We start from the raw sequence: 72,089 nt of genomic DNA, 5'->3' as shown, positions 1-72,089 counted from the left end.
TCAGTGGACTGAGGGTGTGGATCTGGAACTGGCCTACTAAGATCTTCCATCATTGTCATCAGCTTCTGCAATTGACCCAAGATCTCGGACTGACCTTTAATAAGGGCACTTTGTTGCCCTTCAACCTTTTCCAACCTGGCCAAAATCATAGAGTAGCCTGGTTGCTCAGCTTGGGAGGAGGTGCTGGCATGAGGTGTTGATGGGGGAACCTCAGGTGCCTCAGGTTGAGCTAGTGGAACCTCCTTAAAAATATTTGCTGCTTTTGCTTGCTCAGCTAACTTTTCAGCAAGCTTTTCAGCCTGGCTCTGTAAGGCTTCCTGTGTAGGCTGTCCATCGGGACCCACCTCTAGTTCCTCTAACCCCATGTCCACATACAATGGGGCTTCATTGTCTGTAAGGGTCCTCACATACTGTTCTTCAGCAGGTCGGGCACACAGGTAGGGGTATACTGTCAACTGCCACAAAAAACAATGCATATTTAGATTGGAAAGTAAAACAATATAAAAAATAAGTAATTGTCATCTGTGAAAAATGGTAAACTATCGTACCCCAATCGTACCCTATCGTACCCATATCATGCAATTATCGTACCCATATCGTACCCATAACATAACAATATCGTACCCGTAAGTGAGAATTACTTGCTAACTATCGTACCATCATCGTACAACATCGTACCAATATCGTACCTCTACTACTACATTAACAAAGAATACATATCATACCCCCATCGGACCATCATCGTACCAAATCGTACCACTTAGTCAGTTTTCAAACAGTTGACAAAAAACCACAAAATAACCCCATAATCGTACTCAAATCGTACCCTATCGTATTCCTATCGTGCAGTACCCATAAAATTGCATATCTAGAAAAAAATATAGAACATTCAAAAGTAAAGTAAAAGCTCACCTTTTTGGCAAACAACTTAATAAGTTGCTCTTTGTGTATCTCTACTTTCTCCTTGCTCTGCCAGTTGATCATTCTTGGTATGCCTTGGCCCAATCTCACCGCATGATCCTGACCCAACTCAATGATGGACTCAAAAGCCCAATACTGCAATGCTGCAGCATACCCATAAATAGAGTACTTGGCCTCCTTCTGAGTCTTTCCTTTCTCAATCTTCTTCTGTAAATGCTTCTTCATTTCAACAAAGTCTTTTTGACAAGTTTGTAACAACTTCTGGTATGATATCTTCCCCCACGGGTACTAGAAAAAGAAGTCAACGTCGTCTACCATCTTCAGCATGTCAGTCCAAACCATCAACTTCTCCTCACGACCTTTCAAAACACCCTCAACTAATAAGCACAAACCCATCTTGTACACATCATCCACTATTTGACAACTCTCAAAAGTTCTGCGCAGTTGCCCTATGCTCACTGGGGAATGACCATTGAAGTACTCAAGAATCAACCGATCCGAAGTGGTCTTCGCTTTAATCTCAGCTTCAGACGGTCCGGCCTCAAAATTTAAACCAGTAACTAAAGCGAACTCCAATTGGCTAAATCTACATCTTTTTTTCCCAATATAAAACTGGACTTCGTCAGTCTTCTCCCCTCTGAATTTGTGCAACAACAACTGATGGACTAAGGCACCAAAAAAATTTAATGGTTCCGCCATGAAGAACTGTTTGAAAGGGGATTCCTTCACCCTATCCAATAAACCACACTGTATAAATTTTGCTTTAATCTTTGGAAAGTACCAACTGCCGCGCCAAGTGATACGTCCCGTAAAATGTTCCTCTACTGGAACTATCAGTTGTGGAGGTCTTAAGTTCTGCATAAAACAAATAAATACCCAATTAAATAGAATAACAAAAAAAAACATCAAATTTTATATTCTGCAATATACTATCGAGCAACTATCGGAATCTATCGCACCATATCGGACACCAATGGAAAACTGGAACTATAACATTATCGTGCACAATCGTACCTCACATCGTACACCATCGTATTATAACATACACAACAATTTGTTCCCACTATCGGGCACACATCGTACCCAACATCGTACCCTATCGTACCTCCATCTTCAACCTCAAGTTATCAGAAAACACAACCTATCGTACCACCGTCGAACCACTATCGTACCCCTATCGTACACTCATCTTCAACCTGAAGTTATGAAAAACACAAATACTATCGTACCCATATCGACCCACTATCGTACCCTATCGTACCTCTAAAAAAACCCAGAATTTTTTTTCAAAATTTTACGGTTTATCAGATTTCACACAGTCAGATTTAACACAGTCAAATTCAACAATACATACTATAACATTTTTCAATGGAGAAGAGATTAAAAAAAACACATACCCTAGACATTTTTGCGCAATGGGGTGTCGGTTTTTCTTCTCCGGTGAGGGGTTGGAGCTTGGTTTTTCTTCGTCTCCGGTGGGGGTTGGGGCTTGGTTTTTCTTCGTCTCCAGTGGGGGTTGGGGCTTGGTTTTTCTACGTCTCCGGTGGGGGTTTTTCCGACCGTCGGGTGATGGTGGGTGAGGGAGAGAGAAGCGTCGGGTGTGAGTACTTATGTTGCTCGATGGTTTTGTGGGAGTGAAGAGTTAGGATTTGGGAGGGAACGGGAAATGGGCAGGGGAAAAGCCGAAAGGTACGGTTTTTATTAAGTTTTTTTTATCACTATCGTGTACCATCGGGTAAAATCGTGTACCATCGTACTATCGGGCAAGCATCGGGCACTTATCGGGTACCATCGTGTACAATCGTACTAATAGGTCTGCATTAACTTAATAACAACTATCGGGCATGCATCAGACTAGTATCGATCCATTATCGTACTTAAAGGGTTTGTAGAATGAAATAAATATCGGGCAACCATCGGGTAGCCATCGAACCTTAATGACCATCGGGTAACCAAAACATATCGGGCAAGCATCGGGTGGCCATCGGACCTCATCACTAACCTTGAAACTCAACAACTATCGTCCCTGCATCGGGCCTATATCGGACACTATCGGGCATTTAGAAAAAAATTCAAGGAACCAAAAAAAACGCAGATTTTCACAGACCACGATTTTCACCCAAAAAACAGCAAAAAATACCAACAAACTACAGATCCAACATCTAAACAGCAATCTAAATCATAAAAACAACCAACAACAACAAGAATCAAAGAAAATCACTTACCCATGTGTATCTTTCTTGCAAGATTTTAGAGAGGAAAGGTATGGGATTTTGTTATGAGAGGGGTATTTTTGGTATTAAATGAAAGATGAGCATTTGTATCATATGGTGGTTAACTTTGGTTCAAATTTTAATTATTAAGCTAATGTAAGCATGATTTATCAAATTTCTCGCTTTAAATCATAACCATGCATTTTACTCAATAAAGTCACACATAAATCCCAATATGCCCTCCAGGCACACTAATCAAGGCCCTTAAGCCTTATTAGTGAATTTGGGTCGTTACATAAAGCTCCTCGATCACTTGGGGGGCATATAAGGTACATCGATAGCAAAGCATACCAATAAGTATGTAAACACATGAACAAAATGAGTGAAAGCATGCTGCGGTACTTAGAGTATTTTTCAAAATTTATATTTTGTTAAATCAAGCCAAAGTACTATGCTAAGTTCGGTCATGCGAACAGATGTTATAATAGACAAAAATATTATAGTATCAAAGAGCATTCTTTTACACCGCGAGTAGTATTGCTCGGATGTAATTGTTTAATTAAAAGTAAAGCTGCCCTCGCAGCAATAAAAACTAATTGTCTTTACAATACAACCCGTGGGCCATAAAAACGAAATAAAAGAAAAAAATTTATTGAGGAGCAGGAGGGTCTTGAGGATTAGGAGGAGTGCCTTGGTCGGCCGAAGGACCAGCTTCAGCGTTAGCGGCAGGAACCTTGGCCTTCTCTTCTTCTTCCAGCCGAATGGCGCACTGTGCCAGCAGAGTCCTCTTCAACTGCTCGGACAAGTAGTTGAAGTTGGCCTCCCGGTTGTGCTTCCAGAATTTGTAGAAGCAGAGGTGAGTGGCCTCCTTATACTTCTTCAAATTTTTGGCCTCGTCCTCCTCGAGCTCCTGCACTCGCTTCTCAAGCTCCCTCATCTCCTGCCTGCTGGCTGTCAGATCAAGCCCAAGCTGCTTACATTCTTGAGTGACGAGCTTGGCACTCTCCCTGAATTTTTCTCTGGAATCGTTGGATTTTTTCAAGGCATCTTGAGCGTCCAGAAGTTCCTGGGTGAGAGTGGCTTGGTCCTCGCACAGTTGTTCATTCAGTTTGGACAGCTCTTTTTTCTCCTCGAGCAGCTTGTTGTTGTCAGCCTCAAGTGCTTTCTTAGCCTGGGCAAGCCTGGAGTCAAAGTTCTTTACATGAGAAACCAAGGCCCCAACATGGCGCCAGCCAGCAGTTAGAGTTGCCACCCCCTGAAAGAACGGATGAAGAGGCAAGGTGGCACCTGCCTCGAAGTGAAACTACGACCAGGAACTGTAGGCTCCGCCTGGCAAGTTGGCTCGCTGGTCGATAGAAGGTCTGACTAAGGTCATCCCCGTTAGGTTGTATTTATTTAAGTAATTGGTGATCATCCGTATCGTCACCCTACTTTGGGGAACAACGTGCCACTCAGCATCCGGCTGATCAGCATGTCGAGGACGGGCACGCCTTTGAACATTGGTGTCAGGAGCAAATTCACCTCGACCACTGGTCGAGGGGGCATCAGTAGAAGGTTGGCTTGAGGAGTTAGGGGTTTTCCTTTTTTGAGCTTTTGTTTTTGTTCGAGCCATTCTCCGGGTTGGGACTGGAGGAAGGTTTGGGCTAGGGCGAGAAAAAGGGATATTCGGTATCAAAGTAGATGGGTTTTCTTCGCCTTCAAGTAGTTGAGCTAAGAGGTCATCTTCAATGGGTCTTTCTCCTCCCCAAGGGTCTTGCATATGAACTGCAAACAGACAATGGAGGAGATAAGACACATAGTCTGCGAAGTAACGTGGGAGATTGGGATAACGTTGCTCGCGTCTAAGTGACCAGTAGCATCCTACCCCTACTCTAAGTTCGGTGTTGGTGGTTCGAAAAATGGATCAAAAAAGGAATAAAATGTTTTCTGAGAAGGAACTTTTTCAACTCCTAAAGGGCGGGAAAAAACCCAGTTTTTTCAACTAGCTTAAAGATTGAATTTTTACGTCGATCTTACACCCTAAGCCTATGATCCTTACTATCAAACTAGCTCCTAACTATATAAAGCGGAAATACCCTCTCTTAACAAACATTAGAAGGTTTATACAAAAATCCTCATAAAACCCTACTCAAGAACACGGGAAATCACAGAGTACAGTAATTACAGGCATGGCATAAAATAGAGTATAAAAGACGGAGTGATTACCTGGGCAAAGGTGGAGATTCAGAAAAACAAAGGATTTCGAGTCGGAAAGACCTTCGGCAGGACGTTTGAGCAGTTTCGAAAACCTGGGCTCTGAAGCAAAGTTCTTGAGGTTCTTGACGGGAATGGTGAGTAAAAAGTCACAAGGAAGAAAAAGAGGTTACTTATAGAGGCTGAGGTATGGCAAAAAGTGGCAATCATTACTTTCCCATTTTCAAAACGTGGGGGAGTGTATAAGCCATCAAATTGATCGCTTGAAAACTGAAAAGGCTTGATTAGACATACTATGTTTTCCTAACGTTGAATATTGGTTCCCTTAAGGGTTAATTAAGGAATTGAATAGTTATTAAGCTGAAATCTATAATTTGATTATAGATTAATTATTCCCTAGTGAATTAATGGTACTTAACGAACAAGAGGTAATTAAAAGAGTAAAATGATAATTTTGACCAGCTCTAATTAACGAACCAATAAACAGATGACAGAACTACATTTATTGATTATATCAATGGACTACAAGAGAAAACTCTATAAATATAATTCTATATATAAATACTTAGAGTGCAATTCCATATTTATAATGGAGTAATAATGGAATTAATAAATAAGATTATTGAATTAAAGAGTTTAATTAATAAGCTGGTTTATTGGAGCTTCATATTATAGGTCCATGGTCCCCAAGTCGCCTCTGTTCTACATTGTCAATGGTAAGAATGTCACAAGGAAGATTTATAGAGAGAAGGACTGAATTGCAAATGAATTAACTTTCTAAGGCAAGGAAATAGTTATGTGATAATTATGGGAAATTGATTAACTATGAATTAATTAATTAATTAATTAACTATTTTGAAAATTTTTATGTTAAAATAAATATTAATCATGTTTTGATTAATATTTGAGAGAGTTTAATATTATCTTATTTTAAGATAATTTATTTAAAGCTGGTAGTTTTTAAGATAAAGTTAATTTTTAATTAACTAATATTTATTTTGGGATAAATATCTTGTCTTAAAATTAATTAAATAAACAAATGAGAAAATCAGGGATAGATATACAGTGGCGCCAGATGTAGACATTCCCATTCCTAGAATTTAAATTTTGAATTTCAAATTATTTTATTTATTTATCTATATTTAATTATTTCTTTTTTTAAATATGATTTAAATTAAATAATTAAAAAGGTTGTAACTGATCAGTTTTTTAATTATCTTTATAAATCTGAAAAGAAGCGATTCTTTTCTAAGTAAGTTGTTTCTAAGGTTATTAGACTCTCTCAAAAGAAAGAAATGATAGAATTCTCTATACTTGAAATTATAGATGTTTCAATAGCCTTTCTCTTCTCAAAGCTCTCTAGATTTCGTCTGCTAAGTACATCTTGAGAGCATAAAATGAGCCTGTGAATCCTACATGCCCACACATCCTTGTGTGTTAGAGAATTTGATTGGAAGGCTAAGGTGTGAGCTTTCATCAAGATAAGAAGATTGTTCATTTTACTGAAATACTCAAGGAAACTTGATAGGCTACGAGAGGTAATCTCTATTCCTTATATGTGTTATTTAATATATCTATATATGTACGATCCTGACTGGTATTAATAATTTTTTGAAAATCCTTTTCCTACACATTCTGTTGTATATTTTGATATTTTTCTAATTCATAACCAACACTTGGAAGGGGTTGCATTAATGTGTTCTTCACTAATGAAAAGAAAGTGACCCTAACTAATATTTTCTACATTTCTGATATGACTAGAAACATTATAAGTGGAAGTGTATTGAGTAAGTCCGGTATCAAAATAGAGTTTGAATCTGGCAAACTTATTTTGACTAAATTGGGCAATTTTGTTGGAAATGGTTATTCATGTGATGGGATGATAAAACAATGTACTCTTGATAATGACAATAATAATTTAGCGTCTAATTCTTTTATTGTGATTAATTCTAGTTTTATTACTTTGTGGCATAATAGACATGCTCATATAGGTTATAACACAATTAAAAGAGTTGTTAAATGTGGATTAATTAATTGTGATGTGAATGACCATGATAAATGTGAATTATATGTTAAATATTAAATGGTTAGAAACTTTTTCCAAGTGTTGATAGATGCTCAAACTTGCTAGATTTAATACATAGTGATTTATGTGAATTAAATGACATATTGACTAGAGAAGGAAATAATGATTGCTCTAGGTATACTTATGTGTATTTGTTTAAGAGTAAAGATTAGACATTTAATACATTTAAAATCTAGAAATTTATAAGTAGAAGATCAATTGGAAAATAAAATTAAGACTCTTAGGAGTGATAGAGGTGGTGAATAATTTTCAAATGATTTTAATGAGTTTTGCGAATAACATGACATTATACATGAATGCACTGCACCATACACTCCACAACAAAATGGAATAGCTGAAAGAAAGGATATGACTTATATTGAGATGATTAACTCTATGCTTTTATATGCTAAATTTTGTTATAATTTGTGAGGTGAAGTTTGAGCTTGATGCAAATGGCTAAAATATCTTATGCTTGAAGGCTGAGTTTTCATGGAACTTCGCCTTAATCGCCAACCAAAATTCAATTAATCACATATGTAATATATAAAGTTTGGATTAGAATCTTTTCTTTTCTCTGCTATTTTATTTTTTCTCGCTTTTGCTTGATGCGTGTCATATAATGAATAGAATTCCTATGAAAAAGAACAATGTATATCCATATGATTTTTGAAGCGGAAAGAAGCCTAACCTGTGCTATCTTAAAGTGTGGGGGTGTCTTGCTTATTGCAAGAGCACAGAGCCTAAAAGGACCAAGTTGGGTCTAAGGGCCGTAAAGTGTGCATTTATTGGCTATGCCTCAAATAGCAAGGCCTATAGGCTATTATACTTGGAGTCTAATGTGATAAATTAATCAAGAGAAATGGAGTTCTTTGAGAATATGTTATATTGTGATAGCAACTCTCAAGAACCCACAAGTGTTGGAGGATCTCGTAAAGAGAAAGATCCAAAAGTTGATGAGCAACCAATATTGCCTCGGAGAAGCCAAATGCTTAAAGAGTTGAGATCGATTGAGAAATGTTCTCAAGTATAAATACTCTACCTAGTAGAGTGTAACCTTGAAGAAGTCACATGGAACTTCCTATGATTCTTCAAGTTGAGGATGATCCCAAAACATTCCAAGAAACAATGTCTTCGATAGACTCCACTTTTTGGAAGGAGGGGATAAATGATGAGATGGATTCAATTATGTCAAACCACACATGGGAATGGGTAGACCTTCCACAAGGTTCAAAACCAATTGGGTGCAAGTGGATATTTTGGAGGAAATATCACACCGATGACACAATACAAACCTTTAAGGCTAGATTAGTAGCCAAAGAGTTTAAAAAAAGGAAGGAATTGATTATTTTGACACATATGCATCGATTGCTAGGAAAACCACCACAAAAGTACTATTTGCCTTATCATCAATATATAACCTTTATGTTCATCAAATGGATGTTAAAACAACACCCCTAAATAAAGATCTTACTGAGGAGATCTATATGGAAAAACTGGAAGGTTTTGTTCTAAGGGGAAATGAACATAAAGTGTGTAGGCTTGTTAAATCATTATATGGTTTAAAATAAGCACTGAAACAATGGCATGAAAAGTTTGATAAAGCCATAGTTTCAGAAGGGTTTAGACACAATAATGCGAACAAGTGTTTATACTCTAACACTTATGATGGTTATGTCATCTTAGTGTGTCTATATGTTGATTTTGAGTAATGAGATGAAAGGCATAATAGAAGTGAAGATGTTTCTATTTTTCACTTTCAAGATAAAAGACCTTGGAGAGGTTGATACCATCTTGGGTATAAAAGTGAGAAGAAATAGTGGGGGTTCTGCCTTGAATCGAGCTCACTATGTTGAGAAAGTGCTTGACAAGTTTAGTCATCTCAAAATCAAAGAGGCAAATACACCATTTGATTCATGCATACAGCTTGAAAAGAATAATGGTAGAGCAGTGACTCAACTTAAGTATGCAAGTGCATTAGAGAGTCTAATGTACGCCGCTCATTGCACAAGAATGGATATTGCATATGCTGTTAGAAAATTAAGAAAGTTTACTAGCAATCTAAGTATGGAACATTGGAAGGACTTGTCCGTGTTTTTACCACCAGACATGTGGCAATTAGGAGTAATTAATGACAAGACAAGACATGATGTTCTCGGAGTGTGAACTTCTCCAGGTACCCTGAACCAGCCAGACATGGATGTCTCCAAGTGAGGCCACCTGTAATGCCCTGGTTACCCCAGAACCGTTACGGTGAACAGTGAACCGAAAATTTGACCCGCTACCCAAGTCCTTTGGTTAAAAGCGTGTTCTAAGTGTTATTAACAGGCTAATGTGAAAAACAACGAAAAGGAAAGGATATGTTTTATTATCTACATAAAACAGTTCATGGGCCCACAAGAACATTTACAAGTTATTTACAACTCAAAAAGGTCATTACTGTTCCAAAATTACAAACCCGCCGACCTAAGCGGCAAAAATAGGGTAAACCCCCTAGTTCCTTTGAGAACTCCTTGGCCGTGGTGGTCAAGCGGCCGCATATGTACACATCACCACGTAAGCTCTCCACTCAAGGCTGGGTGAGCTTTTTTTTCCCTTTACCTGCACCACATAGCACCCATGAGCCAAAGCCCAGCAAGAAAACACAGTATTATATGTAAATATTATCAAATGATTATCATTGTAATCACCCAGAGCTTATAGCTCTTAAACAGATGAGTAAATATCACTTGAGGTACTAGAAAACCATACTGAGCGACTAACAAGTAAGTCACTAATTTAAACAGAAGAGTGGATGCTAGGTAAGTCACTAGCCTTAAACAGATGAGAGACTGATAGGTAAGTCTCTAACTTAACAGATGAGTGACTGATGGGTAAGTCACACAAGCACTTAAAGTATTCATCGAACTTTAGGTCGGTCCGGCATTAATGCTCTTTGAGTCATCATGCAAGTATCAATTAGATCTAATCTTTATTGGCTTGCGTTGAACATGCTAAGGCTGTCCTGACTTATGAGACAGCACTGTGTGACCAGTGCCCAGTACCACTGCCGAACCTGACTAATGAGTCACAGCTTCACAGTTGATACTGACACCTTTTCCAAATCTGACTAATGAGTCAATACCATGAACAAGCAAGATTTGCTAAACATTCAATAATCAATCCATGTCCACATTTACACAATCAATATGCCTCAAGAATAATCATGCATGTCACATATGGGGTGCAGTTCTCTTACCTCTGATTCGAGCTGGAATGAATAAAAGAACGACCCTTGAGAACGGCCTAGCTTTTAGTCTTTTAGCAGTTACCTAATCATAACACATTATAGGATGCCATCAATAAAATGATAATCAAGGGTTCCCAAACCAATATCTAGCCTCCAAGACATCAATCCCCATTAATCCAAGTAGTAGGAACAATCCCGAGGCCTAAAGCTATGTTCCTGGGGTCAAAACATGCAAACGGGGTGAAAACTGAGCAAGGGCTGCGACCCTAGCACCTTGGACCGTGGCCCCCAGAACTTCCTGAAGCAAGGGCCGCGGCGCCCAGCAGGCACAAAGAGCCCCACCTGGTTCTTCATGTCAAGGCCGCGGCACCCCAAGAACAGGGTCGCGGCCCCTACCCTGGGCCATTCCCAAACACGTTTTTAACACTCCAAAGCCTCCAAAATCATACCTAAACATTTCCCAATCATCAAATCAAAGTTCCCAAGATTCCCAATGGTGAAAAACCCTCAAAACCCAAGGTTCAAACGAACCAAAAACTCAACAATTCACAAACTCCAATTCAAAGCTTAGAAACTCCAAAAACTCAAAACTTTAAACTTAGATTACCTTTGATTAGGTTGTTTCTCGTCAAATCCTTCAGTCAAGAAGCTTCTAATCTTTTCTAGGATCGCTATGCCTCGATCCTCGCTTGATTCCGACTCCTAGAACTCGAGATTTCTTCGAAAAGGCTCAAACGGTAAAACGAACTGACGAAAGGGAGAACGAGAGGTTTTCTAACGTACGTTCTATCTGACAAGCTACTTCAAGCTTAAGTAACCTCAAATAAAACATAGTGCTCAGGGTCCCAAAAACACCCCCGGGGACATTATAGTAAAAACTTCCAGAATTTCAGCCTGATCTCAATAACTCCCAATTTATCATCAAATAAACATTCTTATTACCCAATAATTGACCCCGTTATGACAAAACCGCTAATCCACTAAATAGGACCGTCTCATGCCAAATAGCTCGAATATATCTCCATAATAATGGAATCTCATTCACAAATCACATCATGCACCCAAATACACAAATTTACCCTCAATGGGCCAAATTACCAAAACATCATAATATTTCAAATGTGGACCCACATGCATGCGTATAACATCATATTATAATATAATTCACATAAACATGCATATATTCATTTAATGGCGTAATTAAACAAGTATGGCCCTCCCGACCTACTATTCCCGCCATTGAACCACATCGGGGAATTCGGGGCATTACACCACCCCCCGAGGTCCGTCCTCGAGGTGTGGATGTCTCCAAGTGAGGTCACGCCTCGAGGAACATTTTTGAGATCCTCGTGCCTTCTTTAGTCAATTTTCCTCCAAGTATAGGATTTTGTCCTCGGGATCTAGACGAGATGCCAGGTGTCCGTCATTGCGTATATGAGCCACCAAAAGATTTTCTGACAACCTTTTGGAAGAGCCTCAAGTAGTGGTGTCAAGTTGTACACTCAACAATCGACATTTTCCACTACGCCTCCTGACATGGAGAAAGCATGCAGCTGCACCCTGACACTGTCAGAGGAATGTTCCCCATAAAGCTAATAAACAACTTTCTGCAATGGGCCACATGCAATCTGCCTGGGCTGTAGTCTCTCATTAATGCATCCCTTTTGTATTAATTCAACATTAATACCCCAACAATGGGGGAATTTGTATTAATAATACATGATTGACATTAATAACCCTTGCCTCTATAGATAAGGTTGGGGTATTTCCTTGTAAAGGGTCCGGATTTTAGAGAGAGAAACTTTGTAACTCAGTGCAATATATATGCTTCCTGAGAACCACCATTGAAGCTTGCTCAAACAAGCTCCAAGCTCACTAAATACTAGAGACTCGTGGACTAGGGCTCTTTTATAGCCTGAACCATGTAAAATCCTTGTGTCGTTTTCCATTAATTTCTTTAAACTCTCAGATTAGGTTGATAGCGAAAAGGGCAATAAAATTTGGTGCTTTCATTGAGAGCTTGAAGAACATAGTCATTGTAACCACTCGGAGAAATGCACTAGATGATATAGCTCCTCCCGCCGAAGTTGAGGGAGGAGAAACTAGCCATCCACCATCACAAGACCTCCCTAAGATGATGGAAGACTATGACAAAAACGTCGAATACAATGGCATAGACAATGGAGGAAATGAAGAGTACTATGAGGAGGAATATCCTCAGCCCATGGATGCGGAGGAGACGCTAGAAGTGGCGGCGCTTCGTGACCAGGTGTGTAACGTTCCAAATCTGCTAATAAGGCCTAGTGCCTTGATTAGCGTGCTGGGAGGGCAATAATTGATTTAATTATGGTATTACGTGGATTAAATGATTATGTGATTAGAAATGCATGTTTAGGTGAATTAAATATGCATGTGGGCCCATTTTTGGTTAATAGGGGCATATTTGTAATTTTGGCTCGTTGAGGGCATAAATGTGATTATGTGTGCTATGATTGAGACCACGGAATTGTGGAGATATATTTTTGATGTGTTATCTGAGACGGTTCTAGGGGGCAGAACAGAGAAATAGTCACAATGGGGTCGAATACCCGGCTTGGGGTGAGCCTAGGGGTATCTTGGAAATGTAGCATGTGTTCGGGGTTACCGAGTAACGACTGGTGATTTAGCGATTATTTGGGTATGTCAGGATTAAATGGGGATTTATAAGACTATTCGAGGAATTAGCGGGAATGTGGCAAAAGTTAATTTTGCCCTTGCTAGTGTTAGAAAGGATAAGGATAAGTTAAGGGCATTTTTGTCTTTTGTACTATGGGACAGACTCGACCTTAGCCTTAGGAACTCTATGGAATGAACCAAAAATCATGAGAATAACACAACTCTCCTCTCTCTCACATTCCTCCCTTCCCTTCTTGGTGCCTTGGGGAATTTTGAGAGTTCTTGAGGAATTGGCTAGAAAATCCAAGGAATGAAGCTAGGATTTACTTGAAGATCAACTTAGGGCCCGAAATATGTGATCAAGTTATGGATTTGTTCTAAATTCTTGGTAGTTTCATCTGTGATTTAAAGGCTTTATTTATGTTTAAACCTTAGGTCTAATCTTGAGTGTAAATGAGATTATGGGGTAGTTTTGGGGATATTAATATTGCTGATGTTGCTTTGATATGAATTTTGGACATAATTATGAGTTAAGTGTTGAATTGGGTGGATTTTTGTGGAGTTAACTCGTGAAAATGTAGGGGAAAAATTGGGTTCATAGGCGCGAGCGGCGGCCCTGTTCTTCAGGCGCGTATGAATCCAGGAGGCTTGGGAGCCTCTGAAACCGTCCAGGCACCGCGACGCTAACTGAGGTGCACTGCGGCCCATGTCCCCTAGAAGAGAGCCCAAGGCTCTCTAACATGTAGTGTGTCGTGACCCTAATGGGCTGGTCAGGGACTCAAATAGAGGATGAACCCAAATTTAAGGGCTCGGGAAGAATTCTACTACTTGGTGTTGACGGTAAGAACTCGTCAACGATTTAAGGTTAGAAAACTCATATTATTATACTAAGGATAGCTTAGAATCAGATGGAAAGAACTTGAATCAACAGAAAAAATCAGAACTACAATGGAGCAAAGATCATATATTTCTTAAACGTCTCCTCATACAATCAGTTTTCCAACCCCTTAACCTGAGGGGTTGAAACCTATTTATAGGTGGGCTCTATTGGCCCCCTGATAAAAGTAGGTCCCAAGGGACGTGGACGTATGCAGGTACAGGGTCAGGGTAGTGGCTCAGGACATAGTGGTGTCTACCCTGACAATGCCCAAGTAGTCGTGCAGGACATCGTACTGTGGACTCTGGAATATTGTCGGGGGTGCTTAGGTAGTGCCTCCACTCTCCATACAAGTTCGTACTGCCACTACTCGTCAGACAAAGATGACAGGGCCACGCCTTTGACCCCTTCATGATCGTACATCCTATATCAGTGTACGTACCTTGTACCTAGTCATCCTCATCAATTCATGTTTGGCGCCTAATGTTCATTTGACATACCCATTTGGTGTTTCCAAGTGTCCCTCGTGCATATATCGAGGAGGCTCTGAACTATACATGTCATGAGAAACCAAGGCGCGGGGGGTGTTCCATATATTGAGGAGGCTCCATACATGAGAAGTAGCGAGGCTACGCCCTCGCATAGCAAGGGTGGCCAATGGTGCGGACGCATGCGCCCATGGGTGCGGGACCCGTGAGAAGCAGCGGGGCTGCTCCCTCGCATAGCGAGGCTAGCCTAGGCGGATCACACGATGGCTGGGTGCGATGCTTCGGGAAGATGCAGCATGCGGGAGGCTTTCCTTGACCCTCGCATAGCGAGGGTGATGCCTCGGGGTACCCATGGTCGGGTACTAGGGTGCGCGCAGGAGGCTTACCCTAACCCTCGCATAGCGAGGGTGATGCCTCGGGGTACCCATGGTCAGGTACTAGGGTGCGCGCGGGAGGCTTTCCTTGACCCTCGCATAGCGAGGGTGATGCCTCGAGGTACCCATTTTTGGGTACTTGGGTGTGCGCGAAAGGCTTGCCTTGACCCTCGCATAGCGAGGGTGATGCCTCGGGGTACCCATGTTCAGGTACTAGGGTGTGCACGAGAGGCTTGCCTTGACCCTCGCATAGCGAGGGTGATGCCTCAGGGTACCCATGTTCGGGTACTAGGGTGCGCGCGGGAGGCTCGCACGGCATGGCACAAGGCAGCCTCGCATAGCGAGACATAGGGTAGCCTTGCATGGCTAGTCCCTCACATGACAACCCTTGAAGACTTATGCTCAGATGCATGTGTTTATGCATCTCGACACTTTAGCTTATTACCCTGGCGTGGGTACATTGGACCTTGGAAAGCCTTCAAGAATGGACACCATTTCAAATATCTCTTAGGATATTACTCAACATTTACACTTGCCCCCGAGTCTATAAGTACACTTTTAAGTGTGTTTGTAGTCTCTTTCTTTTTCTCTTGTTTGATGTGTACGGCCAACTTCGGTGGACTCAACCTTGGAGCACTACCCAATGTCGCTTGAAGAAACACAAAGTGAGTCTTGAAGTTGTGTTTCTTTATAGTGTCCAAAGAAACACAAAAACCATCTAACTTTTGGGGGATCCATGAATATCCCTAAGAATGCATAAGGGCCAATCATTCTCAATCGCGGATCCCAAGGCTACCCATACTCTTGATCTCCACCATTCGTATGGATTTGAATCCAATGGCTAGGGGGCCTTGACTTTCCTTATAAATACCCCAAGGCTTGAAGCCATTTCTCCACACCAAAACTTGCCTAGCCTAGTGGTATTCCCTCCAAACCACTTTCAAGAGTTCATAGGTTCCATCCACCACAAGAGCATTCTTGAGGTTATTTTCCTTCCATTTCAATTATTCATCCTCTTTTTTTTTTCTATTATTATTTTTCCTGATTCTTTTGCTTTTTTTTTTGCTAGCATTGCGGTGACGCTAGGCATTCTTTTGCTCCTACGGTCTTGCCCTTGTTTATCGCTCAACCGACCCTACGCCTCCACAAGTCTATCCTTGCACACCTTCAGCTTCATACATATACCCCCAGGTATGCCTCCTTCCTCTTTTTTCTCTTTTTTGTTTTGTTTTATATAGACTACGCGGCGGTAGAATTAATGGTTGTACGACACTCATTCTTCAGAGTTTGTCAATCTTTTCGTATGGCCTCTCAAGTACATATGCATAGGCCCTTTTCTTATACCCCTCACACTCATGTTGTAGATATAGGGTTACCCTTACGCATACACGCCCTCGAGTCTTAGCTAGTCCATGGCATCTAGGCGATGTCCCAAAGGTCCGTCCAATGTTGAATTCATTGAGTTGTCATCCTCCGACTCGGAGGTCGACGTACGTAGACCCTCTAACCGTGGGGGTGTGCAGACGCTCTACCTCTGGAGACTGTCCTACCTCAGATAGAAAGCGTGCAACCTGGAGAAGGAGCTAGAATCCAATACCAGGGATGTGGGTTTAGGTTCCCCCCCCCCCCCCCCCCAGCATGCGACATACATTTCCCAGCTACAATCAATCCTTCAGGATTGCCTTTCTAAAATTGTTTGCCTAGAAGAAAACTTGCCTCCTGAGCCTTTTTCCTTTTGTCATGACGAGTCTACCGATCATAGGGATCCCTTCTTCGAAGGTGGTAGACGTGAATCGGTTGAACCGGAGTTCCTTTCTATGATCCCACCCATGCTTCCTCCCCTGCCCCCGCTCTTACGCCTTAGGGTCAAGCATAGTGCTGGTAGACATAGGACATGTGGGGGGTCCTGCAGGATCCTTAGAAAGTCTATGGCTCATAAACTGCCTATCTCTGCCCAGGTACCTGAGATGCCGAAGAGAACCTTTGACACTTCCGAAGAGATGGGCAGGTCCAGCCTCACCATGAATAAACTGACCAACATGCTAAAGGCTCATCAGTTAGCATCAAACCTCAAGTTCGTCATCCCAAAGCGTGATGAACGCACATCTGAACCGCCAGAAGGGTTCATGGCCTTTAGCGATTCCATAATCCAATCTGGTGGGGCTCTTCCGCTTCACCCTTTTTTTTGCCAAAGTGCTTAACTACTTTGAACTGGCGCCTCTACAATTGTCCCCCAACTCCTGGGTGACACTGAGCAGCCTATATGTGTTGTACCATCAGGTGCATTCAAGAGGGCCTTCTATGAGCGAGGTTCATTACTTCTATACCCTTAGGGCGAATACATCTGCCCCCGGGTTCTACTAGCTCCAGAAAGTCATGGACCATAAAGGGAATTCCCTCTTGGAGGGCTCCGTTTCAAATAGAGGCTCGTGGAAGACAGACTATTTCTTCACTTTTAGCGGGCCCACCCGACACACTAGCTTCAACACCCAAAGTAAGACTATTCTCACTTTGATCTCACACATGAGAGGTTTCTCTTTTTACTCGGCTTTTCTTCTATTGTTTTTCTAACTGCGGTTATTTCTTTTCTTTTGATGGAAGTTCTCTTAGGGGTTGTTGGCTCCAACTTGAAACCGAAGGCTCGTGACTGAGTGATGAAAATCCTGGCCTTGTCGAGTGAATGTAAACAAGCCAGCGCCCTTTTTACAGAGAGTAACCTTCACTTGTACAAGCTGCTGACCCCAGACTAGACCGTCACTTTATGCTCCGTTTCCTCCGAACCCGCGGGCCTACGCCCCGCCTCATCTGAATCAGCGAGTCCATGCCTGTGTCACCCGAACCTGCGGGTCCATGCCCCTCCTCACCTGAACCTGCGGATCCGTGGCTATACGGCCACGATGAAGGTAATTATGATGAGGTAGCCGATAGGGACTATGTCTACCCTTCAGGCGGTCATATGGATGTTGAGGAGACAGTGGTATCTGAGAACTACTCGTGCTAGCACTCTGTTGCCGGCAGGGCTAGGGGCGTGGCCGATGACAGCCATACTGGCAGTGTTACCTCTCGGACGTCATTGTCGATGCTTGGCGGCGAGTTTGCCTTTGATGCCTCTGTCCCCCGCCCCTCCGTGCCTAAAAGGAATTTCGTTATTCCTTCTTTTGCTTCGGCTGCTTTACCCCCGAGAAGGCGTCCTAGGCGGGCGCCTTCAGGCGCCTCTTTACCCAAGGAGATGACCCCGCGCTTTTCTGCTCCTCGCACAACTGCGGATGGATCGGGACCTTCTCGGTCGCCATCCCTGACAAAGTGTGCCTCGACAAGTACACGCATCTCCCCCGATCAAGCTTATGTATCTGCTTCTGAAGATCATCCTCTGGCGAGCCAGTATATAGAAGCCATGAGCCACCATCTGGGAAACTTTCCCAAAGGCGAGTGGGGAACTTTGCACAATGTCCCCGACGCTGAGCTAGAAGACGCCTATATGTGAGCCTCCTTGCAGGTATTTGTCGAGATACTCAGTTTATTCATTTATGACAAATATATTTTTTTTTTGTTTTCATTTTGTTTTGATATTGCCTGACCCTCGAGGCTTTATTCTATGTCCCCGCCCTTACTTAGGCTTCTATCTTGAGTCATCAGCTGATCGCCTCCAACTCCTCATCGACCCAACAGTTACAACGCGAGCTTGAGGAGGCATTGGGGAACCTATCGGTGGTCGAGGCGGCAAAGGATGTCTTGTCAAGTCAACTGACCGAGGCGGCAAAGGATGTCTTGTCAAGTCAACTGACCGAGGCGGTTTGCCAAAGGGACGCCGATTTAGCCCAGGCTGCATCAACCTCCCACACCAACACTCAGCTGGAGGCTACCATCCAAACTTTAAATGATAGGATTCTTAGCTTGTGAATGCTAAGAATCGCATAGTCGAGCGCACGTTGCACACTGTCTGGAGGACCAACCCCACCGTTGACCTGTTTGCCTTTGGAGATTATGCCGTCGAGAAGATTTCTGAGTGGAAGGGTCAGGATGGAGATTTGTAGGTTCCTTTGTATTCGGCCTATATATGTTGTTGCTATGTAATCCCTCACATTATTTCCCCTTTCTCTCCTTTTTTCTTTTGTGTTCATCAAACTTAAGGGACTTTGGTAAGTCCCTCTTCTTCTTATTATTATTTGTGGATTACATATCTCTTCCTTGATCTGATGGTGATAATCTTTCTGGTGCACCTTGATTATACTTGTAAGGACACGTTAACCCATTGGGCTCTTGGGGTCCTTTTATATTCTTTGTGCGTGCTTGTTACTTTTTGCGAGAAGCGTCCTTCTCGTCATTATATATAGTACTATTTCTTCAAGGGTCTCTTGTAGGACCCTTTTTGGCTAGCCGGCTTAATGGTCGTTCTAGACTTATTGGGAGATTCCCTCCTTACGGCCTCACCTCCTGGGGTGTCGGCCTTTGGTTGGAGGTCATCCTTTCAAACTATTCCCTTGATATTCATAAGGGTAGCTAATCCTTTTGAATATAAGAGATTTTTTTTTTTACTCATGCCTCCTGTCCTACCCCCCAAGTGCTTGGTGAAATTTATTTCGGCAGGCACTTTGGTTGACGCTCGCATAGAGAAGAAAAATAACATGCGAAGTTGCGAACAGTTTCATTCATAGTAGCCAGGTTACAGCGATATATATAAAAAGTTTACATCTACTTGGAAGGTTATCTAGGCAACCTCTTTGATTCTTGTCTACTAAGCTAACATAACATGCAACAAACAAAACACAGATACTGCTTGCATTGGATGTGGAAGTCTTACTGGTAGTACTTCTTGAGGTGTTCCGCATTCCATGCTCGAGGTATGACGGTGTCGTCCATGCATGCCAGCTTATAGGTGTTTGATGGTATGTATTGAGCGACTTGGTAGGGCCCTTCCCAGTTCGCCCCAAGCACCCCCGCCCCCGGGTCTCGCGTGTTGGGGAGTACTTTTCTTAATACCAGGTCGCCTACTCTGAATGTTCTTTCTCACACCCTTGAGTTGTAATACCTTGCTGCCCGCTGCTGGTATACCGCCACTCTCATTTGCGCCTTTTCCCTTCTTTCTTCTAGCATGTCTAACCTTTCGTCCATTTCCGCATGGTTGATCTGGTCCTCGTATGCCTGTATCCTATACGACTTAACCTTCATCTCAATCGGGAGGATAGCCTCACATCCATATGCTAAGGAGAAAGGGGTCTCTCCAGTGGTTGTGCGCGGAGTGGTTCTGTAGGCCCAAAGCACATTAGGTAACTCCTCGACCCAAGCCCCTTTCATCTTCTCTAGCTTTGTCTTTAAGTTCTTCTTAAGGACTTTGTTAATGGCCTCCACCTACCCATTGGCCTGTGGATGCACAATAGCCGAGAAGCTTCTCCTTATCCATCTTTCCCAACAGTACTCCTCGAACGTTTCCCCTTTAAACTGGGTGTCATTGTCAGAAATAATCTTGTAGGGCACTCCATATCTGCAGACAATGAATTTATTTACAAAGGTGGTGATATGCTTGGCCGTTATCTTTACTAGAGGTTCTGCTTCGACCCACTTGGTGAAGTAATCTACGGCTACCACCGCGTACTTTGCTCCACCTCTACCTGGGGGAAGGGCACCAATCAGGTCTATCCTCTAGATAGCAAAGGGCCAAGGGCTGGTCATGCTGGTCAATTCATTCGGGGGTTTTCGGGAGTAGTTTGCATGCCTCTAGCATTTGTCACATTTCCTTGCGAAATCATTTGCATCTCTCTCCATGGAGGGCCAGTAGTACCCTTGCCTCATGGCTTTTCGAGCCGTGGATGGTCCACTCGCATGGTTGCCGCATTCACCCTCATGTATTTCATACAGTACCTTCACAGCTTCTTCCTCATCAACACATCGCAAGAGTGGCACCAAGGTGTATCAGGCTGCCTTATAAACTAGCCTTCGAGTCTCCCTCTTGTCTGTTGGCACAACTCCATCCTTTAGGTAGTTTATAATCGGGTTGGCCCATGACTCCTTTGGGATGCTGACCATGTGAACGTCTGGATTAACAATGCTTGGCCTTGGTAAGTATTCCACAGGCACTGATTCAAGGGTATCCCCATCTTTGGTGGACGCCAGCTTCGCGAGGGCATCAGCATGGGTATTCCACTCTCTCAGGATTTGCTTTATGCTATACTCCACCAACTGCTCCAAATAGCCTCTTACCCTTTCCAAGTATGCAGCCATCTTGGGACCCCTCGCTTGGTACTCCCCCTTCGCCTGGAATACCACCAACTGTGAGTCACTAAATATGTGTAGATGCGTTACCTTCAGCCCCTGGGCCAACCACAGCCCTGCTAGAAGCGCTTCGTATTCTGCCGCATTGTTCGAGGCTTCGAACCCAAACTGTATCACGCAGTACATCCTGTGTCCTTCGGGTCCAGTCATCACGATACCTGCTCCAGATCCTCCTTCGTTGGATGCTCCATCCACGTGCAAGCTCCATTCCTCAGAAATCCTTGGCTCTCCTTCTGTGACTGATTGTCCCTCTTCTTCATCTCCTCCTCCATTTGGTCGATAGGTGAATTCCACTATGAAGTTTGCGAGCACTTGCCCATTGACGGAGGTCCTTGGGGTATAAGCGATGTTGAATTGACTCAACTCGATCGATCACTTCATCACTCTCCCCGAGGTTTCAAGTTTATGCAAGACCTGCCTTAAAGGGCTATTGGTAAGTACTTCGATCGCATGGGCATGGAAATAGGGCCTCAACTTCCTTGAAGCCACAACTAACGCGTATGCCAACTTCTCTATCTCCGGGTATCGGTTCTCCACATCCACTAATCGTTTACTGACGTAGTACACAGGTTGCTGGTGTTTCTTCTCTCCTTGTTATCCAAAAAACAGGCACGGATGATGTGGCAAGTGATTTCTGGATACGTGGCTGACACTTGGCGGAGTTCTGCTAGGGTATCGACCAGTAGAGATATTGCAAACAAAAGGCAGCCGAAGTTTACCTGCGACCAGGATGGTCGCAGGTTCCGCGTGTCTCATGATACTTTTATAAAGATCTTAGTCAATCCTGAGATTGGCTCCCATGATTTCTTGAGTATCTGATTATTTAGGAAAGAATATATGTAACAAATTAATGTAATCCCCCTTAAGCCTATAAATAGAGAAAGATAGCTCAAGGAAGGGACTTTTGGCTTTCGAATTATTTGAGACTAGAGTGATTCTGTTTAATATATTGTCTTGTTCTTTAGAGGTTGGTGAAACTCATTGAACCCTAGTTCTTTGATCACTCCTTTGAATCCTATATCAATAACAATTAGACATAGGTTGTTACCAGATTCTGGGGCCGAACCACTATAAACTCTTGTGTTCTTTATTGTTTTTTGTCATCACATTCATTTCAACGTGTTTGTCCACATCAAGAAAATTTGACTCCGTGTAAGTTGGCCAAAATCAGGTCAACATTCTGGTGCTTTCATTGAGAGCTTGATACTTTATCGTTGAAAGATCAATGGCGAAAACTACCAAGAAAACTGGACAGGCAGCCGGCGCTGCACCATCTCACCCGCCTCCTCCTCCTCCAAATGTGATTGAAGATGAGCCACATTTGGAATTCGATGAGGAAGAAATGGATTCCGAGACGCTGAAGAATACCCTAGGGGTATTGCAGGATGAACTGGCCAATCTGAAGGCCAGCCAGGAAAGTGCTGCCGAAATTATGGCGCGGCAGCAACAGGAAATTGAACGGCAGCGCCTGGAGCTGAGTGAAAGACAAGCGGAGATGGACCGTCGCCAGAGGGAGGCCATGGCAGCCCTCGAAGAAGCCCTACAACTGGCTAGGAACCAGGCTGCACCTGCCTCGCAGCCTGATCAACCTATGAATGGGCCACCACAGAGGGGTCCTAATCCTAGCCCGCCTATCCAACCCTCGAGCCCACAAAGGCCTGAGCAGCCACCGATGCCTCAGGACGATGTCCCGCTAAGGGACCCTGAAGCACAGTCTCTATCCCAAGCTGGTCGCGGCAATCTCCCGCAACAGAGGCAGAATAGGGCCGGGCAGCCGCCTCGCAGTCCTAGACGCCATAGGGGCGACGAGCCAAACCCTCTGAGCAGAGGACAGCGTCCTCCTAGTAACAGGAGGAACTCAAAGTTAGGCTCTGCGGTCCGAGGCCCCCCACGGCATGATAATGCACGGGGACCTACCGACCAACGCAGGCCACCCTCTAACGCTCAGGAGGTTCCAGCCCGGGAAGGAAACCGAGGGATCAGTCGATCCCACCATAGCCAATCAAGATTCAGAGATGGCCATGGTTATAACGAGGTCGACTCAGGCAGAGGAAACGCCGGTTGGAGGAATGAAGAAAGAGGTAGGGGTCGAAGCCTGCTACCTAGGGATGACCAACCCGAAAGACGGGACGTTGGGGGGCAGCCCAGACAAAATAACATCTTCAACCGGCTCGGAGCTAGCGAGCAAAGGAGGAGAGACGAGGATTTGAGAGACGTACTCAACGATCGCCGGGAGCGGCACGACGAGTACGTCCCCCTAGCACCAGAGGCCCCGCCGATTCCTGGCGCCGTGCAGGCCCAGATAGATGCCCTCAACCAGGCGGTGCAGTAGCTGGTCAGGGGAAGAACATCTTATATCGACCATGATAGGAGAAAGGGCACTCCTTTCGTCCAAAGGATAGCTATGGCAGAAACTCCTAGCAAGTTTAAGATGCCTACGCTTCTGAACTTTGACGGGTATGGTGACCCGGTATCTCACGTCAACAAGTTTGAGATACAAATGGACATTCAGAAAGTGTCCAAAGACGCTCGGTGCAGGATCTTCCCTGCAACACCTTCTGATGCAGCACAGGAGTGGTTTTTCAAATTCCCTCATGCAAGTATAGTTTCCTGGGAAATGTTCGTGAAAGAATTTTATGGACAGTTCTATGCGGGTCGTGTGCACCCGACTGAGGCAAATCAGCTGGTCGAAATACGCCAGCAAGACAGAGAGCCACTGAAGGACTACGTCCAGCGCTTTATGCGAGCAGTTGCTGGGGTGAAAACAGTGGGAGACGAAGGCAAGATGATGGCCATAACCGCAGGAGTTAAGCGCCGCACGCCTCTCTGGGACAGCCTCAGAAAACATGGGGTCAGAACTACCCAGGAATTTTTGGATCGAGCTGATCGATATATCAAGCTCGAGGATGCCATCGCCAATGAAGGGAAGCCCCCAGGCAAGGACAAAGGGACTGTCGAGCCCACCAAAGCCGCCAATGGGTCCAAACCCAACGACAACGGCAACGTGAACGGCAACGTGAACGGCAACGTGAACGGCAACGGCAATGGCAAGAATGGGGGGAAACGGCCGCACAATGAGCCTTCCACCTCAGACAATAAACGAGCCAAGGGTAATCGTTATAAAGCACGCACTACACCAAAATAGGACTACCACAACATTAAATTCTAAGAGTAATGAAAAAGTGTTATGCTAAATGTGTTAAAATTATAAGCGGGTTCACTCAAATTTTGGGCGCCATATGTTTCCTTTTTCATTTCTTTTTCTGCCAAGTTTAAAAGATTTATTTATCATTTTATTTAATTTTCTCTACATACTTCATCTTCCTCTGAGACCCATCTCTCTCGGTCTCTCACTTCTCTCTAGGAAAGATAAATCCCATTTAGAATACTTGTAAACAACGATTCAAAGAAATATGAGAAGGCTACAAAGGGACCAAGCCAAAGCAAATCTTCTCATTACGTTAACCATTGCTCCAATCTCTCTCTTCCTGGTACTTTTGACCCTTTTCTCACAAACCCATTTCTCTTCATCCTTCAGGGTCCTCAGATTGAACTCCGACCGTCCATTCACTCCCGTCCTATCATCATTCTCAGACGTCCACGACCTCCTCCCCAAATTCGGTCTCCCAAAGGGTCTCCTCCCCAATTTCCAATCTTACTCTCTCTCAGGCAACGATAGTTTCGAGGTCGAGCTCAGAAGCCCTTGCTACTACCAAAAAAGTATTATGTAAGTTGTAAAATATTGGGCGGGTCGCTCAGAATTTTTGGCTCTTCTTTTTTTTCTTCAACTTTTTGGTATCTCTTTCCACTACCATTTTTTATAGTTTTATTTTTTTACTTTATTTCTCTCTCCTTCAGAAATCCTTATCTCTTTCTTAATCCCTAGAGTTCCTGTATTCATCTCGTCTCTCTACCCTTGAGCAGAGATAAAGTCCCTCATTCTGGCATGAAGAGAGCAAGCCACATGAATCCTCATCATATTGTCTTAGTTCATTCATGTGCACCATCCTCTCTCTCTCTCTCTCTCTTCAGATTTCCTAGGTATGGATTCCTTTGCTCCCAAATTTGGTAAGTTGGATTCTTATACTCCGGACCTTGTTTATTTAAGGTTTAAAAATCTTGTGATAGCTATATTTTATTCCATACTTCACGACTTCATACCGTACAAAGTGGAATGGGTAAAGTCATTTCCTTTAAGCCATAATAATTGGTATATAATCTAGTAATCTATTTTGGATTTCATATTTCAGGCTCAAGTGGGGTTTTATTTACTCTAGAAATTGGAAATCCTCGATCTTGCATTTTATTTGCATTTGATTAAAAAAGTTTCTCTGTTTTTTTTTTATATGAATTTCACTAGTTTTGGGGAAATTTGATAAAGTGTTGTGTATTTCTTGAAATAATGATAAATGAACTGATTAAATTTGGCAGGTGGTTTTAGTTATTTTAGGTTATCTCTATTCTATCTTATATCCTTTGAAGCTTTTTACTCTCTTCCTCTATTATTGACATGCTTTTTCATTCTTGACTGATATGGTGATTCCCCTTTTTCTTGTTTCTTTTAGATCTAGCACGGTGCTAGTTTTCTTTTCAATTTTGTTGTTGGTCATGTAGGGTTCATAGTCTCTCTCTCATTTTTGTTTTTGTTTTGCTATTATACTAATATTATTAGATAGACATGAATAAAGGTGCATATAAATTAATTTATAATTCTATATTCTATATATAAAAGTTGTGTAATATTTCTATACATTACAATATAATTATTTTATTTAAAGAGTTAGTGATGAGCTACATTTGTACATATAACCATAGATGATATTCCAAAATGTTATTTATTGTGTATTGCTGCAGGTATTTTTCTGGATGGGAAAGAAAGGGAAATGGTATTTCTTTAAAATTACCATAAAACCACTAGGTAATAATCCTTAAATAATTTAGATAAAGTTCTTATCTCTATGTGATTGGATGGTCTTTCTTTTGAATTTATTTCTCTGCACCATATCTGTTATTTGATAAGATTTTGCTATATCTCTTTTTATCTATGTTGTTTGTGTTTTGCCTTTTATTATGTTTGCAATCAACATTGTTTGTCTCTATAGGCTAGGCTTACTTTGGACGTCTTTTGTTTCATCTAATTTGGCTGGTCTTTTATGTATATATTTGTTGTGGTACCCACTTATTAGTAAATTATTATGTAGTGCATAGGATTCTAAGGACTCATCCTCGACTTAATTAATTCTATTTTTTATTTGAATGTTATCATATATGACACTTTTAAAATAAATTATATATTTTGTTTCTATGTATAAAGCTAGCTAGCTAATTTTCCCAACATTTATTTTGATTTAGAGCCTCATTATTATTCTTCTTCATTAATGAAAATCAAGACTAATTAAATGTAGAAAATTTAGCAACTTATGTATATTTGGATATCCTGGATTCCCTCTATAATGATTGTTTATTACATGTTTTGAAAAAATTGCCTATACACAATGATATAAAACTATGGCACTTTTAAGTTTTAAATAAAACAAAATTCAATTAATCTTAATGACTTGTATATGATCAATTGGTTGACTATATATATATGCTTCATTAAAAGGTTGATTAAGTTCTCAGGTTGATTAAAATTTATCAAACATAAAAAAACTGTTATTTTATGCTTCTTGTGTAAAGCTTATATTTGATTTGTTGTTCTTTCATTTATCAACAGTATGTAGTGACAAGTATCCCAACATTTCTTGGTTAGAAGCAGATGAAAGTGATGATAATAGAAGTTCAGGTGACTATCAATATTGTGATGTGTTCTACATTTCTGACATGATCGTGCTAGACTTTACCTTTGGCGGAACAGCATTCAATGATACTAGCGAATCAAATTGCTTTGCTAATAACGAGCATCCAGAGCCAAACATGTTGTTAGGTGTTGCTGAGCAATTTCGTGTTCTACCTTTACTAGAGGACTCTATTAGAAGCAGTAGGGCCAATGATGAGAAATCAGATGAACAAGCAATGATGGATCCAATTTCTAATCCAATTCATTGCCCAAGGAAAATTCAAGAAGGAAGCTTATAACTCTAGTACTTGATTTAGATGGTAAGTGGATTGAGTTGCTTGTATCAAGTCATTACATTTATTATTATGATTTCTGAATGTTCATAATTTTCTAGTCAGTTTGTCAATTGATTTACTACTTCCACCATGTTATCATAATTCAGAAGTGTACATAATACTTGAAAAATATAGGTAATTTTGATGATAATTTTAGGTTCTTTATTGAATTAACCAAATTCAAGGTATCTATTATATATTGCAAGAGGTCCCTACATGGTCATGAACCATTGAAGGTGAAATAGTTGAAAGTAAGATAATAAAATTTGTTGTGGATTTACCATCCAAAGCCTATTGATTGGGCCATGTGATTGTTCATGAAGTTAATTTAATGGCTTAAATTAAAATACATATTAAAAATTGTAAATACATATATGACAGTTTTATTTCCTTTTTTTAACAAGTGTTAATTTTATGAAGAGGAACAACCTTTTCCTATTGTTTTTACTTTCCCATAAAGGAATATCTGTTTGACTATATGATTGATATTTAACCTCCCATTTTCATACATGCAGAAACACTTGTCCATTCTACATTGGAACCTTGTGAAGATGCAGACTTCACCTTTACTGTTTTTTTCAACATGAAAGAGCGCACTGCGTATGTCAGAAAACGACCTCACCTCAAAATATTCTTAGAGCGAGTTGCTGAGATGTTTGAAGTTATTATTTTTACTGCTAGCCAAAGCATATATGCAGAACAGCTCCTTGATATTCTAGATCCAGATGGAAATATCATCTTTTAGCATGTTTATCGTGAATTGTGCATCTTTTCTGATGGCAATTACACTAAAGATTTGACAGTTTTAGATATTGATCTTGCAAAAGTTGCTATAGTTGATAATTCTCCGCAGGTATATCTCATGATGAATTTGCAAAAAAATTCAGACTTTGGTTCCTTCTTTAATTTAGATGTCTAACCTTATTTCAGTTGTATTTTACGCTATCCTTTTCATATTTGGTTACTGGAGTTTCAAGATTAGTTACACTGTGCATTTGATGTTAAATGTGCCTTAGGATAGAGCTACGAATTCAGCATTTTTGTAGGCTTATCATAAGTAGAACATGCCTTGTTTTAGAGCTACAAAGTCAGTGTGCTTTTAGTGAAAAGAGCTTCTAGGAGCAGGCAACAGGATCCTGTATCGTACATTGATACGAGCTAATGTCTTAGTATTACTCGGAAATTTATTGTTCTTCCAACCTTGGTATTTGTAGGAAGTGGTAACAAATATTAATCTAATGAGAGAGGCAGGGGAGTTATAAGGAACTTTTATTGGTAGAATTGAGGTAAATTGAGGAAGGAAACAATTTTTTTTGCTCTATGTCATGTACTTTAATTCCTAAGCCTTGGTCTCATTTAATCTTTTAAGGTGTTCCACTTGCAAGTGAATAATGGGATTCCCATAAAGAGTTGGTTTGATGATCCATCGGACTGTGCACTAATTTCATTACTTCTTTTCTTAGAGACCCTTGTAGATGCAGATGATGTTCGCCCTATAATTGCCAAGAAATTTGGTAATGAGGCATAAGAGCCCTTGCGATTCTCATTTTCTTGAGTATAGCAGCTCCTTATCCCTTACCTAATTTTAGCAAAATTTTGCATAATATATGTTTTTTTTTCTTCTTAGAGCTCTCTAGATATTAACTATATGAGCTATTATTTGTGTTGCTTTTAAGTTACTCTATTGCTACTTTCTCTTGTCGTCTCAGCTGAGAACTCTCCGGAATCCTCTCTCTAAGTGTTGTTCAAAGGTAATTTTAGGGATTGTCTTGTTAAATTAACATATACCATCAGGTTTTAAGACACTGATATGATTGCAATATGAAATTAACATATGCATGTGCTTTGGTTTCCTCTGTTTTTATAGCTTCTTTCACTGCTGCAATTTTCAACTTTTATGTTGGATGACAAATTATAAACAATGTTTAGTAAACTCAAAATTTTGTGTTTGATTTTTAGTATGTAGCTTCTGTTCTGCTTCTACTTCTGGGGGTCTCTACTATTGGAGTACCAAGCTTGCTAGCCCAAAATGGTCACCATTTGCTTCATGGATATCTGGCTGGTATGTAATTAGTATTCTTTTTCTAACTGTTAACTTGGGAAAATGTCTTTCTTCAATTTTTTCTAGTTGACTGTTTGTACTCTGGCTTGGAGCTTTCAGAGTTTCATTTGGGGTCTGAGACTGTAATGCCTGTACAGTACAAAGTCACCATTAGTAAGTATAGCACATACTTTAATCTTAGCACTAGACCTTATATATATATAATTTAGTTAAATTAGTTAGTTTAGTTAAGTTATTGAGAGTAATTTTGAGCTTAGTACTAGACCTTATATGCCTAAATTAGTATAGCACATAACGTTATGCATACAAGAAACAGATGGCAGAAAATGAAATAGATTTTCTTTTGCTTCTGGCTTGCAACTAAAGTTGAATGATTAAGCATAAAGTATGATTGAGTTCTTCTATATCATATATAGACCTTTTCTTCAAAAATCATAAACTTGACACTAAAGCCAAGGGTTTAGAACACAAACAGGAAACAGAAATTTAAGACATACCAGAAACTGTCTCCTCAAAACATCGATTCTTGTCGTGTTTGATTTTTTATTTTATTGTTTTTCTTTATGACTTTGTTGTATAAGAAGTCAAAGTATGATTCTGTTTTTATTCTTTAATTTTTTTGGGGATATATTGACAGAATTTAGAGTTCTGGAATCAATTATTCCTCACATACTTTTTGATCATTGAGAATGATATATTTGCTATCTTGATACATTTCACAAGCTTTGTTTTAAGTTGCATGTTTTGTTGCTTTAGTCGTTGTTTTGCATGGTAGTACATCTTGCTATACCCTGCTGTTTCATCAAGTTTTGGAGTTATTACAAATTTAATTTAAACTTTATATGCTTACAAGTGGAAGCTAGCTTAAGTCTTGTGTTCTTAATAATAAAATGATTTTTTTTTTTTACAATGTGCAGGTATATTGAGATGATTTCTCTGGAGCAATTCTTGACAACATTTATAGTTGAGGCCTTTAGAATGGAAGAATGTATTTCACTAATTTTTGTATACATTTCTTGTTTTGTATTTAGTGATAAAGGAATCTGAATTGGACATAAATTATATTGTAATATGATTTCTTAAGCCTAGACTAGTAGACTAAATATTGTAATTACATTTGATTAATTAATAAAAATCTATTTATGTTACCTTATTTGGCTTCAACTTTCATATTTGTTTTCCTAGTTTTGTGTAAGTAAAAAAAGATTATGTTTCTCTAAGCTAATATAACACGTGTTATACTAAAGTGTAGTATAACACAAAAAAAGTGTTATACTAAAGTGTACTATAACATAAAAAAAGTGTTATACTAAAGTGTAGTATAACACAAAACAAGTATTATATAATCGACTATAAATAACATAATTAAACACTTATCTATATATTAAAATAATACAGAAATTGTGTTATCGTTGACAGTACAATAACACATCTGTATAACACTGATAAAATGTTATGTAAAGTACCCTGACCTACGATAACATAGTCGGTCTTAACACATCAGAAAGTGTTATCGTATGTTTTGATAACACATTTTTGGTGTTATTAAAAGCATTTTTTCTTGTAGTGACGGTTCACTAACTACACTGCTCTTATTGAGTCTCGGGGAGAGGTTTATTAGGCCACGAGTTCCAGTGTGCCTTATAAGAAACCTGCTCCCATTCGGAAGGATATTTCGACAAGAGATACTACCAAGTTCTGTCGTTATCATAACGACTACGGACATGATACCAATGAATGCAACCAGCTGAAGGATGAGATCGAGTTCCTTATTAGACAAGGACACTTGAGAAGATATATACGGGCCTCGGGAAATTCCCAACGAGAAGCTCCAGGTGGCAACGAGCAGGCGCCCACACGCCAACGCTCGCCACCTTTGCAGCCTGATCCCGTAACTAGCACGTTGTTAACCATCTGCGGAGGCCCACACCTCGCGGGAAACAGCGAAAAGGCCAGAGAACGATATGCTCGGACTCTGCGCCACAACCAGGACATCGAGATGATGACTGTGGATGACCGCGCGCCGAAAAAGGCTCGGTCAGAAGAGGGCGAAATAACCTTCTCTGATAGCGATGCCCGACATGTCCGGTTCCCACATTCCGATCCGCTGGTCGTGGATATCCAAATGGCCAATATGATGGTGAAGAGAGTGCTAGTTGACACAGGAAGTTCAGTGAACATCCTGTATAAGTCTTCGCTGGAACGCATGAAGTTGTCCGTTAAGGACTTGGAGCCCTGCAACCAAACGATATACGGCTTCTCTGGTGAGGGACTCGCCCCAGCAGGGTCAATCAGACTGCTAATAACAGCAGGTACAACGCTTGCTACCAGGACATTACTCGCTACCTTCATTGTAGTCGATTTTCCTTCGGCGTACAATGCCGTCATTGGGAGGCCTATACTGGTTAATCTACGGGCCGTCACCTCTATATGGCACTTAGCTATGAAATTCCCGACAGACGCAGGGGTAGGACGCGTGTTGGGAAACCAGAGGGAGGTCAGGGAGTGCTACAACACCTCAGTCACGAAGGCGAAGAAGGGAACGTCAAAGAGCACCCCCCCAGATAGGTTGCAGATGGCTATTGATACACAAGCCCAATCCGGTGATGAAGTCACCAAATAGGGTGTTGCCCAAAGTGAGGATAGAGATTTAAATCCTCGCTTTGGGGATTTTGAGGAAAATGTTGGACCTGTCGAGGATCTGGAAGAGGTCCAACTTGACGAAGAAGACCCGACTAGAGTTGTGAAGGTCAGGAAAAACTTAGAACCAACCACGAAGCATGCACTAGTGGAGTTTTTGCGGAAGAACCAGGAAGTCTTTGCCTGGTTGCACAAAGACATGGCTGGGATAGATCCTACAGTTATCAGCCATGTCCTGAACATAGACAAGAGTTTTCCACCCATGCAACAGAAAAGAAGGTTGCTCGATAAGGATCGGTCGAGAGCCTTAAAAGAAGAAGTTGAAAGGTTAAAGGAGAATTGGTTCATCAGGGTGGCGTTTTCTCCATCATGGGTCTCTAATCCAGTGCTGGTTCCCAAGCCTAACGGCAAATGGCGAACCTGTGTGGATTTAACAGACCTCAATAAAGCCTGCCCGAAGGATTGCTTCCCACTCCGAAGAATCGACCAGTTGGTCGATGCTACTGCAGGACATGAGATCCTCTCCTTCATGGATGCATACTCAGGCTATAATCAGATCAGCATTCATCCCCCTGACGAGGATCACACCAGCTTTCGAACCGATACAGGATTATACTGTTATAAAGTGATGCCCTTCAGACTGAAAAACGCAGGTGCGACTTACCAGCGGCTGGTTAACCACATGTTTAAAGAGTTGATCAGAGTAAACATGGAGGTGTACGTGGATGACATGCTGGTAAAGTCAAAAAAAGCAGAAGGACATGTGAAGGATTTACAAGAGTGTTTCGATGTATTGAACAAGTACCAGATGAAACTAAACCCTCTCAAATGTTCCTTCGGAGTTGGATCAGGGAAATTTTTGGGGTTCATTGTTAATTCAAGAGGAATCGAGGCCAACCCCGGCAAGATAAAAGCTCTGATCGACATGAAATCGCCAGAGAAGATCAAGGATGTACAAAGTTTAACTGGGAGAATTGCCGCCCTAAGTAGATTCATTTCCAAGTTAACGGATAAATGCGTCCCTTTCTTCAATCTACTTAGAGGCAACAAGAAATTTGAATGGACAGGAGACTGCGAGCAAGCTTTTCAGGCCTTAAAAGCCCATATGGCACAGCCTCCTATTTTTTCAAAGCCTATCGAAGGAGAAAATTTGTTCATTTACCTAGCGATCACCGAAGTTGCTGCCAGTGCGGTACTAGTACGAGAGGAAGAAGGCGTACAAAAGGCAGTTTACTATGTAAGCAAGAGGCTAATCTGAGCAGAACTGAGATATCCTCCCATCGAAAGGTTAGCTTATTGTTTAATCCTGGTCTCAAGGAAGCTACGTCCTTACTTCCAAGCCCATCCCATTACAGTCTTAACTGACCAGCCCCTTCGGCAAGTCCTCCAAAAACCAGAGGCGGCTGGGCGTTTATTAAAATGGGCAGTCGAACTAGGGCTGTTCGATATAACATATTCACCGTGAGCAGCAGTAAAAGGACAAGTCTTGGCCGATCTTATTGCAGAGTTCACCTAGCTCCCAGACAACGAGCAGTGCGAAAAGCCTAGTGCGCCTGAAACCCAAGATGAAGCTCCTTCGTGGAAGTTATTCACGGATGGATCGTCCAACGAATCTTACACGGGAGCAGGAGTGATTTTGATAACGCCAGAGGGGCACCGATTTCACTGCGCCATCAGGTTCGACTTCACAACGTCGAATAATGAAGCCGAATACGAAGCACTTCTCGCTGGATTAAGAATGGCAAAAGACATGAGTTAATAGGTCATGAAGGTTGTTCTTATAAAAAAGTTGTTCAAGTCAGTTTATCTTATGTTGGTCGCATCATGATAAACTTGGGGGCAAATGTTTTCCCTAATACTAGTGTGATGATATGGCATAGATTATCGACATGTGGCAATCAAAGAATGACATCAACTTTGTAGAAGCTAGTCAACCCTCGACCAGAGGATAGAGATTCATAGAAAGCTTTATCACACAATAACTAGTCAGAACTTAGTCAAAGCTTCATTTAGGAAGACCACATTCATTAGCTTAAAGGAAATGTTGGTTGGCTCGATGGTATGCTCGACCAGCCTGGTTGGATGTTTGAATAAAAACACGAAGAATGACCAGGCCAAGTAGATATTTACTAGATATTTACCATTTGAAATGTATTATCATTAATTATTTCATTATTTTACTATTACTTATCATGCAAGTCATGTAAAGCCCATGGCTTATTTATGTAAGATTTCTAAGCCTATAAATATAGGGCTTAGTGTATCATTATTCTCTAAGCTTACCTTTGCGTACTTTTATACACAAAGCATCGTATTCTCTTAAGCTTACGAAACTCACTTGACTATGGTTCATTTCATCGTGGGATTGGGATTTTCAACAATAATAAAATTATCTAAGTGGATGTAGGTCGTTACCAATGCTTAGTGCTGAACCACTATAAATCTTGGTGTTGTTTTCTATTTTAGTTCAGTTCTTTATTATTCATATTGTTTACATTGACTCGGTGTCATTGGTCAAATCAATGGTCAACAAAATATAAGTTTAGCAGAATGGTATATATGTTTTTTTTTTTATGGTATATAAGATTTAACAATACCTTATATTGAAGAGAAAAATCATATATGGTATATAATTTCATTAGCATGATATATATCTATGGTATGCCTATAACTTCCAATAAAAATAAAATAAAATATAACTTTAAAAGTACGCTTATCTATTATTTGTATTACGATATATCACTATTGTAGTGGACAAAATTCGTATACTTGAAAAATAATAGTCCAACAAGCAGTCAGTCAGCCCAATAAGCTATCTAACTAGCCAAGAAGGCCCAAAGCCCATGTAAAATAGGCTCGCATATACAAAGTACCATCCAATTACCCAAAACCATACCCGGACCCGAATTCGGATACACTCAGTCAGCCAGGGACCTTGAAACAGTCAAGGCTCCCATCACGTTCGCCAAGAATCTCGGAATAAAACCACTTGGAGCGAGTCAAACGAAGGAGAAAGACGGAGGAGGACGGAACGAGAAGGAGGACAATAAATAAGACCATCAGAGGTTGAGAAAAGGCATAAAATAATCACTGAACTTTCTTTACTCTCTAATTGAAACGAAGGCTACTCTATTTCTGAGCAATCCAGTCAAGCAAGACTAATTAGTCAGTCTGATTGGACCTGACATAGTCGCTTGACTCCTCCGTCATCACCACCGTCACTCTGACCATTTTACGACTCCTTCATCCATCATCATTTCGACTATTTATATCTTAATTTTATTACTTTCTATTAGCTCTCGTTACAACCCGACTGACTTGAGCGTCGGAGTCCCTTTGGCTGACACCCCACCGGTGCTCCCAATTGAACTCTCGTCTCTCTTCTTTTTGTTATTGACAGGTTGCTGGTGCCCATCTAATCAATTGTAGGAAATCACCTCTACAATTTGGCGCCCACCGTGGGGCCCTAGCAATCAAACGATCGACAAAGAGATCAAAAAGTTCACTTGAGAGCCATGTCAGACGTGACTGAGACACCCGATCTGTCTGCTCAACTCGCTGCTCTTACTGCCCAGATGAATGAAGAACGCGAGAAAATGAGGAGGCTCGAAGCTGAAAATGCTGACCTGCTCGTACGAATGGAGGCCATGTCCTCTCAAGCCACCGAGGCTCAGCCATCCCGCTTCCGAGGCCCAGTCAGCCCTATGCAACCTCTGGGAGACCTCACTCCTATCTCTAACAGTGATGGACCGAATCAGACAGTTCCATCACCCTCGGTAAGGAATTATCAAACTCCACCCACCATGTCTAACATTCAAAATTATGTTGTCAATACAGGCGAACAGGTAACCATGACTGAACATGGACATTCATCTGCGCCCGGATCACAGCAGATTCCGGGAATCAGCCAGCCAGCCGGTGCAGCTGGACAGCAACAGATTCCAGGAGCCAGTCAGCCAGCCACTGGACCCGGACAGCAACAGATTCCAGGAGCCAGTCAGCCAGCCACTGGACCCGGACAGCAACAGATTCCAGGAGCCAGTCAGCCAGTCACTGGACCCGGACAGCAGCAGGTTCCAAGTGCTAGTCAGCCTACCATTGGAACCAGCCAGATCATCATTGGAGCTGGTCAGAATATACCTGAGCAACAGGCAATCAGATTTAATCACCCAGTCTTGAGCGAGCCAATCCGCCGAGCAACCATAAGCTCATTTCCAATCCAAGATCCTGAGTTGGCTCGAAAGTTAGCTGAGATGGAGGCGCTCATTCAACGGATTCCTGGGATGCCGGCTCCGATTAAGAAGAGTGCAGCAAGCTGTTATGCGGACTCTCCATTCGTAGACGACATTGCACTAGTGGAAATGCCAAAGAAGTTCAACTTCCCAAATATGAAGATGTTTGACGGGACGTCTGACCCGGATGATCACATCGCACAGTATAGGCAGAGGATGTTCACCGTTGCCATCCCACGTGATATGAGGGAAGCATGCATGTGTAAGGGGTTTGGTTCTAGTCTGATTGGACCAGCCCTCCAGTGGTATACTAATTTACCTAATAATTCTATTTCTACTTTTGCACAATTGACTGACACTTTTGTTGAGCAGTTTGCTAGTAGCAGGAAACTTGAAAAGTCTGCAGAAGACCTCTACATCATAGTTCAACGACGGGGTGAGCCTTTACGAGAGTACGTAGGCCGCTTCAACAAAGAAAAGGTTTCTATAACCCATTGTAATCAGGACACAGCCATCTCAGCCTTCCGCAAGGGACTCCGGTACGACTCAGACCTATACAAAGAACTTACCAAGTATCCTTGCAAGACGATGGAAGATGTTCTCGCCAAAGCCTGGGCACAGATCAAGTGGGAGGAGGATGAAGTTAACTATTATCACTCTTCTCCGAGGAAAGACACTCGAAGAGACTCGAGGGCAGGCAGACGGCAGAGTGATAGACGATCCGAGCCATACCCGTATCCCAACAGATCAGAGAACAGAAGGAGGGAGTACAACCGGTCGTCCGAGACACGTCTGCGAGATGGACCAAAGATACCAGAATACAATCTTTCAATTTCACCAGCTGAAGTCGTTGGCGTACTGAAAGGACTCGGAGACAAAGTGAAATGGCCGGAAAGGATGAGGACTCCGTCTGACCAGCGAGACAAAGCAAAATGGTGTGAATTCCACAATGACCACGGTCACCGAACGGATGAGTGCATTGCCTTAAAACTCGAAGTATCCAACCTGTTAAAGCGTGGTCACCTGACTGACTTACTTACAGACAAAGGCAAAAGAACATTCCAGCAGGAGGCAGACAGGTCAGTCGTCCGAAGAGAAGTAACCCCGCCGAAACCACCTACTCATGAACGGACGGTGAACGTAATAACTGGTGGCTCTGAGGTAAGCGGAGTCACCCATTCAGCAGCCAAAAGACATGCCAGGCAGACCAACTGGGTCAAAGGAGAGTCCGGCGAGACAGAGAAGAATACCATCAACCTACCAGCTCAAACCATCAGTTTCTCAACAACAGAGTCAACCAGACTCCTCAACCCACATCATGATGCTCTTGTCATTGCACTTTACATTGCTAATTGTCTTACTAAACGTATACTTATTGATAATGGTAGTTCAGCTAACATTTTATTTTTAAGTGCTCTCAGGGAAATGGGGATAGATGAATCAAAGATTATAAAGAAGACTACAATCCTCATCGGTTTCAGTGGAGAACAAAAGAACACACTAGGAGAGATCGAGCTACCTGTCTATGCCGAAGGAGTCAATCTATGCACAAGATTCCTGGTAGTAGACTCTCCGTCTGCTTACAACGTGATACTGGGACGACCATGGATACATGAAATGGAGGCAGTCCCTTCAACATACCACCAAGTTTTAAGGTTCCCAACTAAGTGGGGAGTAAAAGAAATTAAAGGCCAACAGAAAGATTCGAGAGCGTGTTACCAGACTACCATGAAACCCAAACCCGCTCAGTTATAGCAATTACAGGAAGACAGACTGACTGACTCCCAGTTGAACCAACCAGACATGGAGGAGTTGGACGAAGTCCAGATACATCCGGACTTTCCAGATCACAAAGTCCAAATCGGATCACGATTGGATCCTGACATTAGAACTAAGCTCATTGACTTTTTATCTGCCCATTATGATTGTTTTGCTTGGTCCCATGCGGACATGACTGGAATTGACCCCGAAATAATTGTCCATAAATTGCAGGTTGATCCAAACTACCCACCAAGGAAGCAAAAAAGAAGAAAATTTGCCCCTGAAAGGAACAAAGCCATTAACGAAGAAGTTCAAAAGCTTATTGATAATGGGTTCGTGAGGGAGGTGCATTATCCCGACTGGTTGGCTAACGTAGTCATTGTGAAAAAAAAGAATGGCAAATGGCGAGTTTGCATTGACTTCACAGACCTCAACAAGGCGTGTCCAAAAGACTCGTTCCCATTACCGCACATAGACATGCTAGTAGACGCCACAGCCGGTCATGAACTCCTAAGCTTCATGGACGCATACTCAGGATACAACCAGATCCTGATGCATCTAGACGACCAGGAAAAGACAGCCTTCATGACCAACTTAGGCATATTCTGCTACAAGGTCATGCCATTCGGATTGAAGAACGCAGGAGCAACATATCAGAGACTAGTCAACAAGATGTTTGCCGGATTACTGGGGAAGACGATGGAAGTCTACATCGACGACATGCTCGTCAAATCCCTCATTGCAGAGGACCATATCAACCATTTAAAACAATCTTTTGACATTCTCAGGAAATATAATATGAAACTGAATCCAACTAAATGTTCTTTTGGTGTGACTGCAGGAAAGTTCCTTGGGTACCTTGTAACCCAAAGGGGAATCGAGGCAAACCCAGCACAGATAGAGTCAATCCAAAGGATTCTTTCCCCAACGTGCATAAAAGACGTACAGAAACTAACTGGACGCATTGCAGCACTCAGCCGATTCATCTCAAAGTCTTCAGAACGATGTCACCACTTCTTCAACACGCTAAGGAAATCAAAAACCTTCGAGTGGACAGCTGAATGCGAAGAGGCACTGGGCCAGCTAAAACAGTACCTGACCAGCCCGCCTCTCCTCTCAAAGCCAAAAGACAATGAGACATTATTCATCTATCTAGCAGTATCCGAGACGGCAGTTAGCACAGTCCTAGTCCGGGAAGAGGAAGGCAAGCAGTCTCCAGTCTACTATGTAAGCAAAGCTTTGCTTAATGCAGAAACCCGATATAGCCAGCTGGAGAAGCTTGCACTAGCACTCATCCACGCAGCAAGGAAGCTACGCCCATACTTCCAGTGCCATCCAATAACGGTCTTGACCACCTTCCCACTCAAAACAATCCTCCATAAACCAGAATTGTCAGGCAGACTTACCAAGTGGGCGGTAGAGCTCAGCGAGTACGAAGTAACATACAAGCCACGAACTTCCCTCAAATCTCAGGTATTAGCTGATTTCATTGCAGATTTTACACCTAACATGCATGTGCAGGCAGAAAAAGAACTTTGTTGTCTGACCGAGGGACAATCAGTCGGAATCTGGAAGTTGCAAGTAGACGGCTCAAGTAACACCAGAGGAAGTGGACTCGGACTCGTCCTGACTTCACCCCAAGGTGACATAATCGAACAAGCAGTCCGATGCGGGTTCAAAGCTACCAACAATGAAGCTGAATACGAAGCAATGATAGCAGGACTCGGACTAGCCAAAGACATGGGAATAAAAAAGATCGTGGTCTTCAGTGATTCTCAATTGGTAGTCAACCAAATGCAAGGTAGCTACCAGGCCCGGGATAACAAAATGACTGCCTACCTCAACAAGACTAAAGAGTTGCAGTCAGTCTTCGACGAGTTCACTATCAACCAAGTACCAAGAGGGGAGAACAGCCATGCAGATGCATTAGCAAACCTTGGATCCTCCATCCAGACAACCGACCCAAGACAATACCTGTAGTATATCTCCAATGGCCAGCTGTCTGGAAAGATGAAGAAGAGCAAGTTAATGACATCTCCAACAACCGAACATGGATGACTTCAATAGTCGAGTACTTAGAACATGACATACTTCCCGAAGATAAGAACGAAGCACGTCGGGTCAAGGCTCAGTCAGCCCGCTTCACTATTATACAAGGTAAACTATATAAACGTTCATTTTCTGGTCCATATTTGAAATGCATTAACCCTGCAGAGGCCAAATACGTACTGGCTGAGTTGCATGAAGGAGAGTGCGGCAACCACTCTGGAGGACGAAGCTTGGCGCACCGTGCCCTAACACAAGGCTACTACTGGCCAACCATGCGAGCTGATGCCTCTGACTATGCCAGACGATGCGACAAATGCCAACGGTTCGCTCAGATATCCCACCAACCTCCGGAGCGTCTCATCTCAATCACGTCCCCTTGGCCATTCATGAAATGGGGGATGGATATAGTAGGCAAGCTTCCAACCGCACCAGGACAGAAAATGTACATGCTTGCAGTGACCGACTACTTCAGCAAGTGGATCGAAGCAGACTCATTCCACCAAGTCCGAGACAAAGAAGTAAAGGGTTTCATTTGGAAGAATGTGATCTGTAGGTACGGAGTACCAAAAGAAATTGTGACAGACAATGGTTCTCAATTCATCAGTTTCGACTTCCAAGACTTCTGCAAGTTCTGGAACATCAAGCTCAGCTTCTCGACACCAAGGTATCCCCAAGCAAATGGACAGGCAGAGTCATCCAACAAGACCATCATGAACAACATCAAGAAGCGCCTCGAAAAAGCTAAGGGAAGATGGGCTGACGAGTTGCCAGGAGTCCTGTGGTCCTATCGAACCACAACCAGGACTGCGACAGGGGAGACACCATTCTCATTAGCTTACGGGATGGAGGCAGTCATCCCAACTGAGAGCGAAGTTCCGACAGCCAGATATGAGCTAACTACAGACGAAGAAAATTGGGAAAACATGTGCCATGAACTCGACACCATCGACGAAAGAAGGGACAAAGCACTCTTAAGAGTCTCAGCCTATCAACAGAGCATAGCCAGACATTACAACAAGAACATCCGCACTCGGACATTCAAAGTAGGAGATTGGGTTCTACGAAGAGTCTTCCAGAACACTAAGGAAGCTGGAGCAGGTAAGCTCGCCCCGACATGGGAAGGTCCCTACCTCATCACAAAGGTAGTCGGACATGGAGCATACAAGCTACAAACAAAGGAGGGACGCGATATCAACAACAGCTGGAATGCTATCCACTTGAGACTGTATCACTCTTAACTTAACCCAGTCTACTTTCATTTTCTTTCATCAGTATTCTCACAAGATCTTCATTCGAGCAACATACTGACACTTATAATGCAGGAAGTGTCAGAACTACATTTGGGCTTGATCCCTGCAAAGGGTATGTAGGCAGCTCCACGGAGCGCAGCCCCCTATCACAACCATTTTTTCTTTATATATATACTACGAACAGTTCAATAACAAATCTAAATATAAATTGACTAAGTCACTTTATACTTAGATTGGGGGAATAAGACACTAATACTCCATAAGTCATTCAGCCAATCAGCATCCGATACAAGGACTACAAAAGCTACCAGAACAATAACTTAAACAACACTAACAAAAGCTACAACAAGCCATAATACAACAAAACTAGGTCAGTTAGATCAGGATACAATACTACATAAGAAAAAGTTCATACTACAACTAGAAAAGGCCCGACAAACTCTGTTATCCCACGACAATGAACACGAGTAGAAGAGGAATCAGTCATCCACAACCAGATCATTAGTAGTCATGATGCCAAAAGAAGTGGCTAACTCTTCGGCCCGGGTTATCTCTTCAGCCCTCATCTTCTCCAATTCCTCAAGATCAGCAATGTATTTGGGAACATCCCAGCTATCAGCCTTACCATCCCGAAACTCACTAGCCATTACGCCACGGCATTGGATCTCAGCCTCCAGCCCAATGACCAACATCCGATTCTCCAACGAAGCAACCTCGGCTTTCAAATCATCAACTTGACCAAGAGTCACTCTCAGCTTCTCGACATCAGCTTCCTTGGATTCTAGTTGAGCCTTCAAATCAGCTATGAGTTGATCAGACTCCTTCTTGGAATCTTTCAGCCGACTAACTTCACCCCGAAGATCATTTCTCTGACTCCTTACTTCCTTTAGAGTTGCCATTAAGGACTTGATTTTCTTCTTCAGCCAAATGACCCCTTGCAAACCCTGACACATAAAAAAGAAAATGTAAGACAACAAGAGAAATCAGCTAGTCGGCACAAACAAAACTAAATGAAATATTCGTACCTGGAACAAATGAGAAACAGTGGTATCAATTGACCCATCCGTACCAACCTGCTCCATTCTGTGATCATCTTCGGGCCACAACAACTTATCAATCTCTCCTAAGTGAGGCCCAATCTCACTATAGGCCGCAGCATTGGAAGGGAACGAAAGGGCAACGGTGTCGCTAAATGGGTCGGAAGAATCATCCCGCACAACCTTCTTCTTTTTTTTCGTCTGACTCCGCGTCAAAACAGGGGGATCAGCCGGAGGCACAACAACCTCTCTATCAGCTTCTGAGCTCCCAACGGACGATTTCTTTGCTTGACGCAAACGTTCCAAGGCATTGGAACCGGTTAGAGGAAGTGTAAAGGGTCGGGACATAGCTACGTCTGCAAACAACCGCTCACTTGTCGTCAATTCAGTCAAAATATTGGGAGTATATCCCAAGACTTCTAAACTTCTCTTGATAAACACAACACGAGGATTATCAGGACTCTGTAGAAGAGGAATACCTTCAGGGAGTTTTTCAACAGAGCGCCACAAAGAACTCTGACGAAGACTCGATTCAGACAGCAAATCACTCCACTCACGCTCCGCCTCAGGAATAGCAAGAATACTCTTAAGTCGACCAGAAGACTCCCTCGAATCCCAAAGGTACTCAACTCGAAGCCTACCTACAAAATGATAGAAGTATCAGCACACAAAATAAAATAAAAACAACAACAACATGTATATGCAAGGAAACGGATTAGTAGGCAAGCATAAAAGACTCACATGCAGGAGACCATGAACAAGGTATCCTACTATCAGCAGGTAACCCCAACGAGACGAAAGGGACGAAGAAGTAACGGTCCTTCCACCTCTTATCTCCACTCTTCAAACTAATAATTAAAGGAGGGTCCTTCCCCCTAGTTGTTAACTGGTACCTACCTTTGTCATTAAGGTGTGCCTTCAAGTAGTAAGCTCTCAACAAGTCAGCCACCCCAAGTGTTATCTTCTGCCTTTCACAAAGGACTTCGAGAGACATCAAAATCCGCCATGAATTTGGCATTAGTTGTCCGGGCGAAATCTCGTGGTACTCACACAACTCAACGACTAATCGGGGGATAAGAAACCGAAGCCCTTCTTTGAGGGGAAGTTCATACAGACACACCCAACCAGGTAAGTGCCAGTCAGGCCGCTCCGCCTTAGCAGGAGCATGCAGACTGATGGTATCAGGGATCTCATAATGACGACGAAGATAGGTCAACTCACCTAAACTTATGGAAGACCTAGGATTAGAACTAAGCATACTACCAGAACCCGGCATACCACCATCAATAGGTTCGTTAGAATCTATTCCCCTTCCAGTAACATCACCTAAAGGACGACCCCCCAATTCTACTACTGTAATTCGGTTGCAATCAACCATCTCAGCAGAACTTTGAAAGAGAGAACTAAAATCTTCTTCACTAAACGAACAAGACAGTCGACAGACTGAATCAGCGTGACTATCACACCTACTTGTAGACATAATGAGCTGATCACCTAGAGCAAAACAACAGCTAAGCCTTAAGGAACACAAAAAAGACATGAAGAATATTTAGCTCGATACACAATCAAGAAGCGCTGGACGACTCATCAATCAATCAGTCAGACGGACCAAACATAAAAAACATATGATTAAACGAGGCAAAACAGACTACTATATCAAATTAGATTACAAAGTATTCAGTTAAACAGCAGTCAGCCTATAAGTCTCTACTAATCAGTCAGACATACCACTCAGCTCAAGGAACAGAAACACATGAATTATACATACGCCTAAACAACAGAAATTCATATGCCACCATTGCAATCAGATCAAACGCAAACAAAAAATCTACAGGATCAAACAAAAATAACAGTTGAATAAACTAACCTAGCACGAAGAACACAAAGAACATGCATAAGGACATTGAAAGGAAAACAAATGAGAGAAAACTTACCTCTTGAGAAGCTCTTTTACTCCACACCTTGCACCTCATCTCCAAGCCTTCCTCAAATGAATGCAATGGTAAAAACAAACCACCCTTATATAGGCACACAAATCCACCCGATTAGTGCCAAGTGTCAACCATCAGGTGGCCCTACCAAAAAGGATTTAACTTCCTAAGGACACTTAAAGTCTCAGAGACAAATGAAAATTCACATTGAGCGCACTAGGCCCACTCGGCCATCTCCCCCGGACACACTACCTCCTCGGCAGACCACTCGGCCCAAACACACGAGTCACTCGGCCACCCCGGCGAAGCACTCGGCCCACCCGGAGGAGCACTCGGCCATGCCGACAAAGCACTCGGCCACCCCGGTAAAGCACTCGGGGGAGCAATCAGCCATGCCAACGAAACACTCGGCCTTCCCGGAGGAACACTCGGCTCGTGCAGCCCATTCAGTCGGCCAACATGTGACCCACTCGGCCATGCCTCAGGGCCACCCCGTGGACCACTAGGCCAGAAGGCCGTTCGGCCCAAGCATCCAGTCGGCCCAAGCAGCCGGTCGGCCAACCAGGCCCGCGCGCATCCGCAATCCACTCGGACAGCCGGATGCATATGTGCTCATTACTCGGCCGGATGCGTAGGTGCGCATCACTCGGCCGCAAAGTAAGCAGCCAGTTGGCCCAAACAGCCGATCGGCCAACCAGGCCGCGCGCATCCACAGGTCACTCGGACAGCCGGATGCGTAGGTGCCCATCACTCGGCCGGATGCATAGGAACGCATCACTCGGCCACAACCAGCGAGACCCCCGTGAATAATTTCTGAAAAAGGTAAATTGAGTCAATGCATATTCTGTAACTATTGGGAAAATGGATAAATTCTGATGGAATTAATTTCTTTTTTACTCTTTGATAAAAGAATGAATTCTATACCAAAGAGTGAGGGACAAACTGTAGTGGACAAAATTCGTATACTTGAAAAATAATAGTCCAACAAGCAGTCAGTCAGCCCAATAAGCTATCTAACTAGCCAAGAAGGCCCAAAGCCCATGTAAAATAGGCTCGCATATACAAAGTACCATCCAATTACCCAAAACCATACCCGGACCCGAATTCGGATACACTCAGTCAGCCAGGGACCTTGAAACAGTCAAGGCTCCCATCACGTTCGCCAAGAATCTCGGAATAAAACCACTTGGAGCGAGTCAAACGAAGGAGAAAGACGGAGGAGGACGGAACGAGAAGGAGGACAATAAATAAGACCATCAGAGGTTGAGAAAAGGCATAAAATAATCACTGAACTTTCTTTACTCTCTAATTGAAACGAAGGCTACTCTATTTCTGAGCAATCCAGTCAAGCAAGACTAATTAGTCAGTCTGATTGGACCTGACATAGTCGCTTGACTCCTCCGTCATCGCCACCGTCACTCTGACCATTTTACGACTCCTTCATCCATCATCATTTCGACTATTTATATCTTAATTTTATTACTTTCTATTAGCTCTCGTTACAACCCGACTGACTTGAGCGTCGGAGTCCCTTTGGCTGACACCCCACCGGTGCTCCCAATTGAACTCTCGTCTCTCTTCTTTTTGTTATTGACAGGTTGCTGGTGCCCATCTAATCAATTGTAGGAAATCACCTCTACAACTATTAGCAATGACTTATAGTATATCTCTTTTGTTGACTGTCTTTTTTGCTATCAACTTAATAATAGTACTTAAAGAAAATAGAAAAGATTAACACCGAGATTTTACGTGGTTCAGGTTATAAAACAACCCTAGTCCACGTGTCTTTAGTATTAGTGTTCTTGGAGCTTGTGATGGCAAGCTTCAATGGAGGTTTTCTCAAGCAATGTATAGAGTGCTTTGAGTACAAGAATTTGTGAACTCTTTTACAATGATACCTAGCCTTATTTATAGAGACTGGGGTCATTAATATCATTTATTACAAATATTCCCCAATTATTTGGGGAGTTAATTTCTATTCAACCCCTCTTAATGTTCTAATTAAGACTGTGGACCAGTGCATATCGCACGGGGCCCAATTCGTAGGTTGCAGCTCATTAACTTTATGGGAGACACACCTCTGACACTGTCAGAATGCAGCTGCACATTTTCCTGTGTCAGGCGGCATTGTGGGAAATACCAATTATCGAGTGTGCGAACTCGAGGCCACTACTTGAGGCAATCAAAAAGCTATCAGACAATCTTGTGGTGGCCCAAGGCTACACTGACTGACACCTGGCATTCTCTCCAGGCCCGAGGACAAAACTCCTAGACCTGGAGGACTATCGGGTCAAGAAGACGGGAGGACTGCTAGTGTGGTCCTTGGGACGTGGCCCCAATTGGAGACATCCATGCCTAAAAAGGGATCATGGCTTACTCGGAGGAGACTACACTCCGAGAAGATCTGGATGAGATATATAGAGCGTTACTATCTCCCAAGGAGCCTAATTACTGATGTGATTCTAAATGATTTGAACCCTGGTAAAAATAATGAGACCCAAAAATCAATTTTGAACAAGGATGCCTTGGATCGTTCTAAAATCAGATTCGCAAAAAAATAAAATAACAAAGAACCTTGACTTGTTATCTATAAAGAGATAAGAACCAAAGGTATAAGAAGGATTGTGAGTGATAAGTCAAGAAATGAGCGCCACAAGAAAGATCTTGATAAGTTCTAAGAAGTTCTTTGAAGAACCAAATAGAAAACACTCTCCAAAATATATTTATTTCCAAAATCTACTTAGAAATCTCGTATCTCCCCTTATTTATACTTGGAACATCCCTCCAAGAATAAGAAAAGCCACATTTAAAGCATTAAATTGATACATGCATCAATATAAACAAAAACCATTCAATTATACTATTAGTCTTCTAGATAGTAGCTAAATGGCTTAATACAAAAGGTCTAACTTTAATATAAGTAAATGTCTTAAATAAAAACATAAATATATGCCCATAAACCTTCTAAACTCAATGGCCACGTTTTTGGAATTTAACCAACCACTTTAAATTTCCTTAATAACATTGAATAGGCATTGATCTCCATTTTGACTAATCTTAGACTTTATATTTTCATAATCAACCCATATTTCTTGGATTAGTCCATTAAGTGTTTCTTTGAACCTTCTAGCTCTTGCTCTTGTAATTGGCCCAATTGGAACTTGCAATGGCTCTTCTAGTGTTACTCCCTCATTCTCATCATTCCCTCCCTTGAAAAAGATTTGTCCTCAAATCTTCACCTACATCAAAAGGAGACAAATTAGAAACATTAAAACTTGCACTCCCTTTATACTCACCTGGACAGTCTAACTTATAGGCATTGTTATTGATCCTTTCAAGCACTTGAAATGGTCCATCACCCCTTGGAAGAAGTTTAGATCGTCTTTAAATAGGAAATCACTCCTTTCTCATATGCACCCAAACCCAATCACCAGGTTCAAATACAACTTTCTTTCGCTCCTTGTTGGCTTGCGCTGCATATTGTTCAGTCCTCATCTCAATGTTTTGTCGAACCTTCTCTTGAATCTGTTTTACAAAATCAGCTTTCTTTTTGTCATCCAAGTTAACACGCTCAGTCAAAGGCAATAGAGTTAAATCCAAAGGAGTTAATTGATTAAAACCATACACAATTTCAAATGGTGAAAACTTAGTTGCGGAATGCACACTCCTATTATATGCAAACTCTACATGTGGCAAGCAATCTTCCCATGTTTTCAAGTTCTTTTGTATTATGGCACTCAACAAAGTAGATAATATTCTATTAACCACTTCAGTCAAAGGTGCGGTTAAGCTACTAAAAATATTCACAAATCTTCGATAAAAACTAGCCAACCCATGGAAACTTCTAACATTACCCACACTTGTAGGTCTCGGCCAATCTCGAATTGCACTCACCTTTTCTTCATCCACCGGGCACTAACAACAAAACCAAGAAACATATGCTTATATGTACCAAATGTACACTTTTTGAGACTAGCAAACAACTTTTCTTTTCTTAAAACATCTAAAACAAGTTTTAAATGCTCAAATTGATCATCCAAGTTTTTGCTATATATCAATATATCATCAAAATACAAAACACAAAATTTTCTAATAAAATCTCATGAAAGTACTAGGTGCATTAGTTAATCCAAATGGCATAACTAACCACTCATATAAACCATGTTTTGTTTTAAAGGCAGTTTTCTATTCATCTCCTTCTCTCATCCTTATTTGATGATATCCACTTTTAAGATCAATTATGGTAAAAACATAAGAACCATGCAATTCATCAAGCATATCATCTAATCTAGGAATAGGATGTCTATACTTTACAGTGATTTTGTTGTGGCTCGACAATCAACACATATCTTCCATGATCCATCTTTCTTGGGAACAAGCAACACTGGAACCGCACAAGAACTCATGCTCTCACGCACATGCCCCTTCTCCATGAGCTCACCAACTTTCCTTTGAAGCTCTTTTGTTTCCCCAGGATTGCTCCTATAGGCTAGCCTATTTGAGATTGTTGCTCCAAGTATAAAACCAATATGATGCTTAATTCCCCTTATTGGCGGTAAACCATTGGGTACCTCTTCAAGAAATACATCATTGAAGTCCTGCAAAAGAGAAACAACAACACTAGGCAAGGAAACGTTACATTCATTAGTATTTAAACAAGCCTCTTTATACAAAAGTACAATCACAGGCCATTTGTCAACAAAGCTCTTTTTTTATCTCTTTTTCTTTTGCAAAGAAATTCATTTTCTTCCTTTCTTTTCTTTCTTCGCTAGCCAATATTTCTTTTTCTTTTTCTGTACCTTTTTTTCTTCTTTTAATCTCTGCCTCTCTTGTATTCCCACTCTCTTTTTTTTAACTTCACTTGATCTTCATACACTTGTTTTAGAGTTAATGGTACAAGAGTGATTGACCTTTCATTGAATACAAAGGAGTATCTATTAGAATAAACATCATGAGTAACATGTCTGTCAAATTGCCACAGTCTTCCCAAAAGAATATGTGATGTGTGCATTGGAACCACATCACATAAAACCTCATCTTTATATTTCCCAATTGAGAATGACACCAAAACTTGCTTGTTCCCTTTAACTTCTCCACAATCATTAACCATTGCAGCTTGTATGGTCTAGGATGTTTCAAAGTTGGTAAATTCCATTTTTGCACCAAACTAGTGCTAGCCACATTAGTACAACTTCCACCATCAATAATCATGCTACATACCTTTTCATTGACATGGCATCTAATATGAAAAATGTTTTCATGTTGTAGCTCCTCATCTTCCTTGACTTGTACATTTAGAGTTCTCCTTGCAACCAAAAGCTCTCCATCAACTAGATACTCAACATCACTTGCATCCTCCAATGGTGGCATAGAATCATTATCGGACTCGCCTTCGGTCTCAATATCGCCATTCTCTTTCAAAATCATCACTCTTTTATTTGGACACTAACTTGCAATATGGTCTCTTCCCAAACATTTAAATCATTTAACTTCTCTATTTCTAGAAGGTTGGGAATCGGTTTTACCTTTGATATGGGTTCCTCCATTTTTGTTGTCATTGGGAGCTTCAACCTTGTTCTTGGATTGAGGTTTCTCATCCTTCTTGCTCCAATTTTGATTCCAAGTTGAAGAAGAACCAGAACTTTGACCCATCCTCGTGGAACTTTTCCTTTTCATTTGACACTCCACCTTTATGGCCATATGCAGCATGTCATTCAACTCAACATAATGTTGTAGTTCCACCACGTTTGCAATGTCACGGTTTAAACTAGCTAAGAACATGGCCATAGTAGCTTCTCGATCCTCCTCCACGTTAGCCCTAATTATGGCTATCTCCATCTCCTTGTGGTAATCTTCAACAATTCTAGACCCTAGAGTGAGGTTTTGCAGCTTTTGAAATAAGTCCCTGTAGTAGTGACTTGGAATGAGTCTTCTTCTCATGACAACTTTCATTTCCCCCCAAGTCTCAATTGGTCTTTCACCATTTCTTCTCCTACTCAAAGTCAATTGATCCCACCAAACAATAGCATAGTCAGTGAAGTCAATGACAGCTAGTTTTACCTTTTTCAACTTAGAATAGTTGTGACAATCAAACACCAACTCAATCTTATTCTCCCACTCAAAATAAGCTTCAGGATCATTTCTGCCTTGGAAGGATGGAATCTTCATTTTAATGTTTGCTAAATTGTTATCAAATCGATCTCTAACTCTTCTACCTCCATTCCATGCCCAAATATGCCCATGTTAACATCAAAGGCACGATCATCTTCATCCTCATCATTTGCATAATAATCCTCATAAATATGTGTGTTGATTTCTGTCTCTTCGTTGCACGTTAGGAGCTATAGGTGGCTGCCCCATTTGTGATCTTTCTTCTACCCTATCCATACTTTCATGTAGATGTTCTAATTCAGCCCTCATCATCCATCTCATCTCCCCCATTAATGCTTGAATTTGGAATAGCCTGTTGTTGATATTCTTCTTGATTTTGGGACATGATTACTACAAATAAAAAGTTAGAAAGAAAATCGAACAGTTTCTCACCATACTCTCTCACGTGTTTCACTCTACAATGATATCATGCACACTCATGTTTACTCAAATTTGGCTCTTACCCTCTTATGATCTCGCTCTCTCTTGCCTTTTTCCACTCTTTAGTTCCCTCTTTTAGTTCTTTATTGAACTTAATGAACCCAAACAATTTTTTTTTCTAATAACAATGAAACAAAGCAACTTGCATGAATGAGAATTTCAAAGAGAAAAAGGAAAAAAGAAGAAATTTTAAGAACGAAAGAAAATTCAAAGATAAGATAGATACACACTTTGAGATATTGAAATTGTAAGAATACACTTATGCAAAAGAAATCTTGAATTTGAGCAATATTCCAAACGTAACTTCTAATCTGATTGTTTTTTCTTCTTCTTCTTCTTCTTTCTCTGTGTTTTTTATGATGAAATGATAAAGTATAGGAGAGCTTTGAACGAAATCAATAGGTAAAAAAACAATCAACTTAATATTTCTGTCGAAGAAAAGAAAGCTATTTTTGATAGAATTTCAACGAGATAGAATAGATGAAATGAACAACTAAAGATTAAGAATAAGGATAGATAACAACCTGATTTAGAAGCCTTATGCTCTGATACCAAATGATGTGATTTAAATTATTTGAACACCAATAAAAATAATGAGACCCAAAAATCAATTTAGAACAAGAATGCCTTGGATCATTCTAAAATCAGATTCTCAAAAAAATAACAAAGAACCTTGACTCGTTATCTATGAAGAGATAAGAACCAAAGTTATAAGAAGGATAGTAGATGTCACACTCAAGAAATAAGAAAGATTATGAGTGATAAGTCAAGAAAAAAACTCCACAAGAAAGATCTTGATAAGTTCTAAGAAGTTCTATGAAGAACCAAAGAGAAAACACTCTCCAAAATATATTGATTCCTAAAATCTACTTAGAAATCTCGTATCTCCCCCTATTTATACTTGGAACATCCCTCCAAGAATAAGAAAAGCCACATTTAAAGCATTAAATTGATACATGCATCAATATAGACGAAAATCCTTCAATTCTAAACTATTAGTCTTCTAGAAAGTAGCTAAATGGCTTAATACAAAAGGTCTAACTTTAATATAAGTAAATGTCTTAAATAAAACATAAATATATGAACATAAACCTTCTAAACTCAATGGCCACTGTTAACCGAGATTTTCGGCAACTATATTAATGAACGATATATTTACTGATACTAATAATGAAAGTAGAAGATCGACACGAGGCTTTTACATGGTTGGGGCGTTAACTAGCCTTAGTCCACGAGTCTGTATATTAGAGCTATAAGAAGCTTTTACAATGGAGTTTTCTAACTATATCTCAACAGAGTTTCTACCTTTTCTTTTCTTTTTTCCTCCCTTTGGTACGTTGTTCTACAGCTTATATTTATAAGCTGAGGGGAACCCCGGGTCTGGGCCGGATCCGACCCGGGCCCGTCAGAGAAATGAGTACAAGGGGCCTTTCTAGTGGAGGCCCAATACAAAAAGGTATACAATACACAAAATTCAGACCAGCTAAGGCCCAGTTGGTTGACCTGAGACACAAGCCTTCGCTCGACAAAACGGCGCTTTGGCTCTGACCACTTCGAGTCACGAAGCTGATTCAGGAGACAAGACCGGTTAGAGTACTTGGCTGCGCAGTCCTGACACACCAGTGGGCAATCCCGAGGCGGCCTTTTCTGCAGGCGAAAAGTGGGGGACAATGCCCACGCGAAATGAGGCGGTTTCAGGATCCTGGACGCCTGGCCCTTCAATTGGGGAGGAGGTGACCCAGGTCTATTTACCTTTGGCCCGCTCCATTTATCTCGGGCCCGGACCATACTAGGCTCCGGGACAGGAATGTGCGGGGCGCGATGGCCCGGGCGCTTTGGACATCGTTGGGACCATTCAAGCTGAAGATGAATTCGGAGGGACGTCCCGGACCCCTCCAAACGGGCCCAGTCTATAGTCCCTGTCTGTACCAGTCCCCTTGGGTGATATTCAAACCAAGGGACCTTGGGCCAGGCCCAAATGCCGAGTTGATCCTCTGACCGTGGGCCAGGGCGAAGGCCTAAAGCCCTTCCAGGAAATGGGGATAACATTTACCCCCCAAGCCTTCACCCAGGCTTGCCGGGAGGAGGGTTGCACCACCCTCGCGGCGCTCGCCAAGTTTCCTCCCCAGTTCCTGCTCGAGCTAGGAGGCCTGGCCGAAAGGCCGTGGCAGTGGCAGGTTGCTTAGCCCGGATCGTTTACCGTGATCCGGGGACGTTTACCCTTGGCCCGCTTTAAGAAAAACGACACACGTGTCACCATGCAATTGCTGCAAGGGTCTCGAAGAGTCGCCTAGGCCTCCCAAAGGCCGCTAGGCCTAGACTAGGGTGTCAGCGCACGTCCCGAGGCGTCACTTCCGCACGGGGGGAGTCATCATTAATGTCCCTGGAATGAGGTGGACCGTAGGATGGGGCGTCCTTTCGCATCCGACACTCCTGGGCCATCCGATTTGAGACGTCGAGGATCCAGACCAAAAGGACCCATAAATGCCCCCTGCGTGATTCTTGATCGTCGGATGAAGAGGCACCTGACGGTTGGATCGTGGGCCCGAATTTGGGGGCTGATATAAAGACTCCCAGAGAACAACATTCGGCACTTTTCCATTTTCGAACCAGCTTAAGAAAAAAAAACCCGAACGCTTGTTAGAGCTTTGCATGTCCGACCTCGCCGACGAAATACTCCGCCGCTTGCTAGTTCTGCGCCACCGCCTGTTTCCCAGAGCCTCAGCCTTCGTCCTTCAACCTGATGGTGCTTCTCGGGTTTGTCCCGTCGAAGAACTACTGCACCGGCTGCGCCACTTCAAGAACGAGGTTCTGCCATCCTTACGGTCGGACAGCCACCAGCCACAGCGGTCGACACCACACAGTAAGTCTCCCTTTTTTTTATCTCTGTTACCAACTTTATGAATTTATGCTCTCTAGATGCATGCGTCTAGGCTCTGTGCGTTAGAATTCGCTAGGAAGGTTGCCTGGTTTGGGTTGCACCGTACTCGGATGCTTACCGGGCAAGGGACGGACCTTAGTAGTTTTCTCTCCCGATCAGGGTCCCGGGGCTCGTCGGGGTCCCGGGCCTGATCCGAAGGGACTCCAAGCAGTCCTTAGGATACTCCCTGTACCTTGACCGACTCTTTTGGGTTTAGGTACTGACTGCTTGGTTTTTTTCTTTCTTTGTTCCCAGATCGTCAGTTATGGCCACGGGCGTTACACTCCATTCCGAAGAAGAGGTCAATAGGGCCCCTGTAGTCGCTCCCGGATCCAAGACGCCCACAGGCAACAGGTGGGAAATGGACGTAACGGCCAACTCGTTCCGGAACTACCGGATGATGCTGCTCCTGGAGACGAAGCTGGGCATCGAATCGACTCCGGGCCTCTTCCACAATCGCATGGCTAGGCTAGAGGAACGGGCGCATACGTCCGTGGATGGATTCGGGGCTTGGAGCGCCGGACATATTAGCGCGGGAGCTACGCTCCCGCTTCATGACTACTTTGTGCGGTTCCTGACATATGTGGGGATCGCACCTTTCCAACTACTGCCGCAAGCGTACCGCCTGCTTGCTGGGTGGAAGGTGTTCTGTGTCGCGAAGGAGATCGCGGAGCCTACTCCGACGGAAGTCTTGTACTTCTACAAGTTGGTTTCGCAAGTCAATGTTAAGGACAAGAGCTTGGATGACTTTTACAGGCTGCAGCCGCGGAGTGGCTACCCTGCTCCCACCAGCACCTGGAAGCACCCCCCGGATGTCCGGCATTACTGGTTCATGACATCCGGGTTCCTTATTGACAAGAACCCCACACTGCTGCTGGACTTCCAGCGAGTGGGTAAGTATTCCTCCGGACCCTCTCTTTTATTCATCTTCTGCTTCCACCTCTTATTGTATCTTTCGGGTCGCAGGTCCCTTCATTCAAACCCCCCTTACCGAGTTTCTCCTGGAAAGGAGGAGGTTCTATGCCAAGCTGACCGCGGAGGAGCTGGACGTTGGGGGCTATGTCAATGATGGCAACCTCCGGCTAATAGGGTTGCTTGCGGCCACCCAAACCATTGTCGTCCCGAGCTTCCGGGGCATCTCGTGCGAGAAGGACGCCGAGGTCCGGGAGCAGCTGGCCCTCGACCACATCGCTGAGGTGGTGAGAGCGGCGCGGGCCACCGCAGCCCAGCGTAAGAAGAATCAACTTCCGGCGGAAGAGGCCACCTCGGAAGAGCTGGAGGACCTTTTCGAAGACGCCCTACCAAACGCCGGGACTCCCGGGGCTAGTGTATCGAGGCGAGGTAACTCCCCTTTAATCTTAACTTATGCTCCCCAAGTCGGGGACTTAGCTAGGGATAGGCTAGAGCCGCCAGGCCCCGCGTTTGGGGCTGATGGGGAGATGAGGCCTTCATCTCCCGTCCCTGTAGGATCAGGGATCCTAATGTTCCTGTCCGGGTTCCTCCAGTATGGGGGGTTTATAACCCCGGATGACGTAGGAGACCGGATACACTCATTCTCTTTAAGGGAATTGAGTCTCGCCCGGGGCTCAAATGAGGGTTCGTCCCGGGCTGTTCTTTTTTACTGATGCGTTTTCCTGTCTGGCTTATCATACTTACTCCTTTCTCCTGTACTTTTGCAGAGGATTCCGATATGTCTAACCCGGCCAACGAGATGAGGAGGCTCATCAAGGAGAGGTCGGCCAAGAAGGCGGCCAGGAGGCCAAACGTTGTGGCAGGCACGGAGCCCCTCCCCGCCAGTGAAACACCCAGGATAGCGCCCGGTCCAGGCGAGGCTCTGGCCGTGGTTCCCTTCCAGGTCGTGGAGCCAGCCGCAAGCGTCCCGTCGGACCAGCCCCCGGTCATTGATTTGGAAGCGGGTGAAGCCGTAAGCCGGAGCTCAGGCAAGAGGGGCCCGGAAATTGACGCCGAGGAAGGCAACCTCGGGAAGAGGCCCCGGATGACGCGGTCGGAAACAGCTGAGGAGTCTCACGGGGAGAGTCGACTAACTGCGAAAGAGATCCCGGCTGCGCCTGCCCTTCCCCTCCGCCCAACTCTCCTCGAGGAGGGGGAGTCCGCCCTGAGGGACGAACAGTCCCGGCTGATCAACCGGACTTGGGAAAATGGCCGGTGCTGGAGGGACGACGCTTACAAGGCCCTGACAATCCGTCGTCAGGTCGAGTTCTCGGACCGTCCTGCCGAGTTCAGCTGTAACGACCCAAATTCCCTAATAAGGTTTAGGACCTTGATTAGGAGGCTGGGAGGGCCATAATTGATTTATTGTGCTATTATATGATTATATGCATGATTATGTGGGTCATATTATTATATGATGATAAAGGCATGCATGGGATTATATACTCTGTTGTGAGGGTATTTTGGTAATTTGGCTCACTGAGAGCGTAATTGCATACTTATGTGTATACTAGTAGGTTAATGTTGAGACCACATTATTATGTGGGTATGTCTGCAGCTTGTGGCTTGAGGCGATCCTAACAAGCGGTTTAGCGGGAAAGTCACAGCGGGGATTTATACCCGGCTCGGTGTGAGCCTGGGGATGCATCTGGGAACTTGGAGAATACATTGGAGATGATTTGGTATTGAGAAATATAAGTGGTGACTAACTAGATGACGGGAATTAAGTGGTAAATATTTAAGACACTTGAGGAATTAGTGGGAATCGGGAGCAATGACTAAAATGCCCTTAGAATGTTTAAAGGTTTAGTTATTATTGGGAGGGCAAGGTGGTCATTTGGCTTACTTAAGGTTAGGCTATATTCTGCTTTTTGATGTTAGTGGAAGTTGTAGATAAACCTAGAAACTTAAGGAAAAGAAAAGAAGAAGGAAAGAAAGAAAAACAGAACACTTAGAGTTATCTCACTCTCTCTCATTCGGCTGGGTCATCTCTTCACCATTCCTTGTGGGTTTTGGAGCTGGAATTCTAGAGCAAGCTCAGGATGGAGCTTAGGGCTAGGGACTTTGGTGAAGCTTGAAGAACTAGCAGAATTAAGCCAGTCAATTGAGGTAAGTTTTAAGGTTTTCTGATGTGAATTTCTGGGTTTTAATGAGGTAGTTTTTAAGTTTGAGTTTTGGATGGAATAAAGGGATATGAACCTGAGGAGTTGAAGGGCTTGAAGCTGGTTGGATGCTAGAACGATTCTACAGCTGAGGTAAGGATTAATTTGAAGTTTGATGGTTGAATTTGAGAGTTTTCATGGCTGGTTTTGAGTTTGTGGGTTTGAAATTTCAGAAGTTGGAATTGGGATTTTGGTGAGTCTTAGGCTGGATTTTTGGTTGGGTTGTGTTGTCTAAATCATTCTAATGTTGTTATTATTAATTGGTTTTGAGTTGGGGGCTTTAGGATGGCTTTAGGTGAGGTTTAGAGATTGAAAATGGTGGTTTTTTCTGGGTTCGAAGGGTCGGGCCGCGGCATGGTTCTTGGTGAGCCGCGGCCCTTCGATGTTGTGGCATGCTGAGGAAGGAGGGCGGGCCGCGGCATGGTCCAAGCAATGCCGCGGCCCTTACCTGTTTTTGTGCCCATGGAGGGTTCTGTCAGGGGCCATGCCGCGGCATGGATGGCCCATGCCGCGGCGCTTAAGGGATTTTGGGATTTTGAGATTTTAGGCTTGGGAATTTAACCTAGGGTGCTCGGGGTTGAGTCTTTTACCATATTTGGTGAAGTTCAATGTTCCGAGGACTAGAACTTGGTTTAGAAGCTCATTTAAGATTGTTAATGGTAACCTTTATCTTGGTTGTGACTAGGTGCTAAGCTAGGGCTCGGTGATCGGATCGCGCTCAAGGAACATCGCTTATAACTAGCTCGTTTGAAAGCCAAAGGTAAGAAAGCTGCACCTGATTATGTGGCTAGGTTGGGGCTAAGTGTTCCCTATGTTTGTATGCATTGTTATGTGAATGTGTTTAACCATGTGGACACGACGGGACTAAGAGCTCCCTACACTAGTATATCATGTCATGAGATGGCATTATTATTCCATGGGACATGCGGTAACCGGCCTAAGAGTGTCGGAATCAATATTTGCGCACAGGGCGCGGCTCGGCCACTGGTAGCTGAGGCAGCTTATTTATCACTGAGCTCGGTTAAGCTGGCCGGAGTCAGTGAGTATTACACTGGGGGCGGCTCAAGTGAGCCGAAGACAGTGTGTTAAATAGAGGGTGCGACTAAGGGCGCCAACCCTGAATGTTATTTGATTGATATGATAATGTATTGGTTATGAATGTGAATATTGTGTTGAATATAGTTGGTTGATTGTCTGGATGACAAACCGTTAATTTGCTGAGTGTTATCACTGATTAGATAAATGTCATGAATTGCTGAATTCCTGGTTATGCATTGTGGAATGTTTAATTATTGATGTTGATCTTGCCATGATATTATGCTTTCTTGCTGGGCCTCGGCTCACGGGTGCTACGTGGTGCAGGTAAAGGCAAGGGTAGGCTGAGTCAACCATGAGTTGGAGAGCTATGGGGGCGGGGTGTACATTGTCAGCTGCTCGGCCGCCACGGTCGAGGAATTGTATAGGAACGAAAACCTAAAATGTATATTTTTCCATTAGAGTGGCTTAAATTGTTTGTAACTCTTGGAGTTTGCTGTAACTAAGACATCCGAACCCTGTTTTGAGTTTCCATGTAGTAAACTGCCATTTTAATGAAAATAGCCTATTTGTGACCAAAATCTTTTATTCCTAATCTGTTGATGACATTGAATTCACACTTTGTTTAAATGACTTGATTAGCAAGTCTTGCACTATTTTAAACATGCAGTGTAACGGTCTTGGTTATCCAGGGCGTTACATCAGCGCTCCCCAGCCGATCGTGGACCGGCTAGCTGCTGAGGCGGGCTTCCGCCCCAAGCTGGGCCAGGACATCGCCCCCATGGCTGCTGATTTGCTGGATCAGGTTGGGAGTACTATGTCCAACCTTCAGCTGAAGAGGTACGCCACGATAGCCAACCCGGACGTTCTGTTCATCTCTCAGGCTCTCCGCCACCAGGCCACCGCGGTAATGTTCACCTCACTTATATTCCTTCCGTCATTTGTTGGTGGTTTTATTATCTAACTTTTCTTTGCTCCAGGTTGATTTACTGTCCCAGAGGAGTGCCGATCTAGTAGCCGAGCTTGCCATAAAGATGGAGACGGACAAGTTGGAGCTGGAGGCGGCCGTGAACCAGAGGGAGGCCGTCAAGGAGACCCTCAGCCGGGAAACAGCCCATCTCCAGGAAGAAGTGGCCTGCCTGAAGGCGGAGCGCGAGGAGATTGGCCGCGCCAAGGCTGGGCTGGAAGAGGAGCTGTCCCGGAAGACAAAAGTTGCCGCTGAAAGGGCGACGCTCTTGGAGACGGCCGCGGCACAGTCTGCCCTGGACAAGGAGGAGATCCTGGCCCTGAAATCCCGAGTCTGCGAACTGGGTGACTCCTGCTTCAGGAGAAGGCGGCGCATGAGACGACCCGTCAGGAGAAGGAGGAGGCCGATAACTTGGTGGATGTCACCTTCGACGAGGCCATCTATATGGCCTGGTGCAAGGATAAGAACATGAACCTCCTCGTCTTCCCTGATCCACAATCGAAGCGTGCCGAATACGAGGCCAAGGAGAGGGAGGATGCGGACCTCCGGGAAGATGCGTTGTAGGCCCTTGCCCAGGCCTTGTACTTTTGTTATTGTTTTTGGCTTGTAATTAAACTTAAAACCTTGCTCCTTGCTACTTTCTTTTGTTTTTTAAGAAAGCTTCCTTCCATTGTTCAGTGGAGGTTTCGATTTGTTGCCGCGACTAACTGATTGCAGGGGTTTTAGTCCTGGTTCCAACGGCCGGGACTAGGCCCGACTAAATTTTCCAAGTCTCTAGCCTTGGCGCTCGGTCCAGGGCTCCCGGGGCTCGGCTCAACCGGGCATTTCGTCCTTTTCAGTTTTAGGCCCCGGCCTTACCCCGGGGTAAACCGGATATCTTTATCTCCCCGGACAACACCCGGGCGGGACGAGCCTTGGGCTTGGTCCCTTTTATTATATACCCCCGGACATCGTTTGTCCGGGGTGGGACCGGCCTTGGGCTCGGTCCCTTTTATTATATACCCCCAGACATCGTTCGTCCAGGGTGGGACCGGCCTTGGGCTCGGTCCTCTTTTTTAATATACCCCCGGACATCGTTTCGTCTGGGGCGGGATGAGCCTTGGGCTTGGTCCCTTTTATTATATACCCCCGGACATCGTTCGTCCGGGGTGGGACCGGCCTTGGGCTCGGTCCTCTTTTTTAATATACCCCCGAACATCATTTGTCCGAGGTGGGACCGGCCTTGGGCTTGGTCCCTTCTATTATATACCCCCGGACATCGTTCGTCCGGGGTGGGACCGGCCTTGGGCTCGGTCCCTTTTATTATATACCCCCGGACATCGTTCGTCCGGGGTGGGACTGGCCTTGGGCTCGGTCCTCTTTTTTAATATACCCCCGGACATCGTTTCGTCTGGGGCGGGACGAGCCTTGGGCTTGGTCCCTTTTATTATATACCCCCGGACATCGTTTGTCCGAGGTGGGACCGGCCTTGGGCTCGGTCCTCTTTTTTAATATACCCCCGGACATCGTTTGTCCGGGGTGGGACCGGCCTTAGGCTTAGTCCCTTCTATTATATACCCCCAGACATCGTTCGTCCGGGGTGGGACCGGCCTTGGGCTCGGTCCTCTTTTTTAATATACCCCCGGACATCGTTTGTCTGGGGTGGGACCGGCCTTGGGCTCGATCCCTTCTATTATATACCCCCGGACATCGTTCGTCCGGGGTGGGACCGGCCTTGGGCTCGGTCCTCTTTTTTAATATCCCCGGACGTCGTTTCGTCCGGGGCGGGACGAGCCTTAGGCTTGGTCCCTTTTATTATATACCCCCGGACATCGTTCGTCCGGGGTGGGACCGACCTTGGGCTCGGTCCTCTTTTTTTAATATACCCCCGGACATCGTTTGTCCGGGGTGGGACCGGCCTTGGGCTCGGTCCCTTTTATTATATACCCCCGGACATCGTTCGTCCGGGGTGGGACCGGCCTTGGGCTCGGTCCTCTTTTTTAATATACCCCCGGACATCGTTTCGTTCGGGGCGGGACGGGCCTTGGGCTTGGTCCCTTTTATTATATACCCCCGGACATCGTTCGTCCGGGGTGGGACCGGCCTTGGGCTTGGTCCTCTTTTTTAATATACCCCCGGACATCGTTTGTCTGGGGTGGGACCGGCCTTGGGCTCGGTCCCTTTTATTATATACCCCCGGACATCGTTCGTCCGGGGTGGGACCGGCCTTGGGCTTGGTCCCTTTTATTATATACCCCCGGACATCGTTCGTCTGGGGTGGGACTGGCCCTGGGCTCGGCCCTCTTTTTCGCATGTGCCTGGGATGACACCCCCCGCAAGTGAGCGGAGACGGGTCCGGGGTCACTTGGGAAAGAAATTCGAAAGGAATTCTCCCTGAGGCGTACATTTTCTTGGTGACAATAGCCCTTTACGACGTTTTACACGTCGTTTTCATTGTTCAAAAGGGAATCAGCCCTGAGGCGTAAATTGCTTACAACGTAAATACTAAACTGGGACGAGTTCTAGGACTACTGGTAGTATTTGCGGAGATGCTCCGCATTCCAGGCTCGCGGAACCTCGGAACCATCGAGCCGCTTCAAGCGGTACATTCCGGGGTATACCTCGTGCTGGATCTCATACGGTCCTTCCCAATTAGGGCCTAGAACCCCTACTCCCGGATCCTGAGTGGCAGGGAAGACCCTCCGCAGGACTAGATCGCCAGTTTTGAACTTGCGGCTCTTGACTTTGGAGTTGAAATGCCGCGCGATCTTGCCCTGGTACATCTTCAACTGCACTTATGACTCTTCCCGGATCTCCTCGATAAGATCCAGCGATTCCTGGAGCAAGGCGTGGTTCTGGGTAGGATCATATGTGTCGCGTCGATGGGACGGGACGGTCGTTTCAATTGGGATGACGGCTTCGCATCCATAAACCATTGAGTAGGGGGTGTGCCCGGTTGACGTCCTCTCGGTCGTCCGGTAGGCCCACAGTACGCGGGGGAGTTCCTCGGGCCATTTGCCCTTACAAGCCTGGAGCTTTTTCTTCAGCGTCCCTTTTAGGATTTTGTTCACGGCTTCGGCCTGCCCATTCGCTTGCGGTCTGGCGACTGCCGAGAAACTCTTCACTATACCGTGTCTTTCGCAAAAATCTGTGAAGTGGAAGCTGTCAAACTGCTTCCCGTTGTCGGACACGATTTTGTAGGGGAGGCCATATCGACACACTATGCTGTTGACGACGAAATCTAAGGCCTTCTTGGACGTGATCGTGTTCATGGGCTCCGCCTCGACCCATTTCGTGAAATAGTCTACAGCCACAATGGCATACTTTACCCCTCCCTTCCCGGTCGGGAGAGATCCCACCAGATCGATTCCCCACACTGCGAAGGGCCAGGGGCTGTTCATCAAGGTTATCTCTGTCGGGGGGGCCCGAGGGATCTTCGCGTACCTCTGGCACTGCTTGCACTTACGGACGTAGTCTATGCAGTCTTTCTTCATGGTGGGCCAAAAGTATCCTTGGCACAGAATCTTCTTGGACAGACTGGGCCCGGCCGTGTGATCTCTGCAAAAGCCTTCGTGGACCTCATGCATGATGGCTCCCAGCTCAGTCCCGGACATGCATCTGATGTAAGGCATAGGCAAACCTCGGCGATAGAGTTTCCCGTCCATCATGACGTACCGGTGGGCCTGGTATAGGAGTTTCTTGGCCGCGGCTCGATCGTTCGGAACCTCCCCGGTGGACAGGTATCGGATTAGCGGCCCCATCCAGGAAGTGGAGTGACCGACCGTATTGACGGTGGGATCCCTGATGCTTGGGATGGGGAGATGGTTGACGGGAACCAGTCCGGCCAGTTCTGCTTCTGCGTCTGTGGCCAGCTTCGCTAATGTATCCGCGAACATGTTCTTCTCCCGGGGAATCTGGCGGATGGAATGCGCCGCGAACATTTGGAGCATCTCCCTCGTTTGAGTCACGTATGCCACCATTCGTTCTCCCTTGGTTTGATACTCCCTCGAAATCTGTCTGACTACCAGATGAGAATCACTGTAAATTTCGAGGTTCGTTGCCCCTACTTCCCGGGCCAGACGTAGGCTGGCTAGGACAGCGTCATGCTTCGCCTCGTTGTTCGAGGCTTTGAACTGGAAACGGAGGGAATTTTGTAGCTGGTGCCCCTGAGGTGACACCAAGATGATCCCGGCTCCGGCCCCGTTCTCGTTCGAGGCTCCGTCCACAAAGACTTTCCAAACGGGCGCCGCGGGGGTCGCGGGGACACTCTCTTCTGGGGGGATCCCGGAGCATTGGACGATGAAATCGGCCAGGGCCTATCCCTTAATGGACACCCGGGGCACGTAAGATATATCAAACTGGCTCAGCTCCATTGCCCACTTCAGGAGTCTCCCCATCGACTCAGGTTTCTGCAACACCTGCCGCAGGGGATGGTTGGTTAAGACCTTTATGGCGTGAGCCTGGAAGTAGGGTCGAAACTTCCGGGATGCCATCAACAGGCAGAAAGTCAGCTTTTCGATCAGCGGGTACCTAGATTCGGCGTCTAGTAACCGCTTGCTCACGTAGTATACCGGGAGTTGTGTCCTTTCCTCTTCTCGGACCAACGCGGCGCTGATGGCATGCTCGGTCACGGCCAAGTATAGATACAAAGGCTCTCCGTCGACTGGCTTCGCCAGGATGGGGGCCTTGGCCAGATGCTCTTTCAGCTTCTGGAAGGCTTCTTCGCACTCGGGTGACCACTCGAAACGCTGGCTTCCCCGAAGGACGTTGAAAAAAGGGACACATTTGTCCGTGGCCTTAGAAACGAAACGGCTCAGGGCGGCCACTCGCCCTGTTAGGCTTTGGACGTCCTTGTGCTTCCGGGGAGAGGCCATGTCGATCAGTGCCTTGATCTTCTCTGGGTTGGCTTCGATTCCACGGAAGCTCACTATGAAGCCCAGGAACTTCCCGGAAGCTACGCCGAAAGTGCACTTCTTAGGGTTCATCTTCATCCCGTACTTTCGGATAACTGCGAAAGCCTCTGCCAAATCGTCCGAATGGTCCCGCGACGTCTTGGACTTAACCAACATATCTTCGATGTATACTTCCATGTTTCGCCCTAGCTGGGCCCGAAACATCCGGTTGACGAGCCTCTGGTAAGTTGCTCCGACATTTTTGAGTCCAAAAGGCATGACTATATAGCAATAGATGCCCTTGTCGGTTTGGAAACTGGTGTGCTCCTGATCCGCCACGTGCATGGAGATCTGGTTGTAGCCTGAGTAGGCGCCATGAAACTCAAGATCTCGTAACCGGACGTAGCATCCACCATCTGGTCTATTCGGGGGAGCGGGAAACAGTCCTTCGGGCACGCTTTGTTGAGGTCCGTGAAGTCGATGCAAGTTCTCCAGGTCCCGTTAGGTTTCGGCACCAAGACCGGGTTGGCCAGCCATACGGGGTATACCGCTTCGCGGATGAAATTGATGGAAGACAACTTCTCCACCTCCAGCTTGAGGGCCTCGGCCCTTTCCGTCCCTAAAGGTCTGCGTTTCTGGCGGACCGGGGTCGCGTTCGGGTCAATACTTAACGCGTGGCAGATGATATTGTGGTCGATCCCGGTCATATCGGAGTGGGACCATGCCAGAAGATCCTGGTTTTCCTGGACTCGGGCGATAATGGCGGCCCGAATGTCCGCCGGCAGGCTCTTTCCCACTTGGATGACCCTGGCCGGGTCAGTTTCGCTGATGCATACCTCTTCTATTTCGTCCATTGGCTCCAGGATGCGCTCGTCTCCTATTCGCGGGTCCAGATCATCCTCTTCCTGGACTACTTGCTCAACTGGGTGGAGGGCCGGCTCGACGGGCTCCTGCCGGACCATATATACGGGACGGGCAGAGACATGGTAACACTTTCTAGCGCTTTTTTGATCTCCCCGGACAGTCCCTATTCCTCCGTGGCTGCACGGGAACTTCATGCATAGATGGCGGATGGAGGTGATGGCCCCGAACTCGACCAGTGCGGGCCGGCCAAAGATGACGTTGTACGCGGTTGGGCAATCTACCACAACAAAGGTGCAGAACTTGAACGAGTGCTGCAATTCACCCCCCAGCATCACTGGCAGCTGGACTTTTCCCATGGGGAGAAGCGCATCTCCGTTGAAGCCGTAGATTTGGGTCGGGTAGGACACCAGATCAGCCTCTGTCAGGCCAATGGCGGCAAAGGCGGGTTTGAACAACAAGTTGACGGAGCTTCCGTCATCCACCAACACGCGGGATACCAACTTGTTGGCAATTTGAGCATCTACGACCAGCGGGTAGTGGTGCGGGAAATGGACGTTGCGGGCGTCGTCCTCCGTGAACGTGATGGGGAGGTTCATCAGTTTAGGGCGCTGAGTAGGGACCTGGACAAGGGCGCAAACTTCTTTGTCGTGGTCCAGCTCGCTCAGGTAGCGTTTTTGGTCATTCTTCGAAGGTCCTCCTAGGTGGGGTCCGCCCGATATGGTCGCCACGTGCCCGTCCACTCGAGGGGGTGCTGCCCCGGAAGGATAGGGCATTCCAGGGCCGGGAGCCTGCGCGGCGATGGTCCCCTGAGGGACCTGCGCTGGGGGTCCTTGTGCATACCCTCCCTGGGGCGGGTATGCACGAGTCATCACCGGCGTCGTGGATTGTCCGGGGCTTGCTAACATGCCCGGGACGCCCACGGGCATTCTTACCCACTGATGGAGGTGCCCCAGCTTGATGAGGTTTTCAATCTCATCTTTGAGCTGCCGACATTCGTCGGTGGTGTGGCCCACATCCTTGTGATAGGCGCACCGTTTGCTGGTATCTCTGGGATTCCTTCCCCCCTTAAACATGGGGCTAGGCTTCCGGTAGTGGACCGCTCTTTCTGTAGCCAGGTAGATGTTTTCCCGGGTGTCCACCAAGTTGGTGTATTCTGAATATTGGGGCTCGTAGCCCCTTTTCCCTATTTTGGCCAGCTCCGGCCGGCTCTGGCCTTTGCCGGACCGCTTCCCCCGGGAGGGATTCACGCTTGCCTCGGTTACTCCGGTCTGCGATTGCTGGGCTACGACGGGGGCCATACTGTGCCCCGCCGGCGCGACACCATAACCAGAGAAGTGCGTAGATTGGGCCGGGGCGTACCCCGAAGCGGCAGGGCCGTATACTGTAGGCGCATAACTGATGCTGGGCGTGACGGCCGCCCCTGGGACTATGGGGGGCGTTGTGTAGGACTGCACAGGGAACTGTCCCGCACCTCCCGGAATCGTCTGAGGGATGGGGTGAGGAGCCGGGGGCCATCCGAAAGCCTGGATCTGAGCCTCCTCCCAATTGATGAATCCTTGGGCCCTTCTGATGAATTCTTCCAAAGTGGCGGCTTTACTGCGCTGCATGTCGTCTCAGAGTGGGGACCCGGCCCGGATCCCAGACTGCAGTGCCACCAGGCGCTGCCTGTCATCGACCTTGGTCTTGGAGGCTTCTTCAGTGAAGCGTTGGATATAGGCTCTCAATGTCTCCGCGGGGAGTTGCTTAATATTGGCGAGGGCGCTGATTTGCATGTCCATCCTCATGGCGGCCACGAACTGTTTTTGGAACGCCGACTGTAGCCTGGACCATGTTTGGATGGACCCCGGTTTAAGCCTTTTCCACCACTCTTCGGCGGGACCGCCCAACGTGATGGAGAAGCAGAGGCATTTGCCGTCGTCGCTGACGTGAGCCACGGTCATGAGTCGGTTGTACCGGGACAGATGATCCCTAGGATTGTGTTTCCAGTGTAGGCGGTGAGGCTTGGCATCTTGAACCCCTTGGGCAGTAAGGCGTCTAGGATGTGCCTCGCGCACGGCTCTTTATCCTCTTCGTCAGAGTTGGTGTCCGCGCCTTCCTGCTTGCGGACCAAGCGATCCATGACCTTTTTTAATGCGACCATTTGCTCCATGAGCTGTTTGGCCGTGCTATCCTCCAGGGGGATTCTCTCGTTCCTCCTGTCGTTGATGTCGTTCTTGAGGTCGCCGTCTCGAGGGAGGGTTTTCTCCTTGCGGGCCCTCTCTTTCCCGGCATTCAGCCCGTTACGTAAATCTACCCGGGAAGTGTCGTCCCCAGAGCTGAGAGCGTGACAATCCTCGCGGCGGGATCGGTCCCGGCGGTTCTTGTTGACCGAAGCACTCGGGTGCAATGACCTTTCCCGCCCGCTTGGCCTTGGGGGGTGCTGGGGCTGCCCATTCTGCGGCTGCGCTCCTTGCGGATCGATTGGGTGGCTTCGTCCTGGGACGGGGCACACCTTCTCTTTCCTAGGTAACGGCCGAGAACGTGCCCCGGCTTTCTCGACGGGGGTGGTCTTCTCCTGGGTCCTCCGTCGCTCCTTGTCCGGGACTCTCTGAGCTGCGTCGGGAAAAGGCTCTGGGGGACGAATCGGACTAGCACCCCTGGGGCCCCTGGCTTGCTCTTGGGGAGCGGGTTGTTGCGTTTCTGCTTGCGGGCCAGCCGTGGGGTTGGCTGCCGGGCCGCGCGCGGCCATCAGTGCTTGCAGGGCTCGCAGAGACTCTTGCACCCGGCGGTGTGCCTCCGCTTGTTCAGCCATCCTGGCTTCCTGGTCCAGGATCTGCTGCCTTAGTCTAATCACCTCCGAGTCTTGCTGATCGTCGCGAGGGATCCCGGGGTCCGCGGCTTCATCGTGATACTCCACCTTGGTGAGACGTCTAAGGAGGCACGTCTTCAGGCAGGTCTTGAGGAATGTGCTGAGAAGGCAGCGGGTCTCCGTTACCTTGCTCTGGGTTGGTAGGGTCGAAGGTGGTGTGACGCGTGTTCACCATCGTAGTAAAGGCCTGATGTTGGCGCTAGCTTCCTTCAGCTCTCAATGAAAGAACCAAACTGTTAACCGAGATTTTCGGCAACTATATTAATGAACGATATATTTACTGATACTAATAATGAAAGTAGAAGATCGACACGAGGCTTTTACATGGTTGGGGCGTTAACTAGCCTTAGTCCACGAGTCTGTATATTAGAGCTATAAGAAGCTTTTACAATGGAGTTTTCTAACTATATCTCAACAGAGTTTCTACCTTTTCTTTTCTTTTTTCCTCCCTTTGGTACGTTGTTCTACAGCTTATATTTATAAGCTGAGGGGAACCCCGGGTCTGGGCCGGATCCGACCCGGGCCCGTCAGAGAAATGAGTACAAGGGGCCTTTCTAGTGGAGGCCCAATACAAAAAGGTATACAATACACAAAATTCAGACCAGCTAAGGCCCAGTTGGTTGACCTGAGACACAAGCCTTCGCTCGACAAAACGGCGCTTTGGCTCTGACCACTTCGAGTCACGAAGCTGATTCAGGAGACAAGACCGGTTAGAGTACTTGGCTGCGCAGTCCTGACACACCAGTGGACAATCCCGAGGCGGCCTTTTCTGCAGGCGAAAAGTGGGGGACAATGCCCACGCGAAATGAGGCGGTTTCAGGATCCTGGACGCCTGGCCCTTCAATTGGGGAGGAGGTGACCCAGGTCTATTTACCTTTGGCCCGCTCCATTTATCTCGGGCCCGGACCATACTAGGCTCCGGGACAGGAATGTGCGGGGCGCGACGGCCCGGGCGCTTTGGACATCGCCGGGACCATTCAAGCTGAAGATGAATTCGGAGGGACGTCCCGGACCCCTCCAAACGGGCCCAGTCTATAGTGCCTGTCCGTACCAGTCCCCTTGGGTGATATTCAAACCAAGGGACCTTGGGCCAGGCCCAAATGCCGAGTTGGTCCTCTGACCATGGGCCAGGGAGAAGGCCCAAAGCCCTTCCAGGAAATGGGGATAACAGCCACGTTTTTGGAATTTAACCAACCACTTTAAATTGCCTTAATAACAATGAATAGGCATTGATCTCCATTTTGACTAATCTTGGACTTTATCTTTTCATAATCAGCTCATATTTCTTGGATTAGTCCATTAAGTGCTTCTTTGAACCTTCTAGCTCTTGCTATTATAATTGGCCCAATTTGAACTTGCAATGGCTCTTCTAGTGTTTCTCCTTCATTCTCATCAATTACTTCTCTAATTACTGCCACATGCCCAATGATGAAATCACAGACAACATTTCCCCCCAAGTCTTCACTTGTCCTCAGACAGTGAGACTTAGTCTGAGAGGAGTAATTTCAAGGGTCTTCGAGAAGTGACTCTTAGGCTCTCCACGATGTCATACGCGAAACTTACAAAGCCACGCGTTGACTTTTCATTGTTGGGCCCATCAATTGATGCAATAATGAGGAGTTTGTTCCACGCCCAAGACATCCAATCTGTACCTGAAGCATCCTTTCGCCTTGTATCCGAGGCTTCCTTTTCCCATGCTAATGATTACGATCCTTGCCTTGATAATCATGATCGTTGGATCATGTTTGAGTGCCTACCCCATAGGCAATCAAAGGTCAGGGTGGAATTGCTTCCATCCAAAGCTCTCCAAGTATAAAACTCGAGAACCGCCTCTCACATACTCATTTTGGCCATTTGAAATTCAAAAATACAAGAACCTTCAAACTCTCCCAAGGCTTCATCACTCCCAGACCCCAAAAATCTTCACTCATTCCTGCGTTTCTGATGACCTGGATGGCTAGTGGGAATCGTCATTCATTTGGTCGAACAACAAGAAATGCTTTCGAGTCGATAGGCACTTTATATCAAGTAAGTATTTCTGACCCATTCTCACTTTAGGTTATGGTTTGTTGAGTGTGTAGTTTCATGCTTAGGGCTTTGACATTTCTGACATCTTGAGGTCTTTTTGACCTCTTTTTAGTTATTTTGAGCCCATTTTAACGTTTAAAATGGTTAGAATGGCCTATTCCGCGCTTTATGCGACTTTTCGCGATTCTGGACATTCGACTAGAATACAGAAAATTTCCAGATTCTAGCGAAGTTCATGAACTCCAATGGTGTTCCCTGGCCCCAATACGTTGGTTCCAAGGACACCCCAGTCCCTTAGAATTCCTTCTCCTCCACTCCCCGAGCAGTAGTCTTAGGGGTTTTTGTTTTGGCCTATCTTTTTTCAAGTCAAGGAGCTAACTGCTTGGTTTTGTTTTAGATGTTCGAAGTGCTTCACCACCTCCACCAACAAGGATTCTATCACTTTGATCACAAGATATTGGAGATGGCACGAGACATAGGACAACTTTCCAAGAAGGGGAAATGAGTGGCCGCAGAGCAGAGTAGAGCCCTCGTGGTGATGGAAGATAACCCTCTGACGACGAAGAGGCCCCTTTGACTTGGCATCTTGGAGGAGGAGGCCAACATGGGTCCCTTGGTAGGGGATAACAAATATACCGCCAACGACTTTGAGGTGGAGGAGCTCCCAAGCAAGCTGAGACATCGGGGAGCTCTTAACAAGATTACAACTCAGTTCGGAGTGGACACCCGGGACATGTTGGTGCGCCTGTCCCGAGAGAATGAACGGGCGCATGAGAGCGTCCATGGCCTCGGGGCGTGAAACGCCTCTAACCTCTAAGCAGAAGCCCCGCTACCACTCCATCAGTACTATGTCGACTTCCTAAAGTTCTTCGGCATAGCCCCCTTCTAGCTATCCTCGAATGGATATCGGGTGCTAGCAGGGCTCTTCATTCTGTATAGGAGAAAGAACTAGCCCGCCCTTTCTCAAGCATAGATCCTTTACATATACAGCTTCCAAGCTTGCCCAAAGAAGGGGAACCGTGATGGATAAGGTGGATGAGTTTATCAACCTAACTCAGAACTGAATGACTGTTATAGAATATGCACTGAAGTTTGACTGGTTGGCAAAGTTCGCGCCGGACTTGGTGCCTACTGATATGGCACCGAGGGATCGATTTGTACGAGGATTGAACGTCATGATAGCATGTGATGTTAAGATAACATTAGATTTGAGGACTACCACTTACGCTCAGGTAGTGGAGAAGTCCCTTACAGCTGAGGGGCTCGGATTGCGACACTATAGTATTTCTCGTTGAAGACGTCTCTAAATTCTTCCCAGGTCATAACTGTCACATCCCTCCTCTGGGACACAACTTCCCACCAGATGCGAGCGTCTTCTCTAAACATGTAGCTGGCACAAACCACCCTCTCGTTCCCCTCCACCCTCATGAAATCCAGGATGGAAAAAGTCATATTCATCCACTGTTGTAACGCCCTACTACCTTAGAGCCGCTACTTAGTGAGTTTGAGACAGAAATCGTGCTTTTGACTGACTCTAAGTGGTTTCTAAAACCAAAAGTGTGAATAAATCAAAGTTTAAGGCTGTACTCTTTTAAAATGTTTAGCTTCATTGAAAACGTTAAGTATAAAACATCTGGGATCCCAAAATAAGGTTTACAAAATATTTACAACTCAAAAATAGATTTACACTTGATCAACCATCAAAAGAATGGTAAATACAGCCATATACAAAAATGCCCCCAACCAAAGCAGTCGGGCAGGCCGAACATGTACGCGCCGCCCCCACGCTCTCCATACTCATGGCCGGTTGACTGACTCTTTGCTTTTACCTGCAACACGGAGCACCCGTGAGCCGAAGCCCAGCAAGAAAACCCAAATAGTACATAACATATGCAAATAATATAGCTGACATAATCCACTGATAAAGAGGAAAACCATTAGACTAAACAAGCACGGCCATGCCGCCCTAGAGGCCTTACCGAAGCCTGGGGTCTCGGTCCTCACCGTAAGGATAACTCATGTATCCCTTGGGTCCCACCCTGGCTATAAGCATCCCATGTGCTGAGTGTTACTTCCGGCCCCAAGGCCGTACCCGGCCCTCGCCGCTCTCGGCCTTAGCCGTTCATTTCATTATAATAGCACGTATAATACATTTTGAAATAACCATTCAAACATATAATAGTTCGTCTAAGATTATACATTTGCACATAATACAATCTAGGGCCATGCCCTGCAATCACACTGTGGGCCCATGCCCTATTCTCGGGTGTTACGGCTTTCTTACCTGTATCCCGAGCTTTCCGATGCACCAAGGTCACAAGCACGGTCCTCTAGCACGAGCCTTTCCGAAATCCTAGTCACAACACACATGAAACACTTTTAATACTAACCAAACCCAAAACCACCTCCCGGGACCAATCCCGTACTCTCGGGACCTCAAATTCCTTAAAACAATACATTGGAACCAACCCCCCACGTCCCCGGGCAAAAG

General features: G+C 44.7%; 1 protein-coding gene and 1 pseudogene across 1 annotated transcript; one reads left to right on the top strand and one right to left on the bottom strand.

The window, feature by feature from the left end:
* The first annotated feature begins 25,362 nt into the window (after positions 1-25,362).
* LOC133803589 (uncharacterized) lies at positions 25,363-30,614 on the top strand (annotated as a pseudogene).
* A 10,968-nt stretch (positions 30,615-41,582) lies between these two features.
* Positions 41,583-43,448, bottom strand: LOC133806384 (uncharacterized). The gene is made up of 4 exons (XM_062244492.1): positions 43,172-43,448; positions 42,910-43,071; positions 42,419-42,786; positions 41,583-42,337 (listed from the first exon to the last, which is right to left on the bottom strand). Exons 1-4 carry the CDS (start codon positions 43,446-43,448, stop codon positions 41,873-41,875), a joined length of 1,272 nt encoding a protein of 423 aa, XP_062100476.1. The 3' UTR covers positions 41,583-41,872.
* Positions 43,449-72,089: the final 28,641 nt, after the last annotated feature.

The sequence above is a fragment of the Humulus lupulus genome, chromosome X (assembly GCF_963169125.1).
Source record: "Humulus lupulus chromosome X, drHumLupu1.1, whole genome shotgun sequence".
NCBI lineage: Eukaryota > Viridiplantae > Streptophyta > Magnoliopsida > Rosales > Cannabaceae > Humulus > Humulus lupulus.
Note: the sequence above shows the minus strand (reverse complement) of the source record. Positions and strands in the feature narration are given on the sequence as shown.

Excerpts from the sequence above, each read along its gene's own strand:
- LOC133806384 (XM_062244492.1), bottom strand. The coding sequence starts at position 43,448 with ATGCCAAATTCATGGCGGATTTTGATGTCTCTCGAAGTCCTTTGTGAA. Across the intron at positions 43,072-43,171 it reads TTGTTCATGGTCTCCTGCAT|GTAGGCTTCGAGTTGAGTAC; the intron begins GTGAGTCTTTTA and ends ATCATTTTGTAG. Across the intron at positions 42,338-42,418 it reads CTGTTTCTCATTTGTTCCAG|GGTTTGCAAGGGGTCATTTG; the intron begins GTACGAATATTT and ends TTTATGTGTCAG.